Source organism: Salvelinus namaycush, chromosome 2, assembly GCF_016432855.1.
Source record: "Salvelinus namaycush isolate Seneca chromosome 2, SaNama_1.0, whole genome shotgun sequence".
Classification (NCBI taxonomy): domain Eukaryota; kingdom Metazoa; phylum Chordata; class Actinopteri; order Salmoniformes; family Salmonidae; genus Salvelinus; species Salvelinus namaycush.
In genome coordinates, this window is record NC_052308.1 from 56,010,461 (window position 1) to 56,082,549 (window position 72,089).

Here is a 72,089-nt window from a genome sequence, read left to right on the forward strand (position 1 = left end):
TTATTTTCCTGAACAAACAGGTCTGTCATAATCCACACACACACACCTCTCCATCAGACTTGGGGCTTGCTATCAACATGAGATGCACCTCCCATTCCTATTCACTCTCTTTCTCACTCCCTCTCTAAAAAACAACAAATAGATTCAAAGCTGATCAATCGCTTTCAATTTGAGGATCGATATTTCTTTCTAATAAGTTGTCTTCAAAATACTTGATTGTGATTTATTTTCTGAAAAGGTCGTAAGGGAGATAAAGAACAGAAAACATAAAAATAGAGTTGTGGTTGACATGTACTATTCCATTTCTAAAAAATCCTGAAAGATTGTGCTTTGAAATCAAATTTTATTTGTCACATGTGCCGATTACAAAAGGTGTAGAGCTTACAGTGAATTGCTTACTTATGAGGCACTAACCAACAGTGCAGTTTCATAAAATACGAATAAGAGAAAAGTAACAAGTAATTAAAGAGCAGCAGTAAAAATTATATATACAGGGGGGTGCCGGTACAGAGTCATGTGCGGGGCACCGGTTAGTTGAGGTAGTATGTACAAGTAGGTGGAGTTATTAAAGTGACTATGCATAGATGACACCAGAGAGTGGCAGTAGTAGGTGGGTGGTGGGGCAATGCAAATAGTCTGGGAAGCCATTTGACTAGATGTTCAGGAGTCTTATGGCTTGGGGGTAGAAGCTGTTTAGAGGCCTCTTGGACCTAGACTTGGCGCTCCGGTACCGCTTGCCACGCGGTAGCAGAGAGAACAGTCTATGACTAGGGTGGCTGGAGTCTTTGACAATTTTTAAGGCCTTCCTCTGACACCGCCTGGTATAGAGGTCCTGGATGGCAGGAAGCTTGGCCCCAGTGATGTACTGGGCCGTTCGCACTACCCTCTGAAGTGCCTTGCCGTCAGAGCAGTTGCCATACCAGGCAGTGATGCAACCAGTCAGGATGCTCTCGATGGTGCAGCTGTAGAACCTTTTGAGGATCTGAGGACCATGCCATGCCAAATCTTTTCAGTCTCCCGAGGGGGAATAGGCATTTTCGTGCCCTCTTCACAACTGTCTTGGTGTGCTTGGACCATGATAGTTTGTTGGTGATGTGGACACCAAGGAACTTGAAGCTCTCAACCTGTTCCACTGCTGCCCCGTCGATGAGAATGGGGGCGTGCTCAGTCCTCTCTTTCCTGTAGTTCACAATCATCTCCTTTGTCTTGATCACGTTGAGGGAGAGGTTGTTGTCCTGGCACCACACGGCCAGGTCTCTGACCTCCTCCCTATAGGCTGTCTCGTTGTTGTTGGTGATCAGGCATACCACTGTTGTGTCATCGGCAAATGTAATGATGGCGTTGGAGTCATGCCTGGCCATGCAGTCATGAGTGAACAGGGAGTACAGGAGGGGGCTGAGCACACGCCCCTGTGTTGAGGATCAGCGTGGCAGATGTGCTGTTACCTACCCTTAGCACCTGGGGGCAGCCCGTCAGGAAGTCCAGGATCCAGTTGCAGAGGGCAGTGTTCAGACCCAGGGCCTGAGCTTGTGACTATAACCGAAGAGAATTATCTTGGGAGGTAATACGGTCTGCATTTGATTGTGAGGCATTTTAGGTCGGGTGAACAAAAGTACTTGAGTTCCTGTATGTTCACAATCACACCATGAGTAGTTAATCATGAAACATACACCTCCACCTTTCTTCACGGGGAGGTCTTTATTCCTGTCTGCGTGATGTACTGAGAACCCTGCTGGCTGTATGGACGGGGACAGTATATCTGGAGAGAGCCATGATTCTATGAAACAGAGTATGTTACAGACCCTGATGTCTCTCTGGAAGGAGATCCTTGTCCTGAGCTCATCTACTTTATTGTCCCGGGACTGAACATTAGCGAGTAATATACTCGGAAGAGGTGGATGGTGTGCATGCCTCCTGAGTCGGGCTAGAAGTCCACTCCGAATACCTCTACTCCGCCGGCGGCATCTTAGAGCAGCTTCTGGGATAAGTTAAATTGCAGCCTCTGGGATTCAATTGCAATGGGGGTACGAACAAAGGATCAGATCCGGGGAAGAGGTATTTCTTGTCGGAATGCTGTAGAGTTACCGCCACTCTGATATCCAACAGTTCTTTCCGGCTGTATGTAGTAACATTCTGGGCAAATTTAAGAAATAATAAAAAATACTGCAAGTTGCTTAGGAGATAGAAGCAGAGCTGCCATGTCTGTCGGCGCCATCATACTGATGGTTGTATAGTAATCTCAAATATAACTGTTGTAATAAATGATATTTTTGATTAATAACATTACACAGTTAAAACTTGTTATAACTACTTCTTTCATAAGCATGGTCTGTTGTTCAACACACCCCATTTCTAAAGCACAAAATTGCTGATGCACGAACAGGATACACAGTGTTATAAAACTGCAGACCGCACAAAACAGTTATGGAGCAATAAAACTAAACCGCCCGACTTGGGTAATTGCTCACAATCCCTCCAGGCAGGAAACCCCCTGGCCCTAAGACAATAACTGCTGGTTACTGTCCTCTTATCTCGTGACTGCAGAAACACACAGGAATGCCACTGCACGAACGCACACACATACACACCCACACCCCTCTGTCGGGGCTGGGTTCCAAGGACAAAGAACATTGCCAAGAACCAATGGGACATTGATATCAGCCTGGAGGGGACCGCCCTCATCTTACAACGACCAGTCAGGAGCACAGACTACCAGAATTAACCTACGACATTTTAATGTATAAAATGTAAATGCACTCCATGTTTCGGGGCTCTCTTCCGATAGTTCCCTAAGAACTAGACGAACGAGGCCGTGCAGCACGCTTTGCCAGATATCTTTACCTTTGAATAAACTGCCTTTACCTTATCCACCTCGTCCAATGTCTCAACTTGGTCTCATTTCTCCAGTAACGATTAATCAACACTGTGAAGGACCTCGGCGTCACTCTGGACCCTGTTCTCTCTCTTGATTAACATATTATTAATATTTCAAGGGCAGCTTCTTTCCATCTTCGCAACATTGCAAAAATCTGAAACTTTTTGTCCAAACATTATGCAGAAAAGCTTATCTCTGATTTGATCCTGCCGTAAAAACCTACACGTATGCTACAGTCACAAGATGCAGGCCTCCTTATTCTCCCTAGAATTTCTAAGCAAACTCCTGGAGACAGGGCTTTCTCCTATAGAGCGCCAAGTCTTTACTGAAGACTCATCTCTTCAGTAGGTCCTATGATTGAGTGTAGTCTGGCACGGGTGCGAAGGTGAACGGCAAGGCAATGGAGTGACGAACCATCCTTGCTGTCTCTGCCTCTGACCCTATTATGCGGGCTGAGTCACTGGCTTACTAGTGCATGCCGTCCCTAGGAGGGGTGCGTCACGTTGTGCCATGCTTTTTTCCCACTATATTTCACTTGAGTGGGTTGAGTCACAAACATGATATTCCTGTTTGATTTTGCACCCCCTCTGGCTCGTGAGGTGGAGGATATCTTCGTGGGCTGTACTCATTCTTGTCTCAGGGTAGTAAGCTGGTGGTCTGATATCCCTCCAGTGGTGTGGGGGCTGTGCTTTGGCAAAGTGGGTGTGGTTATATTACCCCCCCTGTTCATCAGATGTGCTACCTTGTCCCGACCTGCTGTTTTCGACCCTCTCCCTCTCCACCGCACCTGCTGTCTCTACCTCTGAATGCTCGGCTATGAAAAGCCAACTGACATTTACTCCTGAGGTGCTGACCTGTTGCACCCTCTACAACCCCTGTGATTATTATTTGACCCTGCTGGACATCTAAGAACATTTGAACGATCTGGCCTTAATGGCCATGTACTCTTATCTCCACCCGGCACAGCCAGAATAGGACTGGCCTCCCCACAGAGCTTGGTCCCTTTCTAGGTCTCTTCCTAGGTTCCTGCCTTTCTAGGGAGTTTTTCCTAGCCACTGTGCTTCTACATCCGCATTGCTTGCTTTCAAAATACAGAAATCATCAGATGATATCTGTATTTTGAAAGTAACATATCTTGACAACTTGATTGCTGAAAAGCCAAACATTATTTTTGCCAACAATAGACTAATCGTTTTTGGGTGGAGTTTTCCTTTAAGGGGGTGGCTCTCCCATAGGCACTAATGCTATAACAGCTGGTCTGGTCTACTTATTGACTAACATTGAAACAGAAAAATGAGTGAGTGGGATGTTCTTCTTCTATGATCTTAATTCAAGTATCCATTTTTTTTTTTGAAATGGTGGGACAACCGTGACGTCTGCGAAATTTCTACGTTTTCATTGTCAGGATTCGTTTACGCTTCAAGGATATCCATACAAGATGCGTCTTCGACTACCTCCGGAGGTGGTCATGAAGAGCTAATCACAATCAGATCACAATGCTTCTTTCGATCATCCACACCTGTCGAAATGTGGGCACAACAGAATGTGTACCAGCTCAGGACAACGGATGCATGTTTGAACCAGGTATAAATGGGGCTAGTGATGCCACCTATCAATAACCCCATTTTATAAGCTACCTGGTGCTAACATGCAGCCTCCGGAGGTAGTCAGGTACCCATTTTGTGTCTGGATATCTTACAAGTGTAGACGGATCTGGATGGTCAAACCATTTTAAATCATTATAACGGCCTCTAAAATCATTGACAGGTAGCACCATTGACTTATGGCATTAATATTGTCTTTATATAAATAAATTAATAGATAGCGAATGGCTCATATTGAGCAAATCACGAAACCTACATGTTAGCGCAAGGTGTAAACGAGGCTAATGATTTTAGAGGGCGGGATCATGATTTAAATGTTTTACTGTCCAGATCGGTCTATGCTTGGAAGATATCCAGACTCAATGCATGCCTGACTACCTCCGAAGGTGGGCAGGATGCATCTTTTAATTGTCTGAAAATGTGGGCACCATTAGAATGTGGACAAGATCAGGACAAAGGAAGCAAGTTAGCACCAGGCATAGAGGGACTTTAGCCCTTTTCTAAACTTGGCAATAATGCGTCCCATGATTACATTGTGGTTCCAGCCAGTGACATTGGTCATGAAATTTGGCTTTGATTATGACCAGATAAGACTGTACTAGTCATCATCTAAAACAAATTGTGTCAGTGTTGTGCAGTCCAAATAAACTTGTTGAATACAAATATAAAAATCCACAATGTGGATGCATTTTAAGGAAACATCCCCCAAAATTTGTCACAGGACACATTTTTATACCAGGTGTGGACGCACTGACCGCTATTGGAGTACATGTGGATAATTAGTGATTGGATTTTAAATATTATTTTACCAGGTATGCATGGGATCTGACACTGTAGTGGTCTGACATGAAGCTATTGGGGAAGGGCAGAGCTATAAGACCACATAGCATGAAGACCGTGAGATCACTTCGAGCCAACCTAAGGAGTCACCCACCAAGCCCTCCTCCAGAACAATAGGTACACTCCCCAGACCAGAGCTTCCCCAGTGTCAGATGGCAGCAGGGGAGTGGATGACATGCGCGTCTTGATCTCATTCACCAACTGGTAATGACGGAAGACAATTGCACACAAGAAGGCTTATTTTCACTTTCTTTTATTGACATGTCTGTGTTAATAGCGCATGGTGATATTGTTAAATAAAAGATTTTATCTAATCTGGTAAATTAAAATGAGTTTTTTAAAATAAAGCTTCAATATCTTTAGACATTAACTAAACCTATTTCATTTAAGCATCTTATTGATTTTGTGCAAATTCTAAGCTTTGAGAAAGACAAATACAAAATCTTAAAAAGCTTAGAGCTGTCTGTATATTTACATGAACTGATACACTACATGACCAAAAGTATGTGGACACCTGCTCATCAAACATCTCATTCCAAAATCATGGACATTAATATGGAGTTGGTCCCCCTTTTGCTGCTATAACAGCCTCCACTCTTCTGGGAAGGCTTTCCACTAGATGTTGGAACATTGCTGCGGGAACTTCCTTCCATTCAGCCACGAGCATTAGTGAGGTCGGGTACTGATGTTGGGATTAGGCCTGGCTCACAGTCAGCGTTCCAATTCATCCCAAAGGTGTTTTATCGGGTTAAGGATAGGCTCTGTGCAGGCCAGTCAAGTTCTTCCACACCGATCTCGACAAACCATTTCTGTATGGAACTCGTTAGTGAGTGTTGCAACTGAGGACAAACTATTTTTACACGCTTCAGCACTCGACGGCACCTTTCTGACCTTGTGTGGCTTCCTATGACGGTGCCACGTTGAAAGTCACTGAGCTCTTCAGTAAGGCCATTCTACTGCCAGTGTTTGTCTATGGAGATTGCATGACGGTGTGCTCGATTTTATACCCGTCACCAACAGGTATGGCTGAAATAGCCGAATCCAATAATTTGAAGGGGTGTCCACATACTTGTGTGTATTTGATTGTAAATTACATAAGATTCCACCACAAAATATTGCAATTTACCAAGTTGTTTTAACAAATTAATTAATCGACAAAGTAATCAAAGCGTATGTACAGAAAATGTTATAAGAAACACCACTGAATTCATTTTCTCTTAAAGCTGTATCTGATAAAATCTCCCTTGATCAGTAGTATCCAAAGAATTTCAATGTCATAGTTTTAAACATCTGGACCTTTGATTTAACCTCATTATTATTTTATGAAAAAGAACATTAGAAACAAAAGGCAACAACAGGCAAGTGAAAGGCTGTTGTCTAAAGCCACCAGCATCTCCTTAAATAACAGAGGCAAACTGAAGAGGACTCGTCGCCCCCCTAGAAGAGTAGAAACCGTTACAATGAATAAGAGAGAAAGAAAAGTGGAAAGGCATGGGGCACCTTAGAATAAAAATTGTCTTCATGTGTTCAATAAACAATTGAAAGTGAAGGTCATTATAATGAATCTCAAGTACCCCTACATCTTCTCAAACACAACCATGCCCGATACATATGTTGTGGTTTATTAGTACTCTTTTGGACATGTCAGATCGGATTTTACGTTTCAGTAAATATATATACATTACACAGTTTTGCCTTGACTACTCTGTAGGTACACTCAATCATTGTGATGAAATCAATGAACAAATTAAATTTACTTTGGAACAATTGCATGTAACCTCCAATATGATATGTCCTTTTTGTAGCGTGAAGCATATGGTGAATGAGATTTATTTAGCTCCCCCTTCCACAATAGGATTTAACAACATGATAACCATGCAGATTGAAAATGGCTTTGCCTGGAAAATGTTCATCTAATGAACAATGCCTGGCTAATACCCTGTATCTTTCCCATTCATCTGCCATCATCTTTAGCTGAGATGTGAGTTGAGTAATACCAAGAACATGGTCTTATAAGATAAGCATGATGGTACTCATAGGTTTCCTACTCATATGAGCTTGTTCCACATACATTGAGTGGTTGTTTTAAGGGGTTATTTTGTCAGAATCATATTTTTTGTAATCTGCATTAAATACTCAATCGTCAATTGATCCAGTAGCTATCAGTTAAGACGTTGGTATCAGATCCCGCCCATAACACCAGCTAATAAACCTTGTTTGGTTGGATACTTCACTTCATACAATGTTTGCCTATAAAGACATACAGGGCTTACGTTAGAAGTTATGTTCTGACGGTGAGGGAGAAATTGAACATCACTATTTCGCTATTCTTTTTGTGGCTCTCTGTAGCCTGAAAATAGATGCATAAAGCCACTCCAAAAATATTCCCAAAAGTCTGCCCAATGAGTTTTCTAGAGATCGTGAAATGGAGTTATTAAAATATGGGCAAACACACTAAGTCTGCTCTGATTCAGTGCCATGTCTCTGCCACTCGCTAAACTGCTCAAAATGATGACAGAATAAGAAAAGATAATAGAGCGAAGAAAATCCTTGAACTGAGTGCATTTTCGTAGTGTGAGAAATATTGGCGGAAAATACACCTTTGAAAACAAGTTATACAAAAAAACATATAAATGTTAAGTCTGATTTTATCCTTGAAAGAACCCTTAATGTTCGTCAACTAAAAAGCACATTAATTGAGCGTGCCACTGCAAAGTTTGACAAGGCACAACTTCCAGAAGTACCAGCAGAGGCTATTAAGGCAGACACTGACACGGTCAGACATATACACTATTTCAGTAAAGATCTCATGGTGGAGATTATTTTGGAAGACCTAGAGCAGATTAGGGATGTAGAAATAAAGTAGGGTAGCCTACAGTAAATTACATATTTTCAAGTTGCAGATTTCTCACAAAACAAAAATATCTTTGCCTACTGGAGATTTTAAGTCCTCCAAGACGGAGCCAAAGACCAGACTGGGAGGGCTGTTGTGCATCTTAGTACATATTGCTCACACATTCAGTGCAACACAGAACTAGAGAGCTCTTGACTAGGAGCATAAAGGATACAGAGAGGGGGTCAATGGTGGCAGAGCTGAATAGATAGTATAGACCCATTCTCAGAGACCTTGGGGATGTTACACAAAAGCCACATAACTGATGGTTTTGTTCAGCTGATGGTTTTGCTGATGAATGATTGGGAATGGGATATGCTTTGAAATGGATGATGGAAGGAGAGAAAGTGATTTGGCACTTTGTCAACGCAGCCATATCTGCAGTATATAAGCTCTCCCCAACTTAGTTACGAATAAAACCATAGATGTAATTGCTTTGTTAGTAGTACTACATTATGACAAGGAGTGAGCAGTGTTATAGAAGTAACATCAGTGTGCACATCTGAGATTTAAAAAATGTGGATAATGAGAAAATATTTGTAAAATCTATGCAGTTACTTTCAATGTCATTTCGTAGTACATGTTATCAGAATTCTGATAAGGATTCCAGTGGCTGCGAAAACCCATAAGGCAAACATGTAAAAACAAAAGAGAAAGTAATCTTCCAGAAAACTGTCCGATTTTCAAATTCTCACCATAATAAGTCCACTTCAGATAGCTTTATACAAAACATCAGGCCATTTAACTATTCAACTCCACTTATCAACAATAATTGTGTAATATCCAAATGTTTACATGGCGTTTGAGTCTCTCTCTCTGTGTGTGTGTGTGAGAGACGGGGAGAGAGGGACACAAAACTGAGAAGAATCTCGCAGGAGTTACCATGACGTAGCAACATCGCAGATAAACTAAGAAAAGTACTTCATAGGCATGATTAAAAAAAATCATGTAAAATTATTAGGAAAAGGAGGGCCTCCCGGTCGCGGCCGGCTGCGACAGAGCCTGGGCGCGAACCCAGAGTCTCTGGTGGCGCAGCTAGCGCTGCGATGCAGTGCCCTAGACCACTGCGCCACCAGAGACTCTGGGTTCGCGCCCAGGCTCTGTCGCAGCCGGCCGCGACCGGGAGGTCCGTGGGGCGACGCACAATTGGCCTAGCGTCGTCCGGGTTAGGGAGGGTTTGGCCGGTAAGGATATCCTTGTCTCATCGCACTCCAGTGGCGGGCCGGGCGCAGTACGCGCTAACCAAGGGAGCGCAGGTGCACGGTGTTTCCTCCGACACATTGGTGAGGCTGGCTTCCGGGTTGGAGGCGTGCTGTGTTAAGAAGCAGTGCGGCTTGGTTGGGTTGTGTTTCGGAGGACGCATGGCTTTCGACCTTCGTCTCTCCCGAGCCCGTACGGGAGTTGTAGCGATGAGACAAGATAGTAATTACTAGCAATTGGATACCACGAAAATTGGGGAGAAAAGGGGGTAAAAATTAAAATGTAAAAAATATTAGGAAAAGAACATTAACAGCTTAAATATATTATACTTAAGATTGTAACAACACTTTGCCAGTGATTATCACACTATAAAGACCCATTAGAAGTGGAAGTCCCACTCTGGTTGCAGGTAGCCTAGCAGTTAGAGAGGCGAGCCAGCAACAGGAGGGTTGACATTTGGAATCTTGGGTCCGATGGAAAAAAATCTGTTGTGAAGTGTGCAGGGAACCGGAGGGTTGCTGGTATCAAATCCTAGATGCCATTGGCTTACGTCATGTCCTTATGCAAGGCACTTAATCCCTCACAACAACAGCTCCCTGGGCCCCCAGTGTGGCAGCCCCACCGCACCTCTCCAAAACCTTTATGTGTGTCTTTCGGTTGGGTTGGGGTAAGTCAAATTCTGGTTGGACATTGTGTGCAATTGACCAATAAAGTGATCTTAATCTCTTAATAAGATATCTTAATCTTGTAGCCTGTCAAGGTATCCCATTCTACAGCCCATATGTTTTTTGCATTTGCAAATATAAGGAATACTGTATGTTAAAAGGAAAGTCTAGATTTGGTCATTTTGTCATTGCCATACGTTATCAAGTACACTGAACAAAAATACAAATGCAACATGTAAAGTGTTGGTCCCTTGTTTCATGAGCTGAAATAAAAGTGCACAGACATTTTCCATACTCACAAATAGCTTATTTCTCTCATTGTGTGCACAAATTTGTTTACATCCATATTAGTGAGCATTTCTTCTTTGCCAAGATAATCCATCCACCTGACAGGTGTGGCATATCAAGAAGCCGATTAATACATGATCATTACACAGGTGCACCTTGTGCCGGTGACAAATGGCCACTCTAAAATGCAATTGTCACACAACACAATGCCACATATGTCTCAAGTTTTGAGGGAGTGTGCAATTGGCATGCTGACTGCAGGAATGTCCACCAGAGCTGTTGCCAGAGAATTGAATGTTCTTCTCTATTATAAGCCTGTAGAGAAATGTTTTAGAGAACTTGGCAGTATGTCCAACCAGCCTCACAACCGCAGACCACGTGTATGGTGTTGTGTGGGCGAGCGGTTTGCTGATATCAATGTTGTGAACAGAATGGTGGGGCTATGGTATTGTGGCAAAAAAGGGGTCCGAGTGATAAATGGCGGATATTTGAGGGTAGAACTAATAAACGGGCTCTGCCCTCTCACTAAGGGGTGGCCAGATGGTGAACTACAAAGCACAAAATGGACGACCGCAGAAGCAAGGGGAAGGCTCACAAGGTTGGGCCGACCAACATATATAAGGGGTAAAGCCACGCCAGGAAGAGGGGAAGAGCAAGGAGCTGTGAACCATTGAAAAGAGAGAGTGATAATATATCGGCTGGATTTACCGTGTATGATCTGGACTGTTTGGACTTACCTGTTGGCTGTTTGGACCCTGATCTACTGAGAAGCCAATTTCTGTACCGAACCCTGCTATCCTCGATCACGCCTGCGGCCTGGTCGGTCCAGGCCGGAGAAACAAACATTGATTTTGTGTCGGTCTCACGCTTAATTTGTGTACAAACACTCCTAACCTTGAAGAGGATTGTCACAGTATGGGCAGGCATAAGTTACGGACAACAAACACATTCAAAAAAATTCTATGGCAATTTGAACGCACAGAGATACCATGACGAGATCCCGAGGCCCATTGTGGTGTCATTCATCCGCCGCCATCACCTCATGTTTCAGCATGATAATGCACGGCTCCATGTCGCAAGGATCTGTACACAATTCCTGGAAGCTGAAAATGTCCCAGTTCTTCCATGGCCTGCCAATAACTTTGCACAGCTATTGAAGAGGAGTGGGACAACATTCCACAGGCCACAATCAACAGCCTGATCAACTCTATGCGAAGGACATGTGTCGCGATGCTTGAGGCAAATGGTGGTCACACCAAATACTTACTGGTTTTCTGATCCACGCCCCTATCTAGTGTATTCCCAGTCATATGACATCCATAGATTAGGCCATAATTTGTTCATTTCAATTGACTGATTTCCTTATATGAACTGTAACTCAGTAAAATCTTTGAAATTGTTCCATGTTGCGTTTATCTTTTTGTTCAGTATAAATGAGACAAGTCACGTCATGTTTCATCATTTAAATAAGCAAAACCTTTTAACAACAGCGAACAATTTGACAGATTGTCAATGCAATGACAAAATGGCAAAATCAAGTCTCCTTTCAACAGATTCCTCATATTTGTGATTGCAAAAAATGTATATTCATTTTTAGGCTCGCTCGATAGGATACATACAACCAGAGTGGGATATTCGCTAATAATAATACATCATTTCAACAGCAAATAAAGCAAATAAAAAACCTTTTAAAAGTCAATAAAAAAATCTAAAGACTACATGTTTGATGTGTGGTACCAAACCCCATTGGGGTCAGAATTAAGTCAGAAAATACAGTATCAAGGACTACACAGATCTTAATCTTGGATCTTAATTTGAGACAGTTTGCTACAGCAGGAAAAGAATCCTGCAGCAATGGGAAATATGAATTATGTGGATTATAATTAATGGATATTTTTGTAGATGTTTCTGGAAATTACAAACTTTTGAGGCGTTTTTAAAACCTAAAATAAACAAAGTTTGCATTTCCTACTGTACAGGAAAATTCTCTGCAACAAAAGATCAGATTTAAGATCCTACAGCTGTATCTGGTTTCAGTCTTGGCAACTGCATTGACATTATTATCTGGGTGAGATGAATACATGATAATTCTCTACTGTAGCAAAAGCAGTGAATAGAAATACAGGGAAATGAATGGAACGTATGAAATAACTTTGCTTTTATCATGGGTCATCTGTGTATTTGTTTTTATCAGGGTAAGAAACAGCTGAACTCAGGAAATCCTGCCCTGCCCTACAGAGATAGACAAAGTATGGTAATTACCCCAGTGTACCCAATGCACCCCAGTGCAGAAAGACTCTACCTGGATCTTTCTTTTAAACATCACTTTCCCATTGAACATCTTTCCTATTGAAAGCGAGGTTAAAAACAAAACTGTAAATTAGATCATGAGGACAGCATTTCAATGAAATGTAGGGTGTTAGATACAGTGCCCTCCGTAATGATTGGGACAGTGAGGCATTTTTAACATTTTTGTCTCTATACTCCAAAAGTTTGGATTTGAAATCAAACAATGACTATGAGGTTAAAGTGCAGACTGTCATCTTTAATTTGAGGGTATGAATCGTGAATAATGAAAAGTGAGAAAGTTACAGATACACAAATATCATACCCCCAAGACATGCTAACCTCTCACCATTAGAATAACAGGGGGGTTAGCATTTTTTTAGGGAGGGTATGATATTTGTGCGTTGTAACTTTCTAGAAACATATTCTATTCTTATTTACAATAAAACTAACTCCAAAATGACACAATAGAGTATTTACCATTTATTTCTATTGGGCACAAAATAATCTGAAACACAACCAAAAGAAACAGCAAATGCATCCAACAAATGTGTAGAGTCACAAGCCATTGCAGTGTTATGAATATGGGACCAAATACTTAACTTTTTACTACTTTAATACACATGAATTTGTCCCAATACTTTTGGTGCCCTAAAATGGGGGCAATACGTACAAAAAGTGCTGTAAGTTCTTAACCGTTCACCTGATATGATTGAAAATACCCTCAAATTAAAGCGGTCAGTCTGCACTTTAACCTCAGTCATTGTTTGATTTCAAATTCAAACTTTTGGAGTATAGAGGAGACAAAAGAAGAAAAAATGCTTCACTCTCCCAATCATTACGGAGGGCACTGTATATAAAGAGAGAGCGACACAGTTGGAGGAAGAGAGAAATAAGGAGGAATGAAGAGGGGTATGGAGTTGAATTCAGGCTGCCTCAACAGCAGTTCATTGTGCCTAGTCAATGTTGGTCTGACGTGCTTAGCCTATTGAAACGGGCATAGGTACTCCTCTACGCCTTGGGGCATGTAAAAAAGAAAAGAAAAACTAAGTATAATTCTAAGAAAGATAACTGTGACCAATGTCTTTAAATGCTAACTCGCTCTCCCCTACGCCCCTTGGTCCAGACAGAGGAGCAGGGAGTCTGTGCTGGGGGATGTTGGTATAGCGGTGGTCCTTCAACAGACATACTTGTAGTCTCAGTCCTCTAGCTTAGGTGAGTCCATCGCTAGAGGCAGAGGTCTGGGTATGAAGACATTTATCATTTGCGATGTACAAAGTTTCTTTCTCTTGATAACTCAAAGCTCTCTAACAGAAAAGATTAAATGATCCACAGAAATCCTTGGTATTCTTTTCTATGGCCTTTCTAATAAATGTTTTGTTCAAGTTTACATTTTTTCTCTAAATATCTTGTTTGACTTGATAATACTTGAAGTTCATGTACAAGTTGATACTGGACTCAGACAGATTACTGGTACCTGGCTATGTGAGGGTAGGCTCCCCCTCTCTCTCCCCCTGAGGAAAAAGTGTATGGGAGTCCCATCGAGGTAAAGTATGTGTGACAACCCCCACTGAAACAGCCAGATAAGAATGGACAACAGATAGACGAGGCGCAAAAGGCAGAGCAATCGGATTTGCTGTGCTCTGTCCTTACCCTCAAAGCCTCCCAGCGTCCTATGCATCGCCTCATGCTAATATTCAACATACTCAATTTTGGCGATGTTCATCTAGAGGTCCTTGACAGGGGATGAAAGGGAGTAACTTAATCCCCCTCCTTCCCTTCTCGCAAAGGGTTTGTGCAAGACAGGCACTGGTCACATGGTGCTCAGAGTTTTTGTAGCCCTCTCAGCGCAGTTTCGTATCATAAGCGGCGGCGCGCTGCCTAAGCCTGTCATACCCACTCCTGGACAGGATGTTTGTAGTAGGTGACGTTCTGTTGCACCCCTTTGTTTTTGAACTGGAAGATGGTGTAGACCAGGACCAGGATGCACAGCGACAGGATGCAGGGAATCACCACAGCGATGGCGTTGACAGTGCTGTGCACGTCATTGATGGTCACCATGATGTCCACATCATCGTGGGGAAGCTGCCGGTCCTTGTTCTTCTCCATGTCTGATTGGTGGCAGCCCATCCAGTCATTGACAATAGACTTGGGGTAGCCGGGCTCAACGGTCAGCTTCTGGTTGTCAAACTTCCAGTAGTCCTTCCCTTTGTAGAAATAGGTATAAACTAAAGAGGGGAAAAGAGAGCAAAAGTACAAATTCATTTGTATCTAACAGATTGACTTGTACAGTTTGCAAATCTAACACCTCAAACATTTTGCCTGACAACTCATCCTGAATTTAACTCTGCTGCTCTATCACTCACGCCATACATTCTCCACACATTCCATTGTGGAGAAGAAACGCTAGTGGGCGTGGCGTTTGGCCAGGAGCGATGTGGATTGGTAATCAGGCTACTCAAACATTCCCCTGTCCAAATAAATACTGTACCTGATTATCTACCATTTGTCATATCATAATGGTATGCTATCAAAGCTCTACAACCGAAAATGCAGTCTCCAAACCATAACTTTCTAAATGCCCTGTTTGTTTTGGAGGGGTAGTTCTCTGTACTATGCAATGCCTGGGAGAAAAGGCACACTGATTGAGAATGTGTGGCAATCAGAGGACGACAGAAACCCTGGAGGCTACTGATTGATGAAGTACTCCCTTCTGCTGCCGTCCAAAACAGCACCTCCAGATCCCTTACGAAAATGGCTGAGCTACAGGCTAGTGGACGGACTAGCCAAATGGACCATGCCACCCCCTCTGATTTCCACCTCTCATGTTCTCAAGTCCTCTGTGGAATGTGTTTCAGGAGGTTGTGACATGACTCGCAAAAAGTGATGATAGTTCCTTCCAGAGGAAGTCTCCCGGGAGGTGCCGAGGCAGTGCAGCGTTTTTTCGCTAGAGCAGCACAAATGAGTGGCGGGGCTGAGGCCCCTGGCTGGGTTAACCCTCTGACCCTGACACCGCCAATTCCACTACACTCATGGCACAAACAGTCCTCGGACACAGACGGCCAACAGTTCAGCGACAGCCCTCTGGCCAGAAGGGCCACTTATCTGATGTTGACATGGCTCTCACTGATGGGTTAATATTAGCCGACAGCATCTCAGAGAACGGTGAGCAATTCTGACTCACACAAGCTGCTGAGACTTCATAAATACACACTAAAAACAAATGGCTCTATAAAGTTCCAAATAAGGGTGCTTTGGCTTGAAACCATAGGGGAACCCTTTTTGGTGCTATATGGAGCCTTTTTTGAAGGTTCTATAAAGAACCATGCTCATAAGGTTCTAAATGGAACATGTATGTTGCTATAAAAGAACCCTTTCATTAATTTCTATATAGCACCAAAAAAGGGTTCCGCTATGGTTACAACCCTTTTTGGGGCTATATAGAACCCTTTTGACGGTTCCTTATAAAACCTTTATGGAGAATGGTTCTATAAAGAACCTTTCTCAATCTCAAAGGTTCTTTGTAGAACCAAACATGTTTTTATTTTGGTTTAATAGCCAAATCATATTGTTAAAATACCATTGCTTTTATTATTGTGCTTATTAACAAGTTGAATCAGGTGTGCTAGCTCTGGGAACGGCTTGGGATCCCCGAGGAGAGAATTGAAAACTACTGAGTCAACAGTTCTCAATTGACACAAGGACATACATGAGTCTTTCACAATACACTGTCACTGGCCATAGTTATAACATGTACTAGCATAACACAACAGATTAAATAAACTGTAATGACACTCACTCACGGTAGCACAAAAAGAGCTGTGAACAAACCATGCCCCAAAATATTCTAATGAGCTGCCGCCCCTACATTTTAATTATCACTAAAAGAGGAAAGATTCCTTTGTTTCAGTAAGGTTCCACATAGAACCATCACCCTTCCCAAAGAGCCCTTGAGGAACCCTAATGTTTTAGTGTGTACATGATGAACTTCAGCTATTTTCTGCTGTGTTACGAATGTGTTGTCAACACATTTTAAGCTTGATCTCGTATAATATTTACCTCGTGCTTGATGAATATTCTGTATACATATTTAGTAGGCTGACTATACATTGGTACTTTACTCCAGAGGTAGTCAGGGACCCAGATCTCGATTGTCAAACCATTAAAATCATCATTATACCAGCCTCTAAAATCATTGACAGGCATCAATAATTGTCTTAAAATAAATGCATTCATATTATTTTGAAAACATATCTGTTAAATAATATGCATAAAGGGAGGCACCGGGATATCTGGTCAACAGGAAAACAATGTGGACAGATATTTTAATACCATGTGTAAACACGGAAAACTTTGATCTCAAAACCCATATGTTCGCGCAAGTTGTAAATGGGGCCTTCTGATAAGACTAAAATAAAAGTCCAATGTTGGTATTGTAAGACTTCAGTTATTGTTTCAATGTGCAATTACAGCTTATGCACGTCACTACGATAACAGTCCAAGTGCTTTGTTACTGTAATAGCAATTACAGTACCAAATGTAGTTAATTCATAAAGTAAACAGAAATTCCAATTCCCCAATGAAAATAATTGGCATTTCAAATTACTTCCCGAATTGACGTTATTGAGATGGAATTAACCCAAACCCCTGTCCCTCTGCATGCTTCCAGGCGGTAGCCACATGGTCTGTGGATAATTATACTCACAGCCCTCCCTGCTGACGAAGGCTCCCTGCGGCGCCTCGGGGATGCCCTTCCACACAGTGATGGGTTTGGGGTAGCCCGGGTCGGCCATGCGTTTCTCCTCGTTGTAGCGCCAGTACTGGTCCCCTTTGAAGAAGTAGGTTTTGCCCACGGGCTCCCAGCGCAGTGCTGTGTCAATGCCGTCCTTAGGGAGACAGTTACCCAGCTCCACCAGACTCTGGGGGTACCCGGGCTCAGCAGTCACCTCTTTGAATACCCAGTACTTGTCACCTGTGGGGTAAACAACAACAGGGTCATGTTCATTAGGCACTAAACAGAGGAAAACCGACTGAAACGGGGAGATTATCTCAAACTATTTTCATTTTCCACTGTAAACCTTTAACCTTTTACTGAAGTGAGCTAGATCAGGGTCTCAGTGTTTCTTGGTAGTTTTAAACAAATCTACTTTGAAACAAAAGTATACACCTCACACACATGGTTATGGGCTTAAAAATAAGAAGACACCTGTGCCATGTAAGACATAGGGCTCTATTTTCGCCTGGCGTTAAGTCGGCACAAGTGTCACACATGTTAGTTTGCAATTTCAGCATGTAAAAACTGGCGCACTGGCATGTTCCAGCCTTAACACCAGGTTTAGCAATTTACCTGTCTAACATCAGCATGCTTGTGCTCAGATGGAAGGGGTGGAAATATTTGAGGCACGTCCTTAATGATCCAAAGTGCTAATTTCAGGCAGCGCTGGTAGGGATATTTAAGACCAACCAAATCTGGTTTTAGCGGTAACGCAGTTGGTTATGACATTAGTTGTGACAGCGGAAACGCAGCCTGTCTAGCCCTGACACGCACAGCCCATATGCTCATGGAACAAGATGTGATTTGGTGCCTGTATACTTCATATTTATGTATACCCATTTTATTTTATTAAAAACAAAGCATAGCGCCCCCCCTCTCAAATAAGTCTGTTTTCTTTTTGTCCTGCCCAATGTAGTCAAGTAGGCTAGTCAAAACCGTCGATAAAGTGTTTGGCTCGTGAGACTGCTTGGAAATAAATCTTAAATCACTAAAGAATTATTAAAATACAAAGTTTGAGAGGAGCAATACAGTGAGCTGACGTTACATTATTTTAGCTATGCTTTGGATGTGTGTAAAACCCCCTCCATGATGCAGGCTAAATGTGTTCATGCTCATCATGAAAGGAGAGATGAGAACCTCAGTGAATACCGATGAACCTCATATTTAGAAGTTATTTTCCTGTAACAATTGTTTGTTTTTTGTTTCATATTTTTGAAACCCAAGCCCACCGTTGGCTACCCTTACCCTAGGCCTTCTATAACAAAGGCTGGTGCAAATGCAATGCATTGTCTTTTTTTATGATGGCGATTTTCTGATATCATTACATTTTACATGTACTGTATTTATTGTAGTTGAAAAAATTAACAGATTACTGTTACTCATACTACTCCATTTCAGTTAACAGGTGTGCCTTGTTAAAAGTTAATTTGTGGAATTTCTTTCGTTCTTAATGCGTTTGTGCCAATCAGCCAATCAATGTAGGGGTGGTATACAGAAGATAGCCCGATTTGGTAAAATACCAAGTCCATATTATGGCAAGAACAGCTCAAATAAGCAAAGAGAAATGACAGTCCATGATTACTTTAAGACATGAAGGTCAGTCAAGACGAATAATTTCAAAAAATTTGAACGTTTCTTCAAGTGCAGTCGCAAAAACCATCAAGTGCTATGATGAAACTGGCTCTCATGAGGACTGCCACAGGAAAGGAAGACCCAGAGGATAAATTCATTAGAGTTCACTGCACCTTAGATTGCAGCCCAAATAATCTTCACAGAGTTCAAGTAACAGACACATCTTAACATCAACTGTTCAGAGGAGACTGTAAATCAGGCCTTCATGGTCGAATTGCTACAAAGAAACCACTACCAAAGGACACCAATAATAAGAAGAGACTTGCTTGGGCCAAGAAATACGAGAAATGGACATTAGAACGGTGGAAATCTGTCCTTTAAAAAAAATGTTGGTTCCAACCGCTGTGTCTTTGTGAGACGCAGAGTGGGTGAACGGATGATCTCTGCATGTGTGGTTCCCACCGTGAAGCATGGAGGAGGAGGTGTGATGTGTGGGGGTGCTTTGCTGGTGACACTGTTTGTGATTTAGAATTCAAGGCACACTTAACCAGCATGGCTACCAGAGCATTCTGCAGCGATACGCCATCCCATCTGGTTTGGACTTAGTGGGACTATCATTTGTTTTTCAACAGAACAATGACCCAACATACCTCCAGGCTGTGTAAGAGCTATTTGACCAAGAAGGAGAGTGATGGAGTGCTGCATCAGATGACCTGGCCTCCACAATCACCTGACCTCAACCCAATTGAGATGGTTTGGGATGAGTCGGACCGCAGAGTGAAGGAAAAGCAACCAAAAAGTGCTCAGCATATGTGGGAAGTCCTTCAATACTGCTGGAAAAGCATTCCAGGTGAAGCTGGTTGAGAGAATGCCAAGAGTGTGCAAAGCTGTCATCAAGGCAAAGGGTGGCTACTTTGAAGAATCTCAAATATAAAATATGTTTTGATTTGTTTAACACTTTTTTTGGTTACTATATCATTCCGTATGTGTTATTTCATAGTTTTGATGTCTTCACTATTATTCTTCAATGTAGAAAATAGTAAAAATAAAGAAAAACCCTTGAATGAGTAGGTGTGTTCAAACTTTTGACTGGTACTGTATGTAAAACATCAGTATAACGGTGAGTGGACATTCTCTATTTCTCTTTATATTGGATCTTTGTCCAGCTACTGTGAAATGTTTGGATGTACGTAAAACCCTCTGTAGTCTGCATTATTTTAATATTGTATGCCCACAGGAAGCAATTATGTTGTCTGTAAGTGTATTTACATATAGCCTATTTAAAGCAAGTTGTTGTTTCATTTTGTTTAGAATTTGAATAGAATTATTCACTCTTTTTAGGCCTTATCAATAATTAATTTAATCTTGCTTATTGACAGTATCAGTGTGAATGCAATGTATATATTTCCACATTGAAACCATGCAATTACTTAGAGCAATTTGGACTGCAAACAGGTTGAGGTTAACATATTTAGCAAAGATAGATCAACATTTTGTTATTTTGTTTCTGTAAGCTGTTAAACAAACTATAATGGACTATCATTGGTATTGGAGTTGATTCCAAGGCAATACATAAAACACTGTAAATACACAACTTGAAGCCATGGAGCACATTCTGATTGGCCAGTGGGGGGCTAAGCCTAGACACACCCACACCCAGTAACTGCGCTGATAATTGTGGTTGTGAAAATAGCTACAATAGCTCGAACCTATAGCACTATTGCCAGAGCTTAGATTGACCATTGCGTTAGGTTTGTTAAAATAGAGTTTAAATGTTTTGTTTGCACCCAAATATGACACTTTATATACATCACAGAAGACTGAAATATAATTGTTTGACATAGAAACACTGGATTTTTGGCGTAATTTTTTAAATAATGCTTAGTAATTATGAAATTATGAGGAATAATAACATTCCACCCATGAGGGCACTAGGTCATTTGACTACAGGAAAGGGCTACATGTTTCCTGTCGCGTGCCCTAATGAACATGACCTAGGTCAAAGTGGTATTGTGAATCCTCAACTATTGGGCATCCGCATGTTCAGGGCTTGGAAATTGAACTAATGTACAAGGACAGTGTTAGAGATTGGGGTTTTATAGTTGGTACTGTATGTCTCTGTAATCCAAGTTTATTCACCTAAAGCGAACATGACTTAGCTAACAATAACACTGAGCAGTGCAAAAAGGGCTAAATCACATTTGAAAAGGAGAAGGGAGTTAAAATACCCTTAAAGAATACAAATTTGCCGTCCGATCTCTCGTAGGCGGCGTCGATACGGGGCGGTAGACCTTTCCAGAACTGCTCAATCTGCATCGGGTAGCCCTCCTGCACCTCGTTGTTCCGCAGTCGCCAGAACCATCGGTCCTAAAGAGAATAAAAAGAGAGGAAAGAGCTCACATCAATCACAGCTCATTATCATTTGGCTCCAGTAAATCTAGGGCACGGCTGAGCAAACTCCCCACTGACTGCTACCCACATGCAAATACCCACACTTACCCCTCAAACAGCCACAAATGATTCGCATAGCAGAGGCCTTATTGCAGGGTAACTACAGTGCTTTCGGAAAGTATTCAGACCCCTTGACTTTTTCTACATTTTGTTACATTACAGCCTTATTCTAAAATGGATTTTTAAAAAAAATACAAAAATCCTCAGCAATCTACACACAATACCCCATAATGACAAAGTGAAAACCCTTTTTTTAAACATTTTGGCAAATTTATTTACAGAAATGCCTTATTTGCATAAGTATTTAGATCTTTTGCTATGAGACCCGAAACTGAGGTCAGGTGTATCCTGTTTCCATTGATCATCCTTGAGATGTTTCTACAACTTGATTGGAGTCTACTTGTGTTAAATTAAATTGATTGGACATGATTTGGAAAAGCATTCACCTGTCTATATAAGGTCCCACAGTTGACAGTGCACGTCAGAGCAAAAACCAAGCCATGAGGTTGAAGGAATTGTCCGTGCAGCTCCGAGACAGGATTGTGTCGAGGCACAGATCTGGGGAAAGGTACTAAAACATTTCTGCACCATTGAAGATCCCCAAGAACATAGCGGCCTCCATCATTCTTAAATGGAAGAAGTTTGGAACCACCAAGACTCTTCCTATGGCAAGACATGAAAATGGTTGTCTAGCAAACATCAACAACCAATTTGACAGAGTTGGAAATAATAATGGGCAAATTTAAATGTTGCACAATCCAGACTCTTAGCGACTTACCCAGACAGACTCTGTAATCGCTGCCAAAGGTGATTCTGACATGTATTGACTCAGGGGGTTGAATTCTTATCTAATCAAAATATATTAGTGTTTTATTTTTCATATATTATATATATATATAGTGGGCAAGACAAATTATTGAATTGATGAGTTTCAGAAGAAAGGTATTTGTTTCTGTCCATTTTGAGCCTGTAATCGAACCCACAAATGCTGATGCTCCAGATAATCAACTAGTCTAAAGAAGGCCAGTTGTATTGCTTTTTTAACCAGAAGAACAGTTTTCAGCTGTGCTAACATAATTGCAAAAGGTTTTTGTATTGATCAATTGCCCTTTTAAAATGATGAACTTGTATTAGCTTACACAAAGTGCCATTGGAACACAGGAGTGATGGTTGCTGATAATTCATCAGATAGCGGAGGAGTGACCTTTTTAAGACATTTAGGCAAAGATCAAATACATCAAACAGGGTTTGTCTACTCTACGCACTGCTCAGTGTGAAATAAAAAAAAGACAAGTACCAATGCAAGTTTACCTTCATTAAAGCACATTATCTGGTGACTAACTTGGTGATGGAGAAAAGGCCAATTGAGTGCGACACCAGCTACAGATAAGCTTATTACTGTAAAAAGTGATCTGAAGAGGGATGTTCTACACCCGATCATGAGAGAAATACTAGAATACAAACTCATACTACTGTATATGTAATAACCAGAGAACCAATACTTTGGAACATTGTCGGTACCCTTACAAAACCTAAGAGCTCCCTACAGTGTGAGAAGCTCTTCAGCATTGCTGAAACCCTTAAGTCAAATATCAATATGGTTTTGATTCAATAAGGTGTTGTTGTCATCTTATGTGAGTCCGGTAAAAGAAAACACTATATTACCACTACCAACCAAGGCACGTGAACTGAAGAACAAATTGAATGTGCTGGAGATATTTAACCACTCTTGGAGGAAAATGGCACTGACACATTTTTGAGTTGGGAACAAGGCAAAATGAAAGCAACTCCTATTGTGTTAAATTCAATACTCCAAAAGTGTTTATTTTGGGAAAGGGAAAACGTAGTCAGTTTCACAACGGAATGCATTCAAACGAAATGTGTCTTCTGCATTTAACCCAACCCCTCTGAATCCGAGATGCCTTATTAATCGACATCATCGGCGCCCAGGGAGCAGTTGTTGTTGGGGTTAACTGCCTTGCTCAAGGGAAGAACGGCAGATATTGCTACTTTACCGGCTCAAACAATCAACCTTTGCTTACTATCCCAACGCTCTAACTGCTAGGCTACCTGCTGCCTCAAATTATAAAAGGATTGTCCTACACTACACAGACTTAATGTTACACTTTGTAAAGTGTTCGCTTTATAAAGGCAGTCTCACCCAATGATTTATATATACACTACATGACAGGGGGCACTGTTTTGAAGTCACCGCGCCTCCATCTTAGCACTCCCCCAGCAGTGTAAAAAATATTTTTTAAAGCTATAGAAATGCAGTTAAAAATGTCTACATTTGTTTTTGCCACGTTTATTTTATTACAGACACCTTAAAGCATACTTTTAAATGAGCTAAACATCAAAATGAAAAATGAAAAAATATATACACATTTTTGTCCTTGAAACATTTAAATGAAATACATTAATTTCTATGGATGACTGCTTTTATGAGGAGTGCCAATATGGCCGACCGGTGGATTCAAAGTCTCTCATTGGCCAATACATGGCATCATCAATCAAGGGTTTATATACATCGTTGGTCTCACCTTGAAGACAAACATCTCGCGTCTGAAGAAGGCCACGGTGTTGAAGTTGCCATCACAGATGTTGGGTTTGCCATTGGGGAAATAGGGCCTGTCACCGGAGGGCGGACGTGGCGGGCGAGACTGACGGTCGTGTTTCCTCTCTGAGGTGGGGTGGGTTCGGCGAGCGGGCAAGGTGGGTAGTGGCCGTGTAGGCTCCAGCATGGCTGTAGGGACACCTGCACACAGAGGCACACTCATAAGAACAGGCTTTCAAAAAGCTCTCATCATTCCTAGATCTCTCTATCCTCTAATTTAGTCTAGTTCCTGCTGTAATAACAGTATATTAACACCAATTTGTATCCTCCACAATGAAATCGGAGGGGGGACTATTGATCTGTCTCAGTCTGTTTGTACGTACGTTAGTCACACACGATATTACATGCCGGCTCTCTTGCCATTAGAAAGCCGGCATGTACAAAATTACATTGATTGGCCCAATTGGGGACGCTATAGCAATCAACTGAAAATCCAGACTTTGAAAAAGCTTATCTCCTGTCCCGTTTGAGCTTGAATTTTTGTGCATCATTTGTGGGGGAAGTTTTTAATGTTGCGATGTTTTATGTTTACATGTAATTTATACCTAAATGACTTTGTTGTATTCATATTTTTTTTGTGTCCATGTTGTTCATGTGTTTCTAGTAAATAGACTTATGGTTTAGGAGAAAATAGCCCCAAATAGCCTATAATCGACAAGGACTCATAAAAACAAACATCTACACACAAAGACGCCTTAGTACAGGTAGGCATAGTGGAGCTCTGTGGGGTGTGACTGAATGGACAGCGTCTCTGTCTAGTAGCCAGCTAGAATTAGGCTATTCAGTTTGTTACTAAGTTAGCCATTTTCAGGGCACAGTTGAGTAGCCTACAATGCCTATATGAAATTCATAACTGGCACGCAGATCTTTAGAAATTGTAGGATCAATTGTAAATTGTCACTATTGTCACTATGAAAAAGGTTGCAGACACCCTGCTATAGGCTATATGAAGTCACCCTTGTGGAACAGCACATACAGTGTACTATGACATTGTCATTGTCTCGTGCGCTTCGCACCAAAATTGTTGTTCTGCATTCAGAGATGTTCCTTATAATGTGTGTGCCCAGCTCATTTTTGTATTTGTATTATTCGCCAGGGAAGGGAAACATTCTATGAATGTTGAAGCATTGCATCAACAAGGTTTCTGAGAATATTGAAACATTGTATCCACGAACGAGTTGGCTCAGAGAATATTGAATAATTTTGTATCAACGAGACTGCTTTGAGAATATGTGATTCGTTTCAGGAAACTAGGCGTATATCGCGCGTCACTATTTCACAGGAGTGGCATTTGAACGTAAACATTAATTTTTTATCAAAATGTGTTTTTTGGAAATTCTGGTGTTTGATTGCAAACAATGCTGAGGTTGTCAAAAAGAGAACACACAGAAGAAGGCTGTGGTATAAAACACGTCTCCGGATTATATCTTCAAACTGAGGGCAACCATGGCATCCGTGACAGAGAGGGAGAAGCGCTCATCCATGAATACGGGTAAGAGAGTTTAGCTAGCTACATTTTCAGATATTATATGTTTTTTTTGTCAAAGTTTAAAGTGTACTGTTAGCTAGCTGGCTCACTAGCTAACATTACGTGTATGATCTGTGTAGTAATATTATTCATATCTCAGATCCATTTGCATTGCTAGTTATAGCCTAAGGTTAGCTAGCTAGCTAACATTGAACCTAGCTAGTTGGTTAGTTATAGCTACCAACAGATTCATGCAGGGTAGTAACATTATGAGTTGGGATTATGGTTCATTGTTTAGCTAGCTAGCTACATGTCTAAACAAAGACTCCACTGTGCAAGTAACCATTTCACTCTGCCGTTTACACCTTCTGTATCATGTGCATGTAACAAATAAGCTTTGCTTTTATTTGCTATAGTGTTTGTTTACCAGAGACTGGAACGTGAAGAACAACATGACCTGCACCAAAATCAGATTAGGATAGTGTCCAAGTTCTAACATTCTCTGGTGGAATGCCCTGCTTTTATTTTGTCACAATCACAACCATAAGCTATTTTCTGTAATTAGCTTGCCATTAACTTGTAAATAATCCTCTTGTTTTGAGTTTATTTTTCTGTAATAACGACTACAAATTAGCTAAAGGTAAGACGTTGTCTGCTATATGATATGGTCTTTATTTGAACTGGCTAGCCAGCTAACGTAACGTTAAAAAGCTAGAAACGAACCAAAACATTGTTTTAGTTTCCTGGTTTGTTAGATTGACATCTACTAAATTCATTTTTAAACGAATGGATTTATTGGTGTTAAAACACACCAGGTATGCTATTTTGAAACCCAGGCTGCTGATGTCATGCAGCCTGTCATTTTTGTGTTTATATTTTTTCATAACGACAACGACAAGTTTGATGTGGGACAACAATAGCATGTTCATGATGTCACTGCGACAACTGTCTACAGACATGACGATAGACGTAGTATAAACCAGCCTTTGAAATCTTTGGTTGGTTTTACTACACTACCGTATTCACTCTGTATAGCACATGGCCTCACATGTGAATCCTTAAAGAGATGGGTGGGGCTAAGGCTTAAGAGGGTGTGGACGAAGAAGAGCTCTCCAGTAGTTGTGCCAAACCATTTTCTAAAAAGTGGGGTTACAAGTTTAACTTTCAAAGCAGAATTACTTTCCCATTGTTCCTCAACTGTATTGTATGATTTACAATTTTCTAGCTCTGAGTTGCTACTTTTTTCCAATGTAAAACACACAATTTCAAATTTTGCGTGTCATTTCTTCAGTGTTGTCACATGAAAAGATATACTCAAATATTTACAAAAATGTGAGGGGTGTACTCACTTTTGTGATATACTGTATATTGAAAAAACAGCCCTACATCTACCCTATAGCTAAATAACTAACTAAATAGCAATATATATATATATATATATTATTATTATTATTTTATTTCGAACTTGTCTCATCTCTGGAACTCCCCAACGGGCTCAGGAGGTGAAGGTTGAGTCATGCGTCCTCCAAAACATGACCCGCCAAACCGCGCTTCTTAACACCCACCCTCATAACCCGGAAGCCAGCCGCACCAATGCGTTGGAGGAAACATCATTCAACTGACAACCGCAGTCAGCCTGCAAGCGCCCGGCCCGCCACAAGGAGTCGCTTGAGCGCAATGAGCTAAGTAAAGCCTCCCTGGCCAAACACCCCCCTAACCTGGACAAAGCTGTGCCAATTGTGCGCCGCCCTATGGGACTCCCGATCACAGCCGGTTGTGATACAGCCCGATATCGAACCCGGGTCTGTAGTGACGCCTCTAGCACTGCGATGCAGTGCCTTAGACCGCTGCGCCACTCTGAGGCCAACTTAGTAATATTTAATTATGTTTTGCCAGCTAGATTGATCTGTTAGAATATCTCATTTTAATTCAGGAAGATGGACAAGCAAGACTGATAGAGTGAGAGGTGGAAATACATTATACTACAGGTAGGGATGCAGGCAGAGGATGATGATGTAGGCCTACAGCAAAAAGTTAAAAAAGTTACCCCACCTAGGTAATCATTAATTATTTGCATTATCTCAATTATCATTCTGTCACTGCATGACAATGCACATTTGTTATAGCCTACAATTGTTATTGTCTTTGAAGATAAAAACAAGACATGTATTTTGGGGAAATGCTCTAAATAGCAAGTTGTTCAGTTGTCTATTTTCATACCAATAGGCCTACATGAAACCAAAATTATACTAGCCTACTGGGTGAATAAATGAAAATAACAATTAGGCTTACAGCTATCACAACCTATATTTTAATAGCAATAAAACCACTTTTAGTTTCGGATGGTCACCTAAAAAGAGGGTTCCCCACCTAATTCCCAATTCCCGCGTGGCGCTGGATTTAGTTTTTGGCACGCTACAGATGGCCATATCGAACCGCTAATGCAGGATTGGTAAAGGCCCAGTGCACTACTTTTGTGATTTTGTTTAATTTCTTCCCACCAATCTTTTTAGATCAAGTTGAAGTCAGAAGTTTACATACACTTAGGTTGGAGTCATTAAAACTCGTTTTTCAACCACTCCACAAATTTCTTGTTAACAAACTATAGTTTTGGCAAGTCGGTTAGAACATCTACTTTGTGCATGACAAGTAATTTTTCCAACAATTGTTTTTCAGACAGATTATTTCACTTATAATTCACTGTATCACAATTCCAGTGGGTCAGAAGTTTACATACACTAAGTTGACTGTGCCTTTAAACAGCTTGGAAAATTCCAGAAAATGATGTCATGGCTTTAGAAGCTTTTGATAGGCTAATTGACATCCATTTGAGTCAATTGGAGGTGTACCTGTGGATTTATTTCAAGGCCTACCTTCAAACTCAGTGTATCTTTGCATGACATCATGGGAAAATCAAAAGAAATCAGCCAAAACCTCAGAAAAAGAATTGCAGACCTCCAGTCTGGTTCATCCTTGGGAGCAATTTCCAAACGCCTGAAGGTACCACGTTCATCTGTACAAACAATAGTACGCAAGTATAAACACCATGGGACCACACAGCCGTCATACCGCTCAGGAAGGAGACGTGTTCTGTCTCCTAAAGATGAACGTACTTTGGTGTGAAAAGTGCAAATCAATCACAGAACAACAGCAAAGGCCCTTGTGAAGATGCTGGAGGAAACAGGTACAAAAGTATCTATATCCACAGTAAAACAAGTCCTATATCGAAATAACCTGAAAGGCCGCTCAGCAAGGAAGAAGCCACTGCTACAAAACCGCCATAAAAAAGCCAGACTACAAAGATCGTACTTTTTGGTGCTTTGCTGCAGGAGGGACTGGTGCACTTCACAAAATAGATGGCATCATGAGGAAGGAAAATTTGGTGGATATATTGAAGTACCATCTCGAGACAACAGTCAGGAAGTTAAAGCTTGGTCGCAAATGGGTCTTCCAAATGGACAATGACCCCAAGCATACTTCCAAAGTTGTGGCAAAATGGCTTATTAAGGACAACAAAGCCAAGGTATTAGAGTGGCCATGACAAAGCCCTGACCTCAGTCCTATAGAAAATGTGTGGGCAGAACTGAAAAAGTGTGTGCAAGCAAGGAGGCCTACAAACCTGATTCAGTTACACCAGCTCTGTCAGGAGGAATGGGCCAAAATTCACCTTTATTGTGGGAAGCTTGTAGAAGGCTACCCGAGACTTTTGACCCAAGTTAAACAATTTAAAGGCAATGCTACCAAATACTAATTGAGTGTATGTAAACTTCTGACCCACTGGGAATGTGATGAAAGAAATAAAAGCTGAAATAAATCATTCTCTCTCCTATTATTCTGACATTTCACATTCTTAAAATAAAGTGGTGATTCTAACTGACCTAAGACAGGGAATTTTTACTCTGATTAAATGTCAGGAATTGTGAATTTTTAAAAATGAGTTTAAATGTATTTGGCTAAGGTGTATGTAAACTTGTTTCTTTTAACATTGAACTTTTCAACAATGTTCCAGTGACTGGTGGATGAGTAACCAGGCCAGCCCAGTACAGCTCGGCTTAGCTTGGCTAAGTAGTGTAAAAAATATATAAGTGACAAAGTACCGTATATTTTCTGGATACCCTGGAGGTCATCGAGGGGCAGTTTGAAGTTGTGTGTCTCCATGTACTGGTAGAAGGGAGCCATTATGGCACTGGGGTCATTCGAATGCTCCAGTCCCAGGGCGTGCCCAAGCTCATGTACCGCCACCAAGAAAAGGTCATTACCTGGAGAAAAAACATTGCATTGGACCATATGAACAAGTAAGGGGGATACTGTAGGCCCGTCATTCAAAATAACAGTGGTAAATGTATCAGTGAAGGGAAAGGGAAAGGGAAAGGAAAGGGGGATGCCTAGTCAGTTGTACAACTGAATGCCTTCAACTGAAATGTGTCTTCCGCATTTAACCCAACCCCTCTGAATCAGTGAAACCATGCTGCAAAAGTTTTACCACGTGAATTAGACTAAATGTGTTTTTTGATTTATCTGTGAGAGTCTAAAAAGTGTGTAAGAAAATGTCAGCTTCACAGAGATACCGTGGTAATTTGTTCGTTAGACATCTCCCCTTGTAAATAGATCCGAATTATAATTTAAAACACTTAATAATATCTCAACTTCTGAGTGGGAGCTGGTATTAATTTTTTTCATCACCATTATAATTGATTTGACTATTTGACATAAGTGTCCTTTATTTCATTGGGCAGTCCCGTTGAGATTGAAATGAAGATGAAAAGGTATTCAACATCTCTTGGTTGCACAACGGACATTTGCTTGAAATAAAGGATGCATTGGTTTAAAGAATAAAATACAGCTTTTTCAAGCAAACGTGCATTGGGCTACCAAGAGTTGCTGAATGTCTTTTCATTTTCAGCTTCATGCACTGGATTCTGTCAGTGGGTGTAATCCTTCCATTCCCATGCCTTAATATTTTATATAGGCCTACTTGTTCATTCAATCATTGGGGGTCAATTCGTACTTCCTATGTATTTTTGCAGCATTGTTTCACTGATACATTTTGGACACTGCTATTTTGAATAATGAGCCTGGAGTATCCCCCTTACTTTTTCATATTGTCCAGTGCTATGTCACTCAGATGGCACACACACACACACTTATCAAGAGCTCACTGGTATTCAACTATTGATCATTGATCATTGAATCATTCAGCAATGACCATCAGCCAATGAAAGAGGTTTCTTCATCCTGGTATGCACTATTCTTTGGCAGCTTTTGAGTAGGCCAACACTTGTTAACCAACAACCTGAACAAAAATATAAATGCAACATGCAACAATTTCACAGAGTTACAGTTCATATATGGAAATCAGTCAATTGAAATAAATGCATTAGACCCTAATCTATGGATTTCACATGACTGGGAACACAGATATGCATCTGTTGGTTACAGATACCTTAAAAAAAGGTAGGGGGGTGAATCAGAAAACCAGTCAGTAGCTGTTGTGACCACCATTGGACGTACTGCCAAGTTCTCTAAAACGATGATGGAGGCAGCTTATGGTAGAGAAATTGACATTAAATTATCTGGCAACAGCTCTGGTGGACATTCCTGCAGTCAGCATGCCAATTGCACTCTCTCTCAAAACATGAGACATCTATAGCATTGTGTTGTGTGACAAAACTGTACATTTTAGAGTGGACTTTAAGTGTCCCCAGCACAAGGTGCACCTGTGTAATCATCATGCTGTTTAATCAGTTTCTTCATATGCCACATCTGTAAGGTGGATGGATAATCTTGCAAAGGAGAAATGCTCACTAACAGGGCATTCATAAATTAATTTATGCACAACATTTGAGAGAAATAAGCTTTTTTAGCGTATGGAAAATGTCTGGGATCTTTTTTATTTTTGCTCATGAAACACGGGACCAACACTTTACATGTTGCATTTATATTTTCGTTCAGTGTATATAGAATCAGTAGCACTTTGAAAAAAGAGTTACGGTGGCATAAACCAGTTTGTAAAACCCATTCTACATTTAATAATCCATTCAAATACAAGGGTTCAACACTACACCTGAACAAACTAAAGTAGTCAGTATTACTTACCATCATGATTAGCGTTGCCTAGTGTCCAGGGCTCGTCCGAATCAAAGTGAGTGTCCCCTCCGATCCCAGGGCCCGGGAAGTAGGCATGGGCCAGGAACCCCCCCTCCCCGTCAAAGGGAGAGCTATCACCATGGAAACCAGAGGCGAAAAAGATCATGATGTCGGCCTCCTTCCCCTCGTTCTTGATCTCGGAGTAGGCCACCTCCTGGAAAGTCAGTGGGGTCACCGTCTGCCACACGTCAAAGGCCTGCCGTATGGCTCTCTGCGTGTCTTTCTCCCCCACTTTAGGGGTAAAGTTGTGTATGCTACAGTAAGGAAGAATGGGAAAAGGGGAAGCATGGTAATAAAGGAGTATAGAGTACTGTATACAGTATGATAGTAAGAAAGAAAGAAAAAGAGAAAGAAGACTAAGTGCACTCAAAAACATTATGGATTAAAAACAACTCAAATTGAGTTATTTGGTAAGCCAGCGCTGGGTAAAAATTGCTGGGTTATTTTGACACAGCCAGTTGGATTGTGTGAATAATCCAACTTGTTGGGCTTACTCAAACGTGGGTTAATTTAACCATCAGTTGGGTCTTTATTCACTTTCATGCTGGATTGACCCAGCAGCTGAGAAGGCTGTAATTGCAGAACGCAGTTAATTCTTATGGGCAGGTGGGACGGTAGAGTTCCACCTGGCCAACATCCGAGGAAATTGCAGTGCGCCAAATTCAAAATACAGAAATACTCATAATAAACATTCATAAAATATACAAGTGTTATACATCGGCTTAAAGATGAACTTCTTGTTAATCCAGCCGCTGTGTCAGATTTCAAAAAGGCTTTACGGCGAAAGCATACCATGCGATTATCTGAGGACAGCTCCCCGCTTACAAAAGCATACAAACATTTTACAACCAAGTAAGGAATTACAAAAGTCAGAAATAGCGATAGAATTAATCACTTACCTTTGATCTTCCTATGTTTGCAGTCACAAGAGTCCATGTTACACAATAAATGTTCATTTTGTTCGATAAAGTCCCTCTTTATGTCCCAAAAACTCAGTTTTGTTGTCACGTTTTGTTCAGTAATCCACTGGCTCAAAGGCGGTCACGACATGCAGACGAAAACATCCTAATAGTACCTGTAAAGTTCATTGAAACATGTCAAACGATGTTTATAATTAATCCTCAGGTTGTCTGTTGTCTATATAATTGATAATATTTCAACCGGACAATAGCGTCTTCAATAGAAAAGAAAAACAACGAACGGCGCGCAATCATCGCTCAAAACGAATCATCGCTCAAAACAGCTCTGGTTCATTTAGAGTCCACTGAAAGAATGTTCTCATTCTTCCTCGTTTTTCAGAATAGAAGCCTGAAACAATGTCTAAAGACTGTTGACATCCAGTGGAAGCCATAGGAACTGCAATTTGGGTCCTATCCAAATACATACTGTATAGGCATTCAATAGAAAAGTACCCACATCAAAAATATCCCACTTTCCTGGATGGATTTTCCTCAGGTTTTCATCTGCCATATCAGTTCTGTTATACTCACAGACATTATTTTAACAGCTTCAGAAACTTCAGAGTGTTTTCTATCCAATACTATCATGTATATGCATATCCTAGCTTCTGGGCCTGAGTAACAGGTAGTTTACCTTGGGCACGTTTGTTATCCAAACTTCAAAATACTGCCCATACCGAAGAGAGGTTTTTTAAGGGTGTTTTCTGATATCGGGCATTTCTTAACATCAAGTTACACATATTGATGTTTGTCATTGTTCGGTGGCCGTTTCTTTCATGTCGGGCACAAATTGTTTTTACTTTAAAAAATGATTTAACCTTTATTTAACTATTAACTTCTTGTCAATAGGGGGTGCTGTTAGCACTTTGTAATAATGACGTTCCCAAATTAAACTGCCTCGTACTCAATTCTTGCTCGTACAATATGCATATTATTATTACTATTGGATAGAAAACACTCTCTAGTTTCTAAAACCGTTTGAATTATATCTGTGAGTGAAACAGAACTGGACTTAGAGCAATTTTCCTATGTGTATGTGAGAATGCCAAATTTTCCAAGCTGCTCTGAGACCTGTGTATAAATCTGCCTGTCTTCTATTGGTTGAGATGCACTGCATCCCCTGGTTGTTAGCGAATAGGGAGACTTGAAATGGAGTCTCTACGTAGATCTCAAAGGTTATAAATCACTTGGCAAAGACATGTCTGGTCTTTTCCCTCTTCGCTCTGACGCACTGAGGACCTTGGCACATTGTACTAGAACCATCGGTTATAGATCTTAGACATTTCTGGCTGTGTTTTTATTCGATATAGGCTTTAAAGACATCATAATCTTGTTATTTTGAACCGAATTATATCAGTTTATGTCAGTATATTGCGATTTTCGGGTATTTATTTTCGTGGCGTTGTAGGAAGTTGGGTATCTCTGGCTCAAATGCTAATGTTTACTGCTAATTGCAACGTTGAAGAGGACGTTCTCCAACCTAGCAACGATTCTTTTGGACAAAGGACACCTTTCCCAAGATTCTGATGAGAGTTCATCAAAAAGTAAGAACTATTTATGCTGATAATTCGTTGTTCTGTTGACAAATGTCAAATAATAATTCCGCCATGAATTTCGGTGCGTCTCTCTTTAGCGCACGCTGTATGCTTGAAGTAACGTTAATTTTAAAAATGTAACCCAGCGATTGCATTAAGAACTCATTTGTCTTTCAATTGCTGTCCAACCTGTATTTTTTTAGTCAAGTTTATGAATAGTTTTCGATTAGAATAGGTGCCTCTCCAAGATGGCGCCGGACAGATTGCTTGAGGTTTTGGACACTAATCACATTGTATAAGCACGATTTGTGCCGCTAAATATGCACATTTTCGAACAAACTCTATATGCATTGTGTAATATGATGTTATAGGACTGTCATCTGAAGAATTCTGAGAAGGTTAGTGAAAAAATTAATATATTTTGGTGGTTTATACGTTATCGCTATTTTTGCCTTGAATCAATGCTGTTGTGATGTTTGCTATTGTGGTAAGCTAATATAACGCTATATTGTGTTTTCGCTGTAAAACACTTAGAAAATCTGAAATATTGGCTGGATTCACAAGATCTGTGTCTTTCATCTGCTGTATTGTATCGAATTTGTGATAGCTACTGATGGAGTAAAAAACTGGTGGAGTAAAAAAAGTGGTGTCTTTTGCTAACGTGGTTAGCTAATAGATTTACATATTGTGTCTTCCCTGTAAAACATTTTAAAAATCAGAAATGATGGCTGGATTCACAAGATGTGTATCTTTCATTTGGTGTCTTGGACTTGTGATTTCATGAACATTTTATTATATGATATCCCTGTGGCTTTAGGCTAGGCTATGCTAGTCAGCTTTTTTGATGGGGGTGCTCCCGGATCCGGGTTTGTGAGGCGTTAGAGGTTAAGTCAATTAAGAACTAATTCTTATTTACAATGATGGCCTACCCCGGCCAAACCCTAACCCGGACGACGCTGGGCCAATTGTGTGCCGCCCTATGGGACTCCCAATCACGGCCGGTTGTGATACAGCCTGGAATTTAACCAGGGTCTGTAGTGACGCCTGTAGCACTGAGACCCTGCGCCCCTAGGGAGCCCCCTGTGACAATTGTAGCTAACCCTAACCCTTTTCCTAACCTGAAATGCTAATTCACCTAACCTGCCATGTTAATGATCCTAACCTGCCACATTAGTTATACTAACCTGTTATGTAAACAAATCATCTGTGTCGAGAAACCATAACACCGGAACTGACCAATGGCAGGTGTCAATGTGTTCGGGGATTTTAAAGAATTGTTTGGGGACTTATTTGTGGAGGAATACAACTGTATTTTTGGGTGATTTGTAATGTTTTATTTGTACTCCCCATGACTGTGTTTTTGTATTTTAATGTGTATTATATATATAGATAGATAGATAGATAGATAGATATAGTATAATGTGTTTATTTATGTTGTATATAAAGGGCACATTTGTAAAAGAGACCTAGGTCTCAATATGTCTTCCCTGTTAAAATAAAGGTAAAAAAATGAATACAAATTTGGAGTTTCCTGATATCAGGGAACACCCACATCAAGAATAGCCCCAAATTGCAGTCTGCAATTACACCATATTCCAGCAGCTGCTTATTTTTTTATGTAATCCTTAGGTTATTTTGAGGTGTGTCTTATTAGGGCAGTAGCTTTCAGATTAGTTATTTTTGGCCAACCGTGAGAGTAAATGTCATCCCTGTTCATCATCTTAAATTTGAACAATGCAACAACAAAATAATCTCACTTTAATATTTCTTTACATTATCTAATGTTCCTAACCATTATTATTTACATATTGTAACAAAGTGGTAACTACAAAGTGGTAACTTTGGATTAGTACAGGCTTTTAAAGAACACTTGTGCAAGCCTCATTAAAGCTACACAATAGCCAGTGTTCAACCATACCATGTGATAACAATACAATAGAACAAATCAATTGGAATGATATTTACTCTCACGGGTAGCCAAAAATTAACTATATGAAAGCCACACATCTGCTAAGCCACACCTCCAGTCATCTGATCTGACCCACTGGGTCATATCTCAATGAGCAAGCATCAACAACCCAACCTTGCCCTCTTTAAAGTAAACAACCCAACTAAGTGACCCAATACCTGCAACCCAGCATTTGGGTCATCCAAACAACCCAACATTTTTTTGAGTATGGTATGCTGCCATACACAAAAATGCTGGATTGTTTGGTTGACCCAACGGCTGGGTTGCTGCCGTTGGGTCACTTATTTTGTGTTGTTTTCTTTAAAAACTGCGGGGTTACTGATTCTTGGTTATTCAGATATGAAGACTAGAGGCGTGGCTTAGTAGGGGCGTGGTTTTCAGATAGATATTTTTGGCCTCCCATGAGAGTAAATGTAATTCTGGTTCATCTGATTTGTTGTAAATGTTAAATGCATTTCCCAATGTTGGGATTACTTAAAAAATACCCAGCTGCTGGGCCAACCAAAAAAACAACAACTGATGGTTAAATTAACCCATGTTTGCGTCCTCCAAACAACCCAACATATTGCGTTATTCAGGCAAATCAACTGGCTGGGTCATAATAACCCAGCGTGTGTTCTGTCCAATACTTACCCAGAACTGGGTTACCAAATAAGCTAATTTGGGGTTCAGGAGTGAATGAATATCACAATATGAATATTTCAAAGAAGGATACTAGAGAGAATTTAAATGAGCATCAAGTTAGCAAACATACACAAATCACAAGCTTATTCCAGCAACTGTAACACAGCTGATTGTGTGCTCTGTAATGAACTAGTTAAGAGTGACAATTTGCTTCATTTTATAAAGTATAACCAAGTTTAAGATGATTGAGAGCAGATTGCTGGATCTGTAACCTAATGGAAGTTTATTTTACTGATGCTATTAAGACAAATGCAGTAACCAAATGACTTATTTTTGCATACAAAACACATACAATGAATAAAAAATATGCACATTATATGAACACATGATGCCTCATCTGCTGTGTAATAGTTTATCTTCATAAATGATCTGAAATATGTGAAGAATACAGATGCAGCCAATTTAGCTATGACAGTGGTAAGCAGATGGGCCCTTTTGTAATACATTGTGGTTAGCAAGCAAGAGAATATCCGCTTCAAACTATGCAACATTGGATGACGTGAGTGATTCTAGTCTGTAATCTGTATTCATGAGAGCAATGGGAGGATATGACCAAAAACTCATTAACACTAGAACCGCCAAGACGGTCAATCTGATAGTTTTAAATTTTGTAATTTTAATAACTTTATTCAAATAAAAACCTTGAACCCACCTGTCCCTGACTTCTTCTAAATACACTATATATACAAAAGTATGTGGACACACCTTCAAATTAGTGGATTTTACTATTTCAGCCACACCCATTGCTGACAGGTGTATAAAATCGAGCACACAGACATGCAATCTCCATAGACAAACATTAACAGTAGAATGGCCTTACTGAAGAGCTCAGTGACTTTCAACCATCATACGATGCCACCTTTCCAACAAGTCAGTTTGTCAAATTTCTACCCTACTAGAGCTTCCCCGGTCAACTGTAAGTGCTGTTATTGTGAAGTGGAAACGTCTAGGAGCTACAACGGCTCAGCCGTGAAGTAGTAGGCCACACAAGCACACAAAACGGGAGTGCACGTAAAAATCATCTGTCCTCGGCTGCAAAACTCACTACCAAGTTCCAAAGTGCCTCTGGAAGCAACGTCAGCACAATAACTGCTCGCCGGGACCTTCATGAAATGGGTTTCCATGGCCGAGCAGCCGCACACAAGCCTAAGATCACCATACACAATGCCAAGCGTCTGCTGGATTGGCTTAAAGCTCGCCACCATTGCACTCTGGAGCAGTGGAAATCCATTCTCTGGAGTGATTTATCACGTCCGACGGACGATTCTAGGTTTGGCGGATGCCAGGAGAATGCTACCTGCCCTAATGCATAGTGCCAACTGTACATTTAGATCTGGGGCTGTTTTTCATGGTTCGGGCTTGGCCCCTTAGTTCCAGTGAAGGGAAATCTTAATGCTACAGCATACAATGACATTATAGACAATTCTGTGCTTCCAACTTTGTGGCAACAGTTTGTGGAAGGCCCTTTCATTTTTTTCCTGCATAGGTAGCTATCACAATTTCGACCAAATAAAGATAGTCACTAACCAAGAAACAACTTCATCAGATGACAGTCTGATAACATATTTATTGTATAGCATATGTTTTGTTAGAAAAATGTGCATATTTCAGGTATAAATCATAGTTTTACATTGCAGCCACCATCACAACTCTCACCAAAGCAACTAGAATAACTACAGAGACCAACGTGAATTACCTAAATACTCATCATAAAACATTTATGAAAAATACACAGCGTACAGCAAATGAAAGACAAAGATCTTGTGAATCCAGCCAATATTTCAGATTTTTTAAGTGTTTTACAGCGAAAACACAATATAGCATTATATTAGCTTACTACAATAGCCAACCACACAACAGCATTGATTCAAGCCAACAATAGCGATAACGAATAAACCAGCAAAAGATATACATTTTTTCACTAACCTTCTCAAACTTCTTCAGATGACAGTCCTATAACATCATATTACACAATACATATAGAGTTTGTTCGAAAATGTGCATATTTAGCGGCACAAATCGTGGTTATACAATGAGAATAGTAGCCAAGCTGCCAACAAAATGTCGGGAGAAATCTTGGGAGAGGCACCTAATCTAATCAGTAACTAATCATAAACTTGACTAAAAAATACAGGTTGGACAGCAAATGAAAGATACATTAGTTCTTAATGCAACCGTTGTGTTAGATTTTTAAAATTAATGTTACTACGACATACAGCGTGCGTTAAAGCGAGACCGCACCGAAATTAATGGCGGAATAGTAGTTTTACATTTTTCAACAGAACAACGAATTAACATCATAAATAGTTCTTACTTTTTGATGAGCTTTCATCAGAATCTTGGGCAAGTTGTCCGTTGTCCAAAAGAATCGTTGCTCGGTTGTAGATTGTCGCCTTCAACTTTGGAATTAGCAGTAAACATTAGCCATGTGGCCCAGACGTGCCCAACTCACTATAACGCAGCACAAAGAAATATCCGAAAATCGCAATATACTGATATAAACTGATATAACTCGGTTTAAAATAACAACATTATGATGTCTTTAACACCTATATCGAATAAAATCAGAGCCGGATATATCTAAGGCCTATAACGGGAGCTTTCCAGAACGCCATCCTGAGGTCTGTCTTGCGAATGTTGAATGTTGAATGGCGAATGTTGAAAAGACTGCACCCCACGTTCCAAGACCCTTTATCTGGCCTCAGATCTGCCTAGCAACTCCATTCCAATTCTCACTATTTGCTGACATCTAGGGGAAGGCGTATGCAGTGCATGTCGACCAATAGAAGACATGCAAATTAATAAACTGACCCCAGAACAGCCTGCCTGATTTCAGATTTCTCACTTCCTCACAGGAAGTTTGCTCCAACTTGAGTTCTGTTTTACTCACAGATATAATTCAAACGGTTTTAGAAACTAGAGAGTGTTTTCTATCCAATAGTAATAATAATAATATGCATATTGTACGAGCAAGAATTGAGTACGAGGCAGTTTAATTTGGGAATGAAATTTTTACAAAGTGAAAACAGCACCCCCTATTGAGAAAAGGTTAAACAAGTTATCCTTTTTAGATAAAACTCTATTTAATATATTCATGTCACCAAATAATTGATTAAAATGTACTGTTTTGCAATGAAGGTCTACAGTAACTTCAACAGCACTGTCTGGGGTAGCACCATGGTGTAGCCGGACGACAGCTAGCTTCCGTCCTCCACTGGCTACAATGACTTCAATACAAAACCTAGGATGCTTGTAGGCCTCACCCCTTTCATAGGCATACATGGTAATTATGACCACTTCTGGAAGACATCCTCCAACTAATCAAAACCTTTGCAGTATGAACTGACATGTTGTCCATCCAATCATAGAATTAGGATAATAGAATGAAACTACTGTTTCATTTTGTTGAAGAACCCCTTTCATTCTCTGGGGTACATGGTGCTAATTAAGTGAGGGTTGACCTCTGCCTGAGATCAGTTTCATGAAGAAGGATGAAAAAGTGAGGGCGTTCAATACCAATTGGTATCAAAAGATAGCTGGTTAACAAGGGGCCTTTCATCAAGCCGCCTGTATTGCTGGCCTTGCCTGCTTTTTGGAAAGTCTGAGCCTTGGGCGAAAGAGGGGTACAGTGACCTGAAGAACATTGATCGCTCAGCAGGCAGCATATAAATGCCCACATCAGATTCAAAATTCTGGGAAAAAGCTGCATCATGACGAAGGTCTGAGTATTCAAACTACATGATACAACGAGAACGTTAGAAGAAACAGGGATGTTCTCAAGCGGTTTATCAACACCACTGCATTTTTGGGGATGCACAAATTGGCTTTTAGAGGACACAACGAAAGGGAAAGTTCCACCTACAAGGGAAAGTACAATGAGCTTGCATAGGTAATTAAAGTAACAATGCTTTACTTGCTGAACATATCGAACTTCGACTGTCTTTTCTGGGATGTCGAAATCAATTCCGAATGATTTGATATCTTCCATCGCATCATCCATTAGATAAAAGAGAGAGCTTGACGCAGCACATTTTCTTTGCGTGTCCTCAAGTAGGCTTTCCACTTTCCTCAGGTATTTATTTAGCAAAGTTGAAAACACATAATCACTCCGGACAAATACAATAAAAAAATCATGATATACAGTTGAAGTCGGAAGTTTACATACATCTTAGCCAAATACATTTAAACTCAGTTATTCACAATTCCTGACATTAAATCCTAGTAAAAATTCCCTGTTTTAGGTCACTTAGGATCCCCACTTCATTTTAAGAATGTGGAATGTCAGAATAATAGTAGAGAGAAGGATTTATTTCAGCTTTAATGTTTTTCATCACATTCCCAGTGGGTCAGAAGTTTGCATACACTCAATTAGTATTTGGTAGCATTGCCTTTAAATTGTTTAACTTGGGTCAAACCTTTTGGGTAGCCTTCTACAAGCTTCCCACAATAAGTTGGGTGAATTTTGGCCCATTCCTCCTGACAGAGCTGGTGAAACTGAGTCAGGTTTGTAGGCCTCCTTGCTCGCACACGCTTTTTCAGTTCTGCTCACAAATTTTCTATAGGATTGAGGTCAGGGCTTTGTCATGGCCACTCCAATACCTTGACTTTGTTGTCCTTAAGCCATTTTGCCACAACTTTGGAACTATGCTTGGGGTCATTGTCCATTTGGAAGACCCATTTGCGACCAAGCTTTAACTTCCTGACTGATTTATTGAGACGTCGCTTCAATATATCCACATAATTTTCCTTTCTCATGACGCCATCTATTTTGTGAAGTGCACCAGTCCCTCCTTCAGCAAAGCACCCCCACAACATGATGCTGCCACCCCCGTGCTTCACGGTTGGGATGGTGTTCTTGAAATTGCAAGCCTCCCCCTTTTTCCTCCAAACACAACGATGGTCAATATGGCCAAACAGTTCTATTTTTGTTTCATCAGACCAGAGGACATTTCTCAAAAAAGTACAATCTTTGTCCCCATGTGCAGTTACAAAACGTAGTCTGGCTTTTTTTGTGGCAGATTTGGAGCAGTGGCTTCTTCCTTGCTGAGTAGCCTTTCAGGTTATGTCGATATGGGACTCGTTTTACTGTGGATATAGATACTTTTGTACCTGTTTCCTCCAGCATCTTCACAAGGTCCTTTGCTGTTGTTCTGAGATTGATTTGCACTTTTCACACCAAAGTACGTTCATCTCTAGGAGACAGAACGTGTCTCCTTCCTGAGCGGTATGACGGCTGTGTGGTCCCATGATGTTTATACTTGCGTACTATTGTTTGTACAGATGAACGTGGTACCTTCAGGTGTTTGGAAATTGCTCCCAAGGATGAACCAGACTTGTGGAGGTCTACTGATCTACTGATCTAGGTCTTGGCTGATTTCTTTTGATTTTCCTATGATGTCAAGCAAAGAGGCACTGAGTTTGAAGGTAGGCCTTGAAATACATCCACAGGTACACCTCCAGTTGACTCAAATGTTGTCAATTAGCTTATCAGAAGCTTCTAAAGCCATGACATCATTTTCTGGAATTGTCCAAGCTGTTTAAAGCCACAGTGAAATTATCTGTCTGTGAACAATTGTTGGAAAAATTACTTGGTTCATGCAAAAAGTAGATGTTCTAACCGACTTGCCATAACTATAGTTTGTTAAGAAGAAATTTGTGGAGTGGTTGAATAACAAGTTTAAATGACTCCAACCTAAGTGTATGTAAACTTCCGACTTCAACTGTAAATGTTACAGCAGCCTAGGCTACACCTAAACATTAGAGATCTGACATGCTGTATGGGATGAAAACGAGACAATTTTTCAGTTTGATCAACTTTAGGCTACTAATAAGAGCAGCTGCATACAGCCTATGTGCGCTGTACATTTGGTCAGGGTAAACTAATTGGTAACGTTATGTATTTATAGTCCATTTGTGTGTCAGGAGAAAATGTGGTTTATATTCAACATTGGGCTGGCTAGGCTACCTTTATGTTTTCAATCCAAAATTATTAACATAATAGTGATGACAGATGTGAGTGAATTTCTTATAAGGCCTACAGTTGCATAGAACTGCATGATGCAAACCTGCATAAAGCAAGCTCAGCCCTGTGAGTTCTATTGTCTATCAGTTGTTGTCTCTGTGTCTGGGTAGAGGAAATGCCCTTCCTAATCTAGTCTAAATATAATTAATATGAACAAGTATAAGGTTGCTGCAGTTTGACAGGGTTTTCACCCCTGTCCGCTCATCCACTGGCACATTGAATGTTTCCTCTCCAAGCACTGAGTAGCTCTATCAATTTTCTCTCATTACTCTATGGAGAGTCAATCACATAGACAAACACAATTACATTATTACACATAAATGATTTTACTTGCTTGGACTAACTCATTCTTAGCTCTTTGGTCTAACTGTGCAGTGTGTTATTGTTTTTTGTCTTCCCAGACAAATCCTGTCCTGCACTGAAATCAAGCCTCTGAACACCTCAACTCGTGCCTCATTCCCTCATTCAGTCAATGCTGTGATCCCTTCCAAACACTGTGTAATTAGCCCTCTCATTCCCATTCCCCATAATAGTGTACTATACATTTCTTTATTAAATGCTTTAGGTTAAAATAATTACTCTTTGACGATTTTTGAAACACTTTGACATCTCTGTGTGTTCCGTGCCTATACCGTGGGTCTCACATTCCCCTCAATTTTTGAAACCCCAGCCTCCACTGCCACATACTATTGGTCATGTGGTGTATGTAACTATAAGGTGACAACGATTAAGGCTGTGTGTAGCGGTTAGCAGTCATGATATGAAGGTTTGGCTTGGAAAGTTGTTTTTGCCTAGTCACAGACAGGTGATGTGTTGTGCACTTAAGTCCACAAGTGAAGGGAAAAGGTGACAGGATAGATAGTTCCGAGAAGGAATTATGCTGAACAGAAATATAAACACAACATGTAAAGTGTTGGTACCATTTTTCATGAGCTGAAGAGTAAGAGTTTTTTTAAAATCTGACACAGCGGTTGCATTAAGAACAAGTGTATCTTTAATTCTATGTAAAACATGTATCTTTCATCAAAGTTTATGATGAGTATTTCTGTTATTTGACGTGGCTCTCTGCAATTTCTGAACATGGCGCCAATGTAAACCGAGATTTGTGGATATAAATATGCACATTATCGAACAAAACATAAATGTATTGTGTAACATGATGTCCTATGAGTGTCATCTGATGAAGATCATCAAAGGTTAGTGATTCATTTTATCTCTATTTCTGCTTTTTGTGACTACTATCTTTTGCTGGGAAAATGGCTGTGTTTTTCTGTGGCTATGTACTGAGCTAACATAATCGTTTGGTGTGCTTTCGCCGTAAATCCTTTTTGAAATCAGACATGTTGGCTGGATTCACAACATGTGTAGCTTTAATTTGGTGTCTTTCATGTGTGATTTCATGAAAGATTGATTTTTATAGTAATATATTTGAATTTGGCACGCTACATTTTTTCTGTCTTTTGGCCAAGTGAGACGCTACCGTCCCACATATCCCAGAGAAGTTAACCAAGTTAAATTCTTATTTACAATGACGGCCTAGCGGGGGACAGTGGGCTAACTGCCTTGTTCAGGAGCAGAACGACAGATTTTTACCTTGTAAGCTCTGGGATTTGATCCAGCAACTTTTTGGTTACTGGCGCAACACTCTAACCACTAGGCTACCGGCTATTAGCCATCCAGTTCAAATGTTTATGAGCTCAACATATGATTAAAAAAAAAATATATATATAAATAAAAAAGGATGTTAATTTTGTTCTACTGAGTTGTATTGCTATGATTGCTTCATATATCAGCTAATTTGTAGCATTTTAATTAATTATATTCTTGTCCCTGGTGACGGTCAGATTGACCGCTATGTAAATTATCCATGTATATTACACCTGTTGTTACAATGACATGAAACCATTTTTTCCATGTTTCATCTTTGTATTTTTAAAGCTTTAAAACAACATAACAAAATAACATGAATTTTGAATCAAATTTTGTCGTACAGTCAGAAAATACAGTATTGTCTTATTTTAGTATTTACAGTATATGTGCATCTGGATCAATCAATAGATTGTGTGACTCATTACAATTTACATTTGGTTTCCTAAGGTTTCTTATGACATATTTTAACATTACAAATGCATGAATTCATTAATTTTAAGTGCCATGTACAGTATATAAAATGTGTGTAGAATGTACATGTAACAACAAAAGAAAAAGCAGAAAAACAAAGTATATTGTTGTCCTCCGAAAAAAAAGACTAATAACAGTGAAATAACAGTGGAGACGCTGGAAGAATGGCAGTGAGCCTGGCCTTCTTACTATCCCTCACTCTGATGCTGGGTGACAGTCCTCAAAGATCCAATCAGATTCACTTGCCCAGACAGACTAAATATAGATCGCAGCCAGTCAAGAAAACACATTTAAAGGTGCAGTAAAAATGTCTTTCCCCTCTCTCCTGTTCTACTTCACAAGACAATATTTGTTTATATCCCTGCCTTGAGGAAGAATTTCAGCAAGTGTTGCTGGATTGCATAAGTTGCACTGAAAATATAGCAAAAAAAATGTGTCGGTCGGAATGTTGATATGGAAAAACAACAGAAGATAGATGAATAAATGGATGAGTAGAAATGTACAGTAATGGTGGGTCCGCTAAATGGGATGTCTGGGTGTCTCAGCGGGCAGCATCTTCCTTATGGAGCAGATATGTTTAATATTCTTGACAGATTTAATCAGAAACACAGGAGCAGGTCCTGACTAGGATGAAAAATAAGGTAGCATATGCTTATATTAAAAAATACATGTATTCCATAAACAAACCATAAACTTGTCAAGACAGGAGGCAAGCAAACCCAGATCTCAGTCTTAGAGCCCATCACCCAGGGACAACAAATGGATCACGGGCATGAAAGCTACCTTTTGGTCCAAAAACTGACCATGACCCTTACCATATGTACAGTATATATATACAGTGGGGCAAAAAAGTATTTAGTCAGCCACCAATTGTGCAAGTTCTCCTGCTTAAAAATATGAGAGAGGCCTGTAATTTTCATCATAGGTACACTTCAACTATGACAGACAAAATGAGAAAAAAAATCCAGAAAATCACATTGTAGGACTTTTAATGAATTTATTTGCAAATTATGGTGGAAAATAAGTATTTGGTCACCTACAAACAAGCAAGATTTCTGGCTCTCACAGACCTGTAACTTCTTCTTTAAGAGGCTCCTCTGTCCTCCACTCGTTACCTGTATTAATGGCACCTGTTTGAACTTGTTATCAGTATAAAAGACACCTGTCCACAACCTCAAACAGTCACACTCCAAACTCCACTATAGCCAAGACCAAAGAGCTGTCAAAGGACACCAGAAACAAAATTGTAGACCTGCACCAGGCTGGGAAGACTGAATCTGCAATAGGTAAGCAGCTTGGTTTGAAAAAATCAGCTGTGGGAGCAATTATTAGGAAATGGAAGACATACAAGACCACTGATAATCTCCCTCGATCTGGGGCTCCACGCAAGATCTCACCCCGTGGGGTCAAAATGATCACAAGAACGGTGAGCAAAAATCCCAGAACCACACGGGGGGACCTAGTGAATGACCTGCAGAGAGCTGGGACCAAAGTAACAAAGCCTACCATCAGTAACACACTACGCCGCCAGTGCCAGACGTGTCCCCCTGCTTAAGCCAGTACATGTCCAGGCCCGTCTGAAGTTTGCTAGAGAGCATTTGGATGATCCAGAAGAAGATTGGGAGAATGTCATATGGTCAGATGAAACCAAAATATAACTTTTTGGTAAAAACTCAACTCGTCGTGTTTGGAGGACAAAGAATGCTGAGTTGCATCCAAAGAACACCATACCTACTGTGAAGCATGGGGGTGGAAACATCATGCTTTGGGGCTGTTTTTCTGCAAAGGGACCAGGACGACTGATCCGTGTAAAGGAAATAATGAATGGGGCCATGTATCGTGAGATTTTGAGTGAAAACCTCCTTCCATCAGCAAGGGCATTGAAGATGAAACGTGGCTGGGTCTTTCATCATGACAATGATCCCAAACACACCGCCCGGGCAACGAAGGAGTGGCTTCGTAAGAAGCATTTCAAGGTCCTGGAGTGGCCTAGCCAGTCTCCAGATCTCAACCCCATAGAAAATCTTTGGAGGGAGTTGAAAGTCCGTGTTGCCCAGCAACAGCCCCAAAACATCACTGCTCTAGAGGAGATCTGCGTGGAGGAATGGGCCAAAATACCATCAACAGTGTGTGAAAACCTTGTGAAGACTTACAGAAAACGTTGGACCTCTGTCATTGCCAACAAAGGGTATATAACAAAGTATTGAGATAAACTTTTGTTATTGACCAAATACTTATTTTCCACCATAATTTGCATTCATTAAAAATCCTACAATGTGATTTTCTGGATTTTTTTTTCTCATTTTGTCTGTCATAGTTGAAGTGTACCTATGATGAAAATTACAGGCCTCTCTCATCTTTTTAAGTATAGAACTTGCACAATTGGTGGCTGACTAAATACTTTTTTGTCCCACTGTATACACTGCTCAAAAAAATAAAGGGAACACTTGAACAACACAATGTAACTCCAAGTCAATCACACTTCTGTGAAATCAAACTGTCCACTTAGGAAGCAACACTGATTGACAATAAATTTCACATGCTGTTGTGCAAATGGAATAGACAAAAGGTGGAAATTATAGGCAATTAGCAAGACACCCCCAATAAAGGAGTGGTTCTGCAGGTGGTGACCACAGACCACTTCTCAGTTCATTTGTGGCCTGCTGGAGGTCATTTTGCAGGGCTCTGGCAGTGCTCCTCCTTGCACAAAGGCGGAGGTAGCGGTCCTGCTGCTGGGTTGTTGCCCTCCTACGGCCTCCTTCACGTCTCCTGATGTACTGGCCTGTCTCCTGGTAGCGCCTCCATGCTCTGGACACTACGCTGACAGACACAGCAAACCTTCTTGCCACAGCTCGCATTGATGTGCCATCCTGGATGAGCTGCACTACCTGAGCCACTTGTGTGGGTTGTAGACTCTGTCTCATGCTACCACTAGAGTGAGAGCACCGCCAGCATTCAAAAGTGACCAAAACATCAGCCAGGAAGCATAGGAACTGAGAAGTGGTCTGTGGTCACCACCTGCAGAACCACTCCTTTATTGGGGGTGTCTTGCTAATTGCCTATAATTTCCACCTTTTGTCTATTCCATTTGCACAACAGCATGTGACATTTATTGTCAATCGGGGTGTAGTGGAGGAAAGAGTCAGACGCAGGAGACAGAGACTTCAGAGTAGCATAACTTTTAATCACCACAAAGGTGAAACACGACGCCACTCCAATCAAATGCCCCAACATACAAGGGGAACAAAAGGTTCCGAAAATACAACTAGCACGAACTGTGACATACACGCATGTACAAACAGTACACAAAACAATCACGCACACCCAACAGGCGGGCCTGCTGGGTAATAAAGCTCTACTATTCACCCTAACTAAAAACAGGTGTAACCAATAAACAAAAAAGGAGTGGGAGGAAAAAGTCAGTAGCAGCTAGTAGGCCGGTGACGACGACCGCCGAGCGCCACCCGAACAGGAAGGGGAGCCACCTTCGGTAGGAGTCGTGACACATAAGTATTTGATCACCTACCAACCAGTAAGAATTCCGGCTCTCACAGACCTGTTAGTTTTTCTTTAAGAAGCCCTCCTGTTCTCCACTCATTACCTGTATTAACTGCACCTGTTTGAACTCGTTACCTGTATAAAAGACACCTGTCCACACACTCAATCAAACAGACTCCAACCTCTCCACAATGGCCAAGACCAGAGAGCTGTGTAAGGACATCAGGGGTAAAATTGTAGACCTGCACAAGGCTGGGATGGGCTACAGGACAATAGGCAAGCAGCTTGGTGAGAAGGTAACAACTGTTAGCACAATTATTAGAAAATGGAAGAAGTTCAAGATGATGGTCAATCATCCTCGGTCTGGGGCTCCATGCAAGATCTCTCCTCGTGGGGCATCAATGATCATGAGGAAGGTGAGGGATCAGCCCAGAACTACACGGCAGGACCTGGTCAATGACCTGAAGAGAGCTGGGACCACAGTCTCAAAGAAAACCATTAGTAACACACTACGCCGTCATGGATTAAAATCCTGCAGCGCACGCAAGGTCCCCCTGCTCAAGCCAGCGCATGTCCAGGCCCGTCTGAAGTTTGCCAATGACCATCTGGATGATCCAGAGGAGGAATGGGAGAAGGTCATGTGGTCTGTTGAGACAAAAATAGAGCTTTTTGGTCTAAACTCCACTCGCCGTGTTTGGAGGAAGAAGAAGGATGAGTACAACCCCAAGAACACCATCCCAACTGTGAAGCATGGAGGTGGAAACATCATTCTTTGGGGATGCTTTTCTGCAAAGGGGTCAGGACGACTGCACCGTATTGAGGGGAGGATGGATGGGGCCATGTATCGCGAGATCTTGTCCAACAACCTCCTTCCCTCAGTAAGAGCATTGAAGATGGGTCGTGGCTGGGTCTTCCAGCATGACAACGACCCGAAACACACAGCCAGGGCAACTAAGGAGTGGCTCCGTAAGAAGCATCTCAAGGTCCTGGAGTGGCCTAGCCAGTCTCCAGACCTGAACCCAATAGAAAATCTTTGGAGGGAGCTGAAAGTCCGTATTGCCCAGTGACAGCCCCGAAACCTGAAGGATCTGGAGAAGGTCTGTATGGAGGAGTGGGCCAAAATCCCTGCTGCAGTGTGTGCAAACCTGGTCAAGAACTACAGGAAACGTATGATCTCTGTAATTGCAAACAAAGGTTTCTGTACCAAATATTAAGTTCTGCTTTTCTGATGTATCAAATACTTATGTCATGCAATCAAATGCAAATTAATTACTTAAAAATCATACAATGTGATTTTCTGGATTTTTGTTTTAGATTCCGTCTCTCACAGTTGAAGTGTACCTATGATAAAAATTACAGACCTCTACATGCTTTGTAAGTAGGAAAACCTGCAAAATCGGCAGTGTATCAAATACTTGTTCTCCCCACTGTATATATATATATATATATATGTAAAAAAATGTATATATATACTGTATATATGTATATATATACAAAAGTATGTGAACACCACCTCAAATTAGTGGATTGTCACACCCTGATCTGTTTCACCTGTCTTTGTGCTTGTCTCCTCCCCCCTCCAGGTGTTGCCTATCTTCCCCATTATCCCCAGTGTACTTATACCTGTGTTCTCTGTTTGTCTGTTGCCAGTTTGTTTTGTTTTGTCAAGTCTACCAGCGGTTTCCCCGTGCACCTGTCTTTCTCTAGTTCCTGTTTTCTAGCTTTCCCGGTTTTGACCATCCTGCCTGCCCTGACCCTGAGCCTTCCTGCCGTTCTGTACCTTTCGGACTCTGCTCTGGACTACTGACCTCTGCCTGCCCTTGACCTGTCGTTTGCCTGTCCCCTGTTTCTGTAATAAACTTTTCTTACTTTGAAACTGTCTGCATCTGAGTCTTCTCCTGAGCCTTGATATAGTCGGGCATTTTAGCCACACCCGTTTCTGACAAGTGTATAAAAATCGAGCATACAACCATGCAATCTCCATAGACAAACATTGGCAGTACTGAAGAGCTCAGTGACTTTCAACGTGGCACCGTCATGGGATGCCTCATAGGATGTCAGTTTGTCATATTCCTGGCCTGCTAGAGCTTCCCCGGTTAACTGTAAGTGCCGTTATTGTGAAGTGGAAACGTCTAGGAGCAACAACGGATCAGCCGCAAAGTGGTAGGCCACACAAGCTCACAGAACAGGTGCTGAAGCGCGTAGTGTGTAAAAATTGTCAGTCCTCGGTTGCAACACTCATTAACATCAGCAACATCAGCACAACCACTGTTAGTCGAGAGCTTCATGAAATGGTTTTCCATGGCTGAGCAGCCGCACACAAGCCTAAGGTCACCATGCGCAATGACAAGCATCAGCTGGAGTGGTGTAAAGCTCGCCGCCATTGGACTCTGGAGCAGCGGAAAAGCGTTCTCTGGAGTGATGAATCACGCTTCACCATCTGGAAGTCCGACAGACAAATCTGGGTTTGGCAGATGCCAGGAGAATGCTACCTGCCCCAATGCATCGTGCCAAGTGTAAAGTGTGGTGGAAGAGGAATAATGGTCTGTGGCTGTTTTTCATGGTTCGGGCTATTCCCCTTAGTTCTAGTAAATGGAAATCTTAACGCTACAGCATACAATGACATTCTAGACGATTCTACACTTCCAACTTTATGGCAACAGTTTGGGCAAGGTCCATTCCTGCTTCAGTATGACAATGCCCCTGTGCACAAAGCGAGGTCCATAAAAAAATGGTTTGTTGAGATCGGTGTGGAACAACTTGACTGGCCTGCAGAGAGCCCTGGCCTTTACCCCGTCGAACACCTGTGGGATGAATTGGAATGCCGACTGCGAGCCAGGCCTAATCTCCCAACATCAGTCACCGACCTCACTAATGCTCTTGTGGCTGAATGGAAGAAAGTCCCCACAACAATGTTCCAACATCTAGTGTAAAGTCTTCCCAGAAGAGTGGAGGCTGTTATAGCAGCAAATGGTGCACCAACTCCACATTAACGCCCATGATTTTGGAATGAGATGTTCGACGAGCAGGTGTCCACATACTTTTGGTCATGTAGTGTATGTTGACTATGAGGTTCGATGTAGGCTTTGTGTAGCTGTTAGCAGTTATGATAGTATATATATATATATATATATATATATACTGAACAAAAATACAAACGCAACATGAAAAGTGTTGGTTCCTTGTTTCATGAGCTGAAATAAAAGATCCCCGAAATGTTCCATACGCACAAAAAGCTTATTTCTCTAAAATGTTGTGCACAAATTTGTTAACATCCCTGTTAGTGAGAATTTCTCCTTTATCAAGATAATCCATCCACCTGACAGGTGTGGTATATCAAGAAGCTGATTAAACAGCATTATCATTACACAGGTGCATCTTGTGCTGGGGACAATAAAAGGCCACTCTGAAATGTTCAGTTTTGTCACACAACAAAATGCAACAGATGTCTCAAGTTTTGAAGGAGCGTTGAAATTGTTGAAATTGTTGCTTGTTGCGTTTATATTTTCGTTCACTATAACAGAACCCCTCATAAAAATAATTCCTAATTAGTAGCTCATTGTTGAGGTCAGAGCTGCAATTTACAGATACTCCACATGTGTAGTATCTCTTTAAAGTAATACTGTATGTCTTTGGTAGGTTTTTATCTATGAATACCTCCGTGGAAACACAGCTGTTCTTAGAGTGAATCACCTCTCAGGGGGAGTTAAACCCTTAATTTGACTTGTCAAGAAAACAACAGAGCAGTAACTGCACAGACAAAAGAAGAACCATGGAAAGGTTTGAACACAATCAACCCAAGCCTTTTCAAAGCCATTCACACTGAAATGTCCCGAAGCAAAGATCGAAAAATGAACTGTACCTGTAAGAGATCTTTCTGTCTCTCCATTTCTGTCCCGTCAGGGCGTAGCGTTTATTCCGCCTCCGTCGGCTGATGTGGGGGTGGTCAGGAATGCCACATCGAGGTTTCCTCATCCATCTTTAGAGAATGGGACACAACCCCAAATACATAATTACAGATGGAACCACACCTAAAGTATAACGTGCCTTCGGAAAGTATTCAGACCCCTTGACCTTTACCACATTTTGTTAAGTTACAGCCTTATTCAAAATTGATTAAATATTTGTTTTCCCTCAGCAACCTACACACAATACCCCATAATGACAAAACAAAAAGAGGTTTTTAAAAATGTTGGCAAATGTATTAAAAATAAAAAACAGAAATACCTTATTTACATAAGTATTCAGACCCTTTGCTATGAGACTCGAAATTGAGCTCCGGTGCATCCTGTTTCCATTGATGATCCTTGAGATGTTTCTGCAACTTGATTGGAGTCCACCTGTGGTAAATTCAATTGATTGTACATGATTTGGAAAGGCACACACCTGTCAATATAAGGTCCCACAGTTGACAGTGCATGTCAGAGCAAAAACCAACCGAAGAGGTCGAAGGAATTGTCCGTAGAGCTCCGAGACAGGATTGTGTCGAGGCACAGATCTGGGGAAGGGTTACAAAAAATGTCTGCAGCATTGCAGTTCCCCCATGAACACAGTGGCCTCCATCATTCTTAAATGGAGAAGTTTGGAACCACCAAGACTCTTCCTTGAGCTGGCCGCCAGGCCAAACTGAGCCATCGAGGTGAAGGATCTTGGTCAGGGAGGTCACCAAGAACCCGATGGTCACTCTGACAGAGCTCTAGGTGCCTGTGGAGATGGGAGAACCTTCCAGAAGCACAACCATCTCTGCAGCACTCCACCAATCAGGCCTTTATGGTAGAGTGGCCAGACGGAAACCACTCCTCAGTAAAAGGCTCATGACAGCCTGCTTTGAAATTGCCAAAAGGCACCTAAAGGACTCTCAGACCATGAGAAACAAGATTCTCTGGTCTGATGAAACCAAGATTGAACTCCTTGGCCTAAATGCTAAGCATCACATCTGGAGGAAATCTGGCACCATCCCTATGGTGAAGCGTGGTGGTGGCTGCATCATGCTGTGGGGATGTTTTTCAGCGTCAGGGACTGGTAGATTAGTCAGGATTGAGGCAACGATGAACAGTGCAAAGTACAGAGAGATCCTTGATAGAATCCTGCTCCAGAGTACTCAGGACCTCAGACTGGAGTGAAGGTTCATCTTCCAACAGGACAACGACCCTAAGCACACAGCCAAGACAACGCAGGAGTGGATTTGGGACAAGTCTCTGAATTTCGTTGAGTGGCCCAGCCAGAGCCCGGACTTGAACCCAATCTAACATCTCTGAAGAGACGCTCCCCATCCAACCTGACAGAGCTTGAGAGGGTTAACAGAGAAGAATGGGAGGAACTCTCCAAATACAGGTATGTCAGGCTTGTAGTGTCATACCCAAGAAGACTCAAGGCTGTAATCGCTGCCAAAGGTGCTTCAACAAAGTACTGAGTAAAGGGTCTGAATACTCTTGTAAATGTGATATTTAAGTTCTTTATTTTTAATACATTCGCCAAAATTTAACAACCTGTTTTTGCTTTGTCATTATGAGGTATTTTGCGTAGATTAATGAGGAAAAAATACAATTTAATCAATTTTAGAATAAGGCTGTAACGTAACAATTTTTTATTTTATTTAACTAGGCAAGTCGGAACAAATTCTCTACAATTACGGCCTACCCCAGCCAAACCCTAACCCGGACGACGCTGGGCCAATTGTGCGCCGCCCCATGGGACTCCTAATTACGGCCGGTTATGATACCGCCTGGAATCGAACCAGGGTCTGTAGTGACGCCTCTAGCACTGAGGTGCTGTGCCTTGGACCGCTACACCACTCGGGAGCCCCTCCGAATACACTGTAGGGAACATGTTATTTAAAGCATGCAGATGTAATGCTTTATAAGTTGTTATAAGCATTTATGAGCTTTGTAACATCTTAAAATAATGTTATGTGTCTCAATGCATCAATATTTCAACTGACTCAAAATGGCTAGTATTTAATCAGAATCATTATGAGATGATTATAAGACATAAGGGGGTCATACTAACTGGATGACTCACACTAAACTGCAGTGTTGGATCTAGGAACACAAGCATTTCGCTACACCCGCAATAACATCTGCTAAATATGTGTACTGCTCTGTCGTTCGCAAAATACTTTAGTCTGAGACTTTCATCACTGAAGTCGTTTGTGGTGTTGTACAAAACAAGGTCATCAGCGATTGGATTGTCTCTAACCAATCAGAGTATCAATGCCAATGACACATTTTCAAACCGCCACTTTACCCATGTGTGTTCTGCCATCGGTTTCTGGACCAATCAGACGGCCCTGAATGTGTTTGCGTTCGGTGAAAAGTCGGGGAGGTACTCAGATCCAGACTCGTTACAGAGGAGAAACTAACGTCCGTGGGCTGACGTAAGCGTTTGTCAGAGCGAGGAGTCTGGGTAGCCATGCAAGGGTCCTACATATTTAGTACGAATTTCCTAATATTTGAGTCATAAAATGAAGCCAGCATCTACATTAGATCTCGTTCTCATTACACACTTGTATTATTAACCTTTATTTAACTAGGAAAGTCAGTTAAGATCAAATTCTTATTTACAATGACGGCCTACCGGGGAACAACTGCCTTGTTCAGAACAACAGATCTTTACCTTGTCAGCTCGGGGATTCAATCCAGCAACCTTTCGGTTTCTGGCCCAACGCTCTAACCACTAGGCTACCTGCCGCCCCACTTTATTGATCCAAACCGTGAAATTGGTTTATCGCCATGGTCCTGTACTGAATAGGTCCAAAATACAGACAGCATGGCAAGTCAGTAAGTATTTCAAAAAGTGTAGTAGTAGTATACACGTCTCGTTTGTATAGGAGGATCTGATTTTTATGTAAATTCCCCCTTTAAAGCCAATGAGAAAGTGACAACGACACTCACTCTATGGTGGTCTGATCCAGGATTCCAGTCACTGGGATGCCATAGAATCGCTGCATGGCAGCGACTGCCGATTGCATGGCTTTCTCTGACCGCAGGTCTGACGTTCGGATGTCATGGGGGAGCAGGTAGCCATAGTTCTTCAGCCATGTCTGTGGAGGAGAAAGAACAAGAGAGACAGGTGACTGCGTAACCTTCCACAAAATCACTGCACTTAAACTGACAGCCCTCTCGGGTCTCCGTCTTTAATCGCTTTCATGGCGGTTGGGGAGAGCAGATGCGGAAGTAGGATCCCCTTTAACTGCGTGCCACAGTATAAAAGGCCCTTTAAAAGGCCCTCCTCAATTGAGCTCATTTTGGTCATGACTATTTTAACGGAGGGCGGTTTCACAGGCTGTCTGTGCTTTCTGTAGGGGATCCAGCACCAATAATAACACTACAAGGTAGCTGATATATAGAAGACAACACAAGGGAGTCAAGCTTTAGAGGCTTAACATTAACTAGGCTTAGCACCCCTATGATTTGTAATGCATTTGCATTTACATACGCTGAATTTAGTTTGTTATCAAATTGTTTTGTTTGCATCCAGCTCCATTCATTTAAATGGGGTCCCCTTTTGACCCTTGCACCCTTGACAGCTATCAATCTTTGGTAAATATCCGGTCAAGTGAGAAGAAAGGTGCTGGGTGTCTAGATTTTGAGGGTGTTTTTCTTTTTTTAAGACACTTTATTAGTGATTTATACACAATCCTATCTGTTTACTGTAAATTATAAAACTGAAGGTATTGTCTGGTAACACACAAGATCAATTACATCATCAACAATGAAAAACTTAATAGGATTTCATTTGAATAGCACTGAGGAACAAATCCTTGCTTTTATCTTGTTTCATTTAGCCAGTCCAGAGCAAATGTACTACAACCTCCCTCTGATAATGGAGTCTCAAAGCCTCCGAATACTCTGTGTGTGTGTGTGTGTGTGTGTGTGTGTGTGTGTGTGTGTGTGTGTGTGTGTGTGTGTGTGTGTGTGTGTGTGTGTGTGTGTGTGTGTGTGTGTGTGTGTGTGTGTGTGTGTGTGTGTGTGTGTGTGTGTGTGTTGCATGCGTGCGTGCCTGTGTATATGTGCATGTAGAACACTTTCAACTGAAGCTCAGGGGAAATGACTCAAATTAAATAATTCACCAGTACTATTATACAACAATTACTACAGCATCATTAAAGCTCAACACACAGGCAATGTCAGTAGCATGAAGCCACCACAAACCAAGACAATGGGTTCCTTATCCCCCATACCAGGCAAAACAGACAGCAAGTAATTTGGACAGGCTTCAGTGGGCTTATTGTTTCCACAGTAAAAATAAAAATAGCCACATGCTTCACTCGCTTAACAATTTAAAAATGTTGGCTGAATATGAGCAGGTAGTAAGACAGGCCACTTCATACTGTATTTCTGCAATATCGTGTGAAAAATAGAGGAAAATATGGGATAGTAGGTGTAGTAGCGGATTAATGAATAACATTATTGAATATTTGCTCAAAAGGGTTGTCATTTTATTTGTATTGAAAATGAAAGAGTTGCCATACCGGTATGCAGTATTTGCTCATTCTTTGCAGAAAGAATTCCCTTATCAACCATTAATGAAAATGTAGATTTGTACATTAGATTGAGGGTAATGACATTGCAGTCTTTGCAACATAACTACAATTCCTTCTCAATTTGATTATAAGTAGCCCTGAAGAAAATAAACAATAACTCAAGAAACAGCCACTGATGTGATCAAATTATAGGCCATGAACTAGGATTTAACTCCCTCACAATCCTTATCCAGAGTTGCTACACCCCAGTTGACATTTCCTGCTCCCCAAAGTCAACAGCTAGGTTACTTCCCCAGGAACACTATAGCCCTGTTTGAAATGCATCCTTCCTTCCTTCCTCCCTCCTTTTCAGTGATAATAGATCTGAATTGGTTTGATTGGTGAAAGTAATAGGTTGGTAACCACTGATCTGTGATTATCTCAAGGAAATAATTATGCATTTCTGAGGTATTCGAAAAGGGCCAGTAACAACACAAAGAAAGTAAAGACTATTCTCTCCAACATGGTGGTCGTTTTTGGGCTGTTTGATCCCTGACCCAGTAGAAAAGGATGTGACTCTTTGCCTTCCTCTCGTCTAATTACGTTCACAGCAGATCCTCTCTCCTCCACATTTCTACTCAGCTTCATTCCGACTACAAAAAACGACCAATCATTTCAGGTCCAGTATCATGTGATTCAGCAGACTGCTGGCATTACACATCTGGCTAAAAGACTACTGTAGCGATGCTGGAGTCACTTTTATTGATAACTTTGACAACTTCTGGAAACAGAAGATACTCTACAAGAATGATGGAGTCCATCCAAATCATCTTGGCTCTTGGAATCTGTCCATGCATTTCAAGGCTGCGTTGAAACAATGACTGGTAAATGATCCAAGTTAATCTCAGTTAATCCCTACCATTGTGACAATGAGTCGTCATAATGCTGCATCAAATGTACATGATCTTAGGGGCATTGGCAAACACAATGTAAGTAATTAAATGTATGTACCCCTAATTGCACCGAATACATCTGTTTATCCTACAGCTATTGTAAGCAGTAATCATGAGCCTATAAACCAGAGTTACTGTCACGATCGTCGTAACTTTGTAGAGAGGACCAAGGCGCAGCGTGATAACAATACATACTTCTTTATTGACGAGAAGACGAAAACGAAACGAACACTATACAAACTAAACAAAACAACAAACAAGGACCATGCATACACACAACCGCCAGCCAGGACCAGCCAGAGCCGCCCGCCAGCCAGGATCTGCCAGAGCCGCCAGTCAGCCAGGATCTGCCAGAGCCGCCAGTCAGCCAGGATCTGCCAGAGCCGCCAGTCAGCCAGGATCTGCCAAAGCCGCCATGCCAGCCAGGATCTGCCAAAGCCGCCATGCCAGCCAGGATCTGCCAGAGCCGCCAGCCAGCCAGGATCTGCCAGAGCCGCCAGCCAGCCAGGATTTGCCAGAGCCGCCAGCCAGCCAGGATCTGCCAGAGCCGCCAGCCAGCCAGGATCTGCCAGAGCCGCCAGCCAGCCAGGATCTGCCAGAGCCGCCAGCCAGCCAGGATCTGCCAGAGCCGCCAGCCAGGATCTGCCAGAGCCGCCAGTCAGCCAGGATCTGCCAGAGCCACCAAAGCGGGTATTAACTATGGTGGAGTGGGGGCCACGTCCCGCACCCGAGCCGCCGCCGTAGGAAGACCCACCCGGACCCTCCCCTTCTGTGTCAGGTTTTGCGGCCGGAGTCCGCACCTTTGGGGGGGGGGGGGGGGGGTACTGTCACGCCCTGGCCTTAGTATTCTTTGTTTTCGGTAATATTTTGGTTAGGTCAGGGTGTGACAGTGGGGATGTTTGTGTATTTGTCTCGTCTTGGGTGGTTGTATTGTATAGGGGGTTTTGTAGAGTGTATGGGGTTGTGTTTAGTGTAGGTGTCTAGGTAAGTCTATGGTTGCCTGAATGGTTCTCAATCAGAGACAGCTGTCTTTCATTGTCTCTGATTGGGAGCCATATTTAAGGCAGCCATAGGCATTAGGCTATTGCGGGTAATTGTCTATGTGTAGTGTTTAGTGTCAGCACTATTTTGGTTGAATAGCTTCACGGTCGTCTGTTTGTTGTTTTGTTCGTTTGTTCGTCTTCATAATAAAAGAAGATGTCTTTCTATCACGCTGCGCCTTGGTCCACTCTTCTTCAAAGTTACGACGATCATGACAGTTACACTGTCAGCACTGAGGTGGTGTGCAATGGTAGGAAGACCACTTTATGCAGCTCACCCTGCACTATCAGCTCCAATGTAAATAACATGAGTAAGTCTACGTCTGATAAGCTTCACAATATAATAGCCATATTTAGGAAAACCAAAGTTCCAAAGGCTGGGCCTAATATAGTGTAGAAGTATTGTAGTGATTCATATGATGATGATGTAAAGAATATTTGCTGGTCTGTGGTGTGTAATGAGGAGCAACCAGACGCTGCACTTGACGCACTTATGAAACTACTTATTCCAGTTACTAATAAGCACGCACCCATTAAGAGAATGACTGTAAAAACTGTTAAATCCCCTTGGATTGATGAGGAATTTAAAAATTGTATGGTTGAGCGGGATGAGACAAAAGTATGGCAAATAAGTCTGGAAGCCCAACTGATGGCCAAACGTACTGCAAATTAAGAAATCATGTGACTAAACTAAAGAAAAAGAAACTACACTATGAAACAAAGATAAATTATATAAAGAATGATAGTAAAAAGCTTTGGGGCACCTTAAATGAAATTTTGGGAAAAAAAGCCAACTCGGCTCCTTTATTTATTGAATCAAATGGCTCATTCATCACAAAGCCCACTGATATTGCAAACTACTTTAATGACTTTTTCATTGGAAAGATAAGCAAACCTAGGGATGACATGCCAGCAACAAACGCTGACACTACACATCCAAGTATATCCGACCAAATTATGAAAGACAAGAATTGTACTTTTGAAATCCATAAAGTCAGTGTGGAAGAGGTTAAAAAATTATTGTTGTCTATCAACAATGACAAGCCGCCAGTGTCTGACAATCTAGATGGAAAATTACTGAGGCTAATAGCAAACGATATTGACACTCCTATTTGCCACCTCAATTTAAGCCTACTAGAGAGCGTGTGCCCTCAGGCCTGAAGTCATTCCGCTACCCAAGAATAGTAAAGCCCCCTTTACTGGCTCAAATTGCTGACCAATCAGCCTGTTACCAACCCTAAGTAAACTTCTGGAAAAAGATTGACCAGATACAACGCTATTTTACAGTAAATAAATTGACAACAGAAATTCAGCATGCTTCTAGGGAAGGACATTCAACAAGCACGGCACTTACACAAATGACTGATGATTGGCTGATAAAATGATTGTGGGGCTGTCTTGTTAGACTTCAGTGCAGCTTTTGATATTATCGATCATAGTCTGCTGCTGGAAAAACGTATGTGTTATGGCTTTACACCCCCTGCTATAATGTGGATAAAGAGTTACTTGTCTAACAGAACACAGAGGGTGTCCTTTAATGGAAGCCTATCAAATATAATCCAGTTAGAATCAGGAATTCCCCAGGGTAGCTGTTTAGGCCCCTTGCTTTTTAAAGATTTTACTAGCGACATGCCACTGACTTTGAGTAAAGCCAGAGTTTCTATGTATGCGGATGACTCAACACTATACACGTCAGCTACTACAGCAACTGAAATGACTGCAACACTCAACAAAGAGCTGCAGTTAGAGTGGGTGGCAAGGAGTAAGTTAGCCCTAAATATTTCTAAAACTGGAACAAAACACTTACTAAACCCTAAACCTCAACTAAATCTTGTAATAAATAATGTGCAAATTGAGCAAATTGAGATGACTAAACTGCTTGGAGTAACACTAGATTGTAAACTGTCATGGTCAAAGCATATTGATGAAGTAGTAGTTAACCTGTTATGGCTGCAAGGGGTAGTATTGAGTAGCCTGATAAAATGTGTCCATTTCAAACGGCGTCGTACTCAATTCTTGCTCGTACAATATGCATATTATTATTACTATTGGATAGAAAACACTCTCTAGTTTCTAAAACCGTTTGAATTATTTCTCTGAGTGAAACAGAACTCATTCTGCAGCACTTTTCCTGACCCGGAAGTTCAAAGTCTGAAATCGAGGCTCTCTTCCTCTTCATGCCTATACATGGGCAATGAACGTAAGAGTCTACGTACACTTCATACACCTTCCTCTGGGTGTCAAGAAGGCTGTGAGAGAAGAAAGGAGGTGATTATCTCGATCTGGGATGGAATAAACCCTCTTGGAATGACGTGTACCCAACTTCCGGTAATCTGAAGAACGCAATTTGGACAGTCGGGTTGCCTTTTGTTTTGCTGACGTTATAGGCAAATATTATTTCCGGCTTTGATTTTATTTGATACATGTCACCATATCATCGTAACGTATGTTTTTTCAATATAGTTTCATCAGATTATTGAAATTTTTGTTCCGTTCTCTTCCGTTTGTTTACATGGAGAGATCCGTGCAACCCGGCTAGCACGCTTGCTAAATGGAGAGAGAAAGTTGCCATTCTGAATCCAAACAACGACTCATCTGGACAAAGGACACCTTGTTCAACATTCTGATGAAAGATCAGCAAAAGTAAGACCCAATTTATGATGTTATTTCATATATCTGTCGTAGTCGCCGGCGCCCAAGTGTTTCTATTGTGCTAAGCTAAGCTAATATAACGCAACATTTTGTTTTCGCTGTAAAACACTTAATAAATCGGAAATATTGTCTGGCATCACAAGATGCCTGTCTTTCATTTGCTGTACACTATGTATTTTTCAGAAATGTTTTATGATGAGTAATTAGGTATTTGACGTTGGTGTCTGTAAATATTATGGCTGCTTTCGGTGCAATTTCTGAATGTAGCTGCAATGTAAACTATGATTTATACCTGAAATATGCACATTTTTCGAAAAAAACATATGCTATACAATAAATATGTTATCAGACTGTCATCTGATGAGGTTGTTTCTAGGTTAGTGGCTATTTTTATCTTTATTTGGCCGAATTTGTAATAGCTACTGATGGAGTCAAAAACTGATGGAGTAAGAATAGTGGTGTCTTTTGCTAACGTGGTTAGCTAATAGATTTACATATTGTGTCTTCCCTGTAAAACATTTAAAAAATCGGACATGTTGGCTTGATTCACAAGATGTGCACCTTTCATCTGGTGTCTTGGACTTGTTAATGTGTGAAAGTTAAATATTTTTTTAAAATATTTATCTTTTGAATTTCGCGCCCTGCACTTGAGCTGGATGTTGTCATAAGTGTACCGGTGTCGGGCTGCAGCCCAAACAGGCTAAGATGGGGAGAAGTCTGTCTATAATAAAGTGATGCTCTGCCTTCTTAACAACATTATCAACAAGGCAGGTCCTAAAGGCCCTAGTTTTGTCGCACCTTGACTACTGTTCAGTCGTGTGGTCAGGGGCCACAAAAAAGGACTTAGGAAAATTGCAATTGGCTCAGAACAGCTGGTCCTTGGATGTACACAGAGAGCTAATATTAATAATATGCATGTCCATCTCTCCTGGCTGAAAGTGGAGGAGAGATTGAATTCCTCACTACTTTTATTTATGAGAGGTTGAATGCACCGAGCTGTCTGTCTAAACTACTGGCACACAGCTCAGACACCCATGCATACCCCACAAGACATGACACAAGTAGTCTCTTCACATTCACCAAGTCCAGAACAGACTATGGGAGGCACACAGTAGTACATAGAGGCATGACTACATGGTACTCTATTCCACATCAAGTAATTGACGCAGTAAAATTAGATTTAAAAAACAGATTAAAAAACACCTTATGGAACAGCGGGGACTGTGAAGCAACACAAACATTGGCACAGACACATGCATACACACACAGACACACACACATATGATAACATATTTACTATACATACACATGGATTTAGTACTGTAGATATGTGGTAGTGGTGGAGTCGTGGCCTGAGGGCACACAGTGTGTTGTGAAATCTGTGAATGTATTGTAATGTTTTGGTATGAAATGGTATAAAATGCCTTAATGTTGCTGGACCCCAGGAAGAGTAGCTGCTGCTTTGGCAGCAGCTAATGGGGATCCATAATAAATACAAAATACCGGGGTCACCGTAATAACAGTTCGACAGCATTTTTTTTTATAAAGACACATTTTCTCCCCTACAACGCTCCTAACTGCATGTGCTGCGATATAAATAGAATGAATAGAATAGGTGTCCCCATTCATGTCAATGATAGCATAATAGGTGGACTGGTGGCCAGTGCAAGGAACAAAGCAGGAAGTGAAAGAAGGAAGTGTACCCACCAATATGTGCTGTGTTGATTGTTGATTCAACTCAACTGACATTTCAAAAAACACATTCCATTGCATGATCCACATCAGTTAACATCATTCGAATGAACATTCTACATTACTATGGAAATTATTGCATCACAATACCAGGCAGCCTTTGCAAGTGTTAAAACGGTCAGCTGATTCTAGCCGTCCTTTATGGTTAGCTTTAGTCGGGCAGTTTAGTCTCCTATTCAGAGGACCATTACTTTTGTTAGTGTGTTATTGATCAAAGTCACGCCAAATACTTATCATCCCATCTCGTTCAGCCTATCAGCAGCCTTAATTCCCGGGACTTCAGTTTCAGTTGGTCTATGACCTCAGCACGCTGTGTGGTCAGAAACGTGCTTTCCCCATCCTGATGAGCACTTCCACAGTTTTCCCTCCTGCTGAACTTTTCCTCCTGTCGACTAAATCCCTGTATGTCTGATGTTTAATTAACCACAGTTAATGTCAGTTCTCAAAGGACATGATTCTCGGTTATCTGAACCATGAGTGGTCAGATGTGTGTGTGATGTGTGAATGTGGACATCTTCTTCCATTAGACTCCCCCGAACCTGGGCATCCGCTTCATCCTTGTTCTGACCGGACATTCTGTAGTGGTTGCTACAGGCCTTAAGCCAGCACCTAAGATTTCTTATTACATTCATGGTCCTTCGATTCTCTACAACCCTACCCCTATTTTACAGCAAGTGTACCCATGAGTTTACCTGTCAAATTGCCAGGGTTAGAGGTTCCAAGCCTGTGCTATTCATTCTGTTTGTTATATGCATGTGTGCTGCTGCTGCTGCAGGGAGGGGGGCGCAACGAAGGCAACCGTCAGCAAGGAGAAACAAAGTCTCATCACGTTAAAAGTCAATGTTACCGTAGAAATGGACTCAACCGCATGAATGCCCGGCCGTCCCGTCTTAAGTCAGCTGTTCGTCCCACCCAAAATTAATATATATCATAATGATATACACACTGAAAAAAAATACAAACGCAACATGGAAAGTGTTGGTCCCATGTTTCATGAGCTGAAATAAAAGTTCCTGAAATGTTCCATATGCACAAAAAAAGCTTATTTCTCAAAAATGTTGTGCACAAATTAGTTTCCAACCCTGTTAGTGAGCATTTCTCCTCCTCCAATTAAAGGCCACTCTAAACTGTGCAGTTCTGTCACACAACGCAATGCCACAGATGCCTCAAGTTGAGGGAGCGTGCAATTGGCATGCTGACTACAGGGATGTCCACCAGAGCTGTTGCCAGAGAATTTAATGTTAATTTCTCTACCATAAGCCGCCTTCAATGTCATTTTAGGGAATTTGGTAGTACGTCCAACCGGCCTCACAACAGCAGACCACGTGTAACCACGCCAACCCAGGACCTCCACATCCAACTTCTTCAACTGCAGGATCGTCTGTGACAAGCCACCTGGACAGCTGATGAAACTATTGGTTCTCACAACCGAAGATTTTCTGCACAAACTGTCAGAAACCATCTCAGGGAAGCTCATCTGTGTGCTTGTCGTCCTCAGCAGGGTCTTGACCTGACTGCAGTTCGGCATCGTGGCTGACTTCAGGGGGCAAATGTTCACCTTCGATAGCCACTGGCACGCTGGAGACGTGTGCTCTTTACGGATGAATCCCGTTTTTACTGGGCAGATGGCGACCGGTTTGCTGATGTTAACATTGTTAACAGAGTACCCCATGTTCCCCATAATCCCGGTGAGGTTATGGTATGGGCAGGCAGGCATAAGCTACGAACACAATTGCATTTTATCAATGGCAATTTGAATAAACAGTGATACTGTGACGAGATCCTGAGGCCCATTGTTGTGCAATTCATCAACCGCCGTCACCTCATGTTTCAGCATGATAATGCACAGCCCCATGTCTCAAAGATCTGTACAACATTCCTGGAAGCTGAAAAAGGCCCGGTTCTTCCATGGCCTGCATACTCACCAGAGATGTCACTGATTGAGCATGTTTGGATGCTCTGGATCAATGTGTACAACAGCGTGTTCGAGTTCCCGCTAATATCCAGCAACAACCCACATTACACACACCTGGCAACCATCATTACGCACACTCAATCAATCACATTTATTTATAAAGCCCTTTTTACATCAACTGATGTCACAAAGTGCTATACAGAAACCCAGCCTAAAACCCCAAACAGCAAGCAATACAGATGTAGAAGCACGGTGGCTAGGAAAAACTCCCTAGAAAGGAAGGAACCCAGAAATAAACCTAGAGAGGAACCAGGCTCTGAGGGGTGGCCAGCCCTCTTCTGGCTGTGTCGGGTTGAGATTAGTACATAGCCAAGATGTTCAAACTAGAGGTCGACCGATTAATCGGAATGGCCGATTAATTAGGGCCGATTTCAAGTTTTCATAACAATCGGAAATCTGTATTTTTGGACACCGATTTGGCAGATGTTTTTTTTTTTTACACCTTTATTTAACTAGGCAAGTCAGTTAACTTCTCTAGGATAGAGGGCAGCATTTTCCCGTTTGGATAAAAAGCATACCCATATTCAACTGCCAGCTACTCATCATCAGAAGATAAGATATGCATATTGTTAGTATATTTGGATAGAAAACACTCTGAAGTTTCTAAAACTGTTTGAATCATGTCTGTGAGTATAACAGAACTTATTTAGCAGGCGAAACCCCGAGGACAAACCATTCAGATATTTTTTTTGAGGTCACTCTCTTTTCAATGGATTTTCATTGGGAATACAGATTTCTAATTGACCTTCTTGCAGTTCCTACCGCTTCCACTGGATGTCAATAGTCTTCAGATATTAGTTGAGGGTTTTTACTTTGTGTAATGAATAAGTACGGCCATGTTGAATCAGAGTCACTTGAAGTGTCCTGTTAGATAGAGGCGCATGACCAGAAAGCATGCTACAGATTGTTTTAATCCTGTATTGAACACAGATCATCCCGTCTTCAATTTTATCGATTATTTACGTAAAAAAATACCTAAAGTTGTATTACAAAAGTAGTTTGAAATGTTTTGGCAAAGTTTACAGGTAACTTTTGAGATATTTTGTAGTCATATTTCACAAGTTGGAACCGGTGTTTTTCTGGATCAAACGTTCCAAATAAATGGACATTTTGGATATATATCGACGGAATTAATCAAACAAAAGGACCATTTGTGATGTTTATGGGACATATTGGAGTGCCAACAACAGAAGCTCGTCAAAGGTAAGGCATGAATTATATTTTTATTTCTGCGTTTTGTGTCGCGCCTGCATGGTTGAAATATGCTTATCTCTCTTTGTTTGCAATGGTGCTAACTCAGATAATAGCATCGTTTGCTTTCGCCGAAAAGCCTATTTGAATTCTGACATGTTGGCTGGATTCACAACCAGTGTAGCTTTAATTTGGTATCTTTCATGTGTGATTTAATGAAAGTTAGATTTTTATAGTAATTTTTATAGTAATTAATTTGAATTTGGCGCTCTGCATTTTCTCTTGCTTTTTGCCAAGTGAGACAGTAGCGTCCCACCTAAACTCAGATTTTTGGATATAAAGTCCTATGAGTCCTATGAGTGTCCTATGAGTGTCATAGAAGTCCTATGAGTGTCATCTGATGAAGATCATCAAAGGTTAGTGATTCATTTTATCTCTATTTCTGCTTTTTGTTACTCCTCTCTTTGGCTGGAAAAATGGCTGTGTTTTTCTGTGGCTATGTACTGACCTAACATAATCGTTTGGTGTGCTTTCGCCGTAAATCCTTTTTGAAATCAGACATGTTGGCTGGATTCACAACAAGTGTAGCTTTAACCTGATGAGGACCGAGGGCGCTGTTGTCACTTTGGGGAAAAAACGTGCCCAATTTAAACGGCCTCGTACTCAATTCTTGCTGGTACAATATGCATATTATTATTACTATTGGATAGAAAACACTCTCTAGTTTCTAAAACCGTTTGAATTATTTCTCTGAGTGAAACAGAACTCGTTCTGCAGCACATTTCCTGACCAGGAAGTGGAATGTCTGAAATCGAGGCTCTCTTCTAAGTCCTGCCTATAAATGGCCATGATAGCTATTACTATACATGCACGTCATACACCTTCCCCTGGATGTCAAGATGCAGTGAGAGAAGAAAGGAGGTGATTATCTCGGTCTGAGATGGAATACATCCTCTTGGAATGACGTGTCCCCCATTTCATGTTTTCAAGATGGCGCGAAGAGGACAGTGGGATTGCCTTCGGAATAGCTTTCGTTATAGGCGACTACCAACTCCGGCTTTGTTTTTATTTGATACATGTGACAATATCATCGTAAAGTATGTTTTTTCAATATAGTTTTATTAGATTTTTGAAATTTATTCGGGACGTTAGGCGTGTTGCGTTGTGTGCCCTTTGTTCAGAATGGAGAGCTTAGCGCTACTTGGCCAGTGTGCTGGCTAATTGAAGAGGGAAAAACGATGTTCTAAATCCAAACAAAGACTGTTCTGGACAAAGGACCCCTTGTCCAACATTCTGATGGAAGATCACCAAAAGTAAGAAACATTTTATGATGCTATTTCATATATCTGTCGAACTGTGTACTAGTAGTTTTGCGCCCAGGTTTTGGGCACTCGGTCGACATAACGTAAGCCTTATGTGGTAATGAAGATATTTTTAGAATTCTAACACTGCGATTGCATTAAGAACTAGTGGATCTATCATTTCCTATACAACATGTATTTTTTTGTAATGTTTATGAATAGCTATTTGGTCAGAATAGGTGAGAGTCTAATAGAAATATCTGCACATTCTGGGAAAAATAAGCTACATTAGCATAATGGATAACCACGGATTTCAGCTCTAAATATGCACATTTTCGAACAAAACATAAGTGTATGTATAACCTGATGTTATAGGACTGTCATCTGAGGAAGGTTTATGAAGGTTAGTGAAAATTAATATCTTTTGCTGGTTTATTCGCTAACGCTAACATGCCTATTGCTATCGCTAACGTGCCTTGATGAATGAATGCGGTTGTGTGTAGGCTATTGTAGTAAGCTAATATAATGCTATATTGTGTTTTCGCTGTAAAACACTTAAAAAATCTGAAATATTGGCTGGATTCACAGATGCTTGTCTTTCATTTGCTGTACATGATGCATTTTTCAGAAATGTTTTATGATGAGTATTTAGGTATTCCACGTTGGTCTTTATAATTACTCTGGCTGCTTCGGTGCTATTTTTGACGGTAGCTGTGATGGTAGCTGCAATGTAAAACTGATTTATACCTCAAATATGCACATTTTTCGAACAAAACATAGATTTATTGTGTAACATGTTATAAGACTGTCATCTGATGAAGTTGTTTGTTGGTTAGTTTGGTTGGTTCTTGGTTAGTTAGGTTAGCTGTTTTCGCTGTAAAACATTTTAAAAATCGGACATGTTGGCTGGATTCACAAGATGTGTACCTTTCATTTGCTGTATTGGACTTGTTAATGTGTGAAAGTTAAATATTTCTAAAAAATATATTTTGAATTTCGCGCTCTGCCTTTTCAGTGGAATGTGGGAGGAGTTCCGCTGGCGGAACGCTGGAGTCAGACAGGTTAATTTGGTGTCTTTCATGTGTGATTTCATGAAAGTTTGATTTTTATAGTAATATATTTGAATTTGGAGGTCTGCATTTTTACTGGCTTTTGGCCAAGTGGGACTTTAGTGTCCCACATATCCTAGAGAAGTTAAGAACACATTCTTATTTTCAATGACGGCCTAGGAACGGTGGATTAACTGCCTTGTTCAGGGGCAGAACGACAGATTTTTACCTTGTCAGCTCGGGGATTCAATCTTGCAACCTTACGGTTATCTAGTCCAACGCTCTCATTGCACTCCACGAGGAGCCTGCCTGTTACGCAAATGCAGTAAGAAGCCAAGGTAAGTTGCTAGCTAGCATTAAACTTATCTTATAAAAAATAATCAATCAATCAATCATAATCACTAGTTAACTGCACATGGTTATTACTAGTTTATCTAGCGTGTCCTGCGTTGCATATAATCGATGCGGTGCGCATTCGCGAAAAAGGTACCTAACCATAAACATCAATGCCTTTCTTAAAATCAATACACAGAAGTATATATTTTTAAACCTGCATATTTAGCTAAAAGAAATCCAGGTTAGGAGGCAATATTAACCAGGTGAAATTCTGTCACTTCTCTTGCGTTTTTTGCACGCAGAGTCAGGGTATATGCAACAGTTTGGGCCGCCTGGCTCGTTGCGAACTCATTTGCCAGAATTTTACGTAATTATGACATAACATTGAAGGTTATGCAATGTAACAGGAATATTTAGACTTATGGTTGCCACCCGTTAGATGAAATACGGAACGGTTCCGTACTTCACTAAAAGAATAAACGTTTTGTTTTCGAGATGATAGTTTCCGGATTCGACCATATTAATGACCTAAGGCTCGGATTTCTGTGTGTTATTATGTTATAATTAAGTCTATGATTTGATAGAGCAGTCTGACTGAGCGATGGTAGGCACCAGCAGGCTCGTAAGCATTCATTCAAACAGCACTTTCGTGCGTTTTGCCAGCAGCTCTGCTGTTTATGACTTCAAGCCTATCAACTCCCGAGATTAGGCTGGTGTAACCAATGTGAAATGGTTAGCGGGGTGCGCGCTAATAGCGTTTCAAATGTCACTCGCTCTGAGACTTGGAGTAGTTGTTCCCCTTGCTCTGCATGGGTAACTCTGCTTCGAGGGTGGCTGTTGTCGATGTGTTCCTCGTTCGAGCCCAGGTAGGAGCGAGGAGAGGGATGGAAGCTATACTGTTACTCTGGCATCCTATAGTGCCTATAAGAACATCCAATAGTCAAAGGTATATGAAATACAAATGATAGAGAGAAATAGTCCTATAATTCCTATAATAACTACAACCTAAAACTTCTTACCTGGGAATATTGAAGACTCATGTTAAAAGGAACCACCAGCATTCATATGTTCTCATGTTCTGAGCAAGGAACTTAAACGTTAGCTTTCTTACATGGCACGTATTGCACTTTTACTTTCTTCTCCAACACTTTGTTTTTGCATTATTTAAACCAAATTGAACATGTTTCATTATTTATTTGAGGCTAAATTGATTTTATTGATGTATTATATTAAGTTAAAATAAGTGTTCATTCAGTATTGTTGTAATTGTCATTATTACAAATACATTTTAAAAAATCATCCGATTAATCGGTATTGGCTTTTTTTGGTCCTCCAATAATCGGTATCGGTATTGAAAAATCATAATAGGTCGACCTCTAGTTCAAACGTTCTTAGATGACCAGCAGGGTCAAATAATAATAATCACAGTGGTTGTAAAGGATGCAACAGGTCAGCACCTCAAGAGTAAATGTCAGTTGACTTTTCATAGCCGATCATTAAGAGTATCTCTACCGCTCCTGCTGTCTCTAGAGAGTTGAAAACAGCAGGTCTGGGACAGGTAGCACGTCCGGTGAACAGGTCAGGGTTCCATAGCCGCAGGCAGAACAGTTGAAACTGGAGCAGCAGCACGGCCAGGTGGACTGGGGACAGCAAGGAATCAGGTAATCCTGAGCCATGGTCCTAGGGCTCAGGTCCTCCGAGAGAGAGAAAGAAAGAGAGAAAGAGAGAATTAGAGAGAGAGTTAGAGGGAGCATACTTAAATTCACACAGGACACCAGATAAGACCAGAGAAATACCCCAGATATAACAGACTGACCCTAGTCCCCCGACACAAACTATTGCAGCCTAAATACTGGAGGCTAAGACAGGAGGGGTCGGGAGACACTGTGGCCCCGTCCGACGATACCCCCGGACAGGGTCAACCAAGCAGGATATAACCCCACCCACTTTGCCAAAGTACAGCCCCCACACTACTAGAGGGATATAGTCAACCACCAACTTACTACTCTGAGACAAGGCCGAGTATAGCCCACAAAGATCTCCCCCACGGCACAAACCCAAGGGGAGCGCCAACCCGGACAGGAAGATCACGTCAGTGACTCAACCCACTCAAGTGACGCACCGCTCCTAGGGACGGCATGGAAGAGCACCAGTAAATCAGTGACTCAACCCCTGTAGTAGGATTAGAGGCAGAGAATCCCAGTGGAGAGAGGGGAACCGGCCAGGCAGAGACAGCAAGGGCGGTTCGTCGCTCCAGTGCCTTTCCATTCACCTTCACACCCCTGGGTCAGACTACACTCAACCATAGGATCTACTGAAGAGATGAGTCTTCAATATAGACTTAAAGGTCGAGACCGTGTCTGCGTCTCTCACATGGATAGGCAGACCATTCCATATAAATGGAGCTCTATAGGAGAAAGCCCTGCCTCCAGCTGTTTGCTTAGAAATTCTAGGGACAATAAGGAGGCCTGCGTCTTGTGACCGTAGCGTACGTGTAGGTATGTACGGCAGGACCAAATCGGAAAGATAGGTAGGAGCAAGCCCATGTAATGCTTTGTAGGTTAGCAGTAAAACCTTGAAATCAGCCTTAGCCTTAAAAGGAAGCCAGTGTAGAGAGGCTAGCACTGGAGTAATATGATTAAATGTTTTGGTTCTAGTCAAGATTCTAGCAGCCGTGTTTAGCACTAACTGAAGTTTATTTAGTGCTTTATCCAGGTAGCTGGAAAGTAGAGCATTGCAGTAGTCTAATCTAGAAGTGACAAAAGCATGGATACATGTTTCTGCATTCAGATTTTTGCAATGTTACGGAGATGGAAAAAAGCTGTCCTTGAAACAGCCTTGATATGTTCGTTAAAAGAGAGATCAGGGTCTATAGAGTTACGCCGAGGTCCTTCACAGTTTTATTTGA

At 41.3% G+C, this 72,089-nt stretch overlaps 1 protein-coding gene across 1 annotated transcript; it reads right to left on the minus strand.

Moving 5' to 3' along the window:
* Positions 1-14,541: 14,541 nt before the first annotated feature.
* mmp24 (matrix metallopeptidase 24) lies at positions 14,542-55,510 on the minus strand. The gene is made up of 8 exons (XM_038971499.1): positions 55,362-55,510; positions 52,331-52,447; positions 31,630-31,934; positions 29,631-29,792; positions 23,992-24,206; positions 21,226-21,364; positions 17,357-17,623; positions 14,542-14,879 (listed from the first exon to the last, which is right to left on the minus strand). Exons 1-8 carry the CDS (start codon positions 55,436-55,438, stop codon positions 14,542-14,544), a joined length of 1,620 nt encoding a protein of 539 aa, XP_038827427.1. The 5' UTR covers positions 55,439-55,510.
* Between the last annotated feature and the right edge of the window lie 16,579 nt (positions 55,511-72,089).

Excerpts from the sequence above, each read along its gene's own strand:
- mmp24 (XM_038971499.1), bottom strand. The coding sequence starts at position 55,438 with ATGCAATCGGCAGTCGCTGCCATGCAGCGATTCTATGGCATCCCAGTG. Across the intron at positions 24,207-29,630 it reads GGGTATCCAGAAAATATACG|GTGTCCCTACAGCCATGCTG; the intron begins GTACTTTGTCAC and ends CTCTGTGTGCAG. Across the intron at positions 17,624-21,225 it reads CAAATTTGTATTCTTTAAGG|GTGACAAGTACTGGGTATTC; the intron begins GTATTTTAACTC and ends TTTACCCCACAG.